Source organism: Sturnira hondurensis, unplaced genomic scaffold (assembly GCF_014824575.4).
Source record: "Sturnira hondurensis isolate 20B ecotype Veracruz unplaced genomic scaffold, ASM1482457v3 Scaffold0005252, whole genome shotgun sequence".
Taxonomy (NCBI): domain Eukaryota; kingdom Metazoa; phylum Chordata; class Mammalia; order Chiroptera; family Phyllostomidae; genus Sturnira; species Sturnira hondurensis.
Window position 1 is genome coordinate 5,780,301 of NW_028077883.1, and position 72,089 is coordinate 5,852,389.

At 40.8% G+C, this 72,089-nt stretch overlaps 1 long non-coding RNA gene across 2 annotated transcripts; it reads right to left on the reverse strand.

Moving 5' to 3' along the window:
• Nucleotides 1–35,031: 35,031 nt before the first annotated feature.
• LOC118987336 (uncharacterized) lies at nt 35,032–60,552 on the reverse strand. Of its 2 annotated transcripts, none has more exons than XR_005066546.1 (4): nt 59,992–60,552; nt 39,412–39,562; nt 39,167–39,277; nt 35,032–35,240 (listed from the first exon to the last, which is right to left on the reverse strand). It is a non-coding gene; the product is annotated as an uncharacterized LOC118987336 (long non-coding RNA). The 2 variants fall into 2 exon arrangements; XR_005066545.1 differs by having other exon boundaries at nt 39,149–39,277.
• Nucleotides 60,553–72,089: the final 11,537 nt, after the last annotated feature.

A 72,089-nucleotide genomic window follows, 5' to 3' on the forward strand; every position in this document is an offset into this window, starting at 1 on the left:
TTTAGGTTTCACTGTGAATATATATTAACACCATGCAGTCCTCGGAATATTGAGAATTAGGCTGCTGTTACATAAATACATTCCAATAACAGTTAACATACATATGAAGCTAAAATATGGTAATCCTCCCTGTGCAAGGTTTAATTTTTATTATACAACCATATGCCAATATTAAGCAGTATCATATTGTTCAACATTAGATGGATGTGTGTGTGCAAGACACACAAAGAACACACACACATGACACATTTCTTGTTTAAATAAATATTTTATACTTGTTAAGACATATTTAATCTGCCCACTGAGGATTATAAATCCATAATGAAAAATGAGGAATTCAAACCTAACAAAAACTACCCTAGGAACTTAATCACTGTGTTTTGAGGAGTATAAAATACACTACAAGAAACAAGATGACTACATGTTGTTCACTACATAGAAGTTGCTCGTGTGAGAAACCCCTCCCAGACCCACAAACTGTAGTGTGTACGTCTTATAAAAATCACTCTTAAATCTCACATTTCCCCTTTGAGACATTTATTGTTCCTGGAGAAAGCAGTATGTTTTTTCTTCTTATTCCTAAATCTGTCTTTGATTAAACTAGAGAACTCTATAAATCAATAATAACCTTTTAGATATCAACCCCTTCATAATTATGGCCTCCAAATCCCAGTAATTGTTTGCATACTTTACACAGAAATAAATGGGGGAAAACATGTGTTCCATTTGATTTGGGGGGCAATAAAGATGTAGGTTGTTTTTTAGCATTCATGAAGCTTGTCTTTATCCTCATTTATGTGACATTTGAAAAATTCATTTATTTCTCACAGAGAAACGAATAGACCAGGTAATGCTATGCAGCTCTGAAAGGAAAAAAAAATATTGCCTGTTAGGAACCAATATGGATTTTATCATAATATGGCTTTCATTAAATATAATACTATACAACCAGTAAGTTTAAAGGAATGTTTTATTTTAGTCAGATCAGTCTCTGGGTATCTTTCCAATACTTCTGGAACATTTCCCAACCGGAAGTGGCTGAACACCCAAACAGGAGTGATCGCAGATTAAGAAACAACACAGGCATCTTGAAGGCTCTGTGTTTGTGGAATGAAATGACAGCAACCAGAGAGGCCTGGGGCTGTTTTCCTAGATGCCTGCCCGGGGTGCCAGCCATCTGTGTTCATTTAGATGGTGTGTGTGTGTGTGTGTGTGTGTGTGTGTGTGTAGGTAGGAAGGGGGGGAGGGACAGATCTCAGGTTGCAGGTCTGAGTGTGGGCTGTGATAGAGAGCGGACCTTCTGCCTAATGCTGCTCAAACAAGACCCCTCATCTGCTGGTCCCTCCAGAGAAGTAATTTCACCAGTACCAGCTGCAAGGGGAATGTTTTGTGTTTTCTTTATTCAAAGTGAAAGATGTTAAACAGAAATTTTCAGAAGCACTTTTGTTTGGAAAAGGGGAAAGGAAGATCATGGAAACTGGAAAACATCCATGAAATTAGCCTCAAATCATGGCCAGTGCTGATCATTTCCTGAGAAGCTGTCTATCAGCAAAGCCACAACAATAGTTTATTCAGGGCCTTCTGGTGCCAACAGTGATATCGCATTGTTAATTAAATGTTGGCACAATTGTGAATATTTTCGAATTTTAGCTTTCATAACTGTAACAGTGCATAGAATGGCACTTTGCTATTAGGAATCTTCCAAAGCTTTGTTAATATGCCTCTGTTACAGATTGCTTTAGCAAGAATTAGAAGAATGTTTTTTAAAGTAAAGATCCTGTGTTAAAAGTAGAGATGCACTTGGCTATGTTGTGTCCAAATTTGGTATTTATTTGTGAAAGGAAAACCTATTTAAACACAATGTCTATAAATAGGAAATGGAAATGAGCTAATTTGACTGTGTGCTTTTATTTATTCATTATTCATAACCAACAAGTCCTGACTGCCTTTAATCGATGTACTTATCTATAAAACTTCTCAATATTTCTATGGCCAGAGATATCACTGCAATTTTCTCCCAGTATTATATTTTCTCTCTCTCTCTCTCTCTCAGTGTCTCCAGCTCTTATTCACCTGACCTTCTTTGACACATTCTGTTTTTAAACATGTATTGGTCAGTGCTGCATTGCCACACCCCTGTCCCAATGCGAGATGAGGTTAACACCAATGGGTTAACCTTCTGAGGTCACCTCTGCTTTCAGCAATATGATTTGCACGCCCAACTTAGTGTCAGATTATCCATTTATGAAACTATTATAAGGTATGAAACTGTCCCTTCTAAGCTCTTCTTGGGGTGGGGGGAGGAGTTCTGTTTTAAGTTTCTGGACTTAAAATCCCATCAAAAAAATAGTTTCCAAGCTGTACAGCAGCAAGAACATTTCTTATATTCTAGACCGATGTGTATCTAGGGTTGGACATTGTCTGGACCTTTGGGAAAAGTGATGGAATATTCATTCCATCACTTATATGAACATTTCATATATTTTGAGAAGTATTTAAAATGAAAACAGACTCACCTAGGTAGCATTTTTGCCTTGAGAATTTGCTGGCCCAAGTTTGCATGCCACAATGTGAAAGGTGCGTAAGGAGCTGATTAAATAGCTTCCCTTTTATTATTCTGGTATTTGACAACTTCTATGAGAGATTTTTTTCCTGTTACTTTGTCTTATTTCATAAACCAGCAAGCGCTTATATGCCCCAAATGATAGGATTCTCACAAAATTACAGGACAAAGATCCTGTATTCAAGAAACTTATCATGTGGTTGGGGGAAGCAAAGACGAATAAACATAGACAGTAAGTGCAGGGCATATGTGTTTTGAAGAACAATAGGAAATGGACTGGCCAGGGGGTTAGGTGAATGGAAAACAGTGGCATAGACCAGAGAAAGAGCTTGCTTTTTAAGTCTGACACTGAGAAGAGCCCTTGGAGCAGAGAAGAATGCAGGGAAGAAGCATGAAATGATGTTGCATAGATGAGAGGAAATCAGGCAATCTACTGCCTGCAAAGAAAGTCAAAGCATCCTGAACTTAATGCCACTGTAGAATCTTGGGCAGGAAGTGACGCAATTGGTCTTCAGGAATATCCCTCTGACGATGATCTTGGGGGCTGGTGGAGAAGTGAACCTGGAAGCATGGAGCTGTTGGAGTGATCCACAGCAATCAGACTCCAGTGAAGGTCATGGCAGAGTTAATGAATCAACACACTCTGTGGACCCTTTGAAGAAACAAATAGTAGTATGACAGGCTAAATATAGGAGAATTTCAGCATCAAAGAGTCCAAGATGACACCAAGGTCTCAAGCCTGGGAAACTAGGAGAATGGTGATGTCACTCAGAGAAAAAAGAGAACTAGAAACTTGGTTGGGAAATACAGTTTTTAATTTTAAATACTTGAGGGTGTAGTAGCTTCACTTAACACTTATGTATTTAAAAGAAAAAACTCTATACTGATCCAGCAATTCCAGTTCTGGGTCTACACCCAGAAGAACTGAAAGCAGGGACTTGAAGAAATGCTTGTGCACCCGAGTTCATAGCAGCATCATTTGCAATAGCCAAAAGGTGGGAACAACCCAAGTGTCCTTTGACGAATAATGAATAAACAAAATGTGATTCACACATATGATGAAATATCACTCAGTCTTAGAAGGAATTCTGATGTGTGCTACAACATGGATGAAACTTGAAGACAATATACTAAGTCAAATAGCCAGACATGAAAGGACAAATATCGTATGATTCCACTTATATGAGGTACTTAGAATAGCCAAATTCATGGGTACAAAAATTAAAATTGTGCATACGGGGGGCTATGGGAACAGGAGAATGGAAGGTTATTGTTTAATGAGTATAGAATTCCAGTTTGGGGAATTGAAATGAAAACATTTGACCAAGGATAATGTGAGGATTGCACAACCATGTGAATGTAATTAATGCCACTGAACTATATACTAGCAATGGTTAAAATGGTAAATTTTATGTTATGTATAGGTTTCTGCAATAAAAAAAAGAATCAGTATGTTAAAGAAAGAATGTGCAAACACTGAGAGTGAGTGAAAGATATTTTTCCAGGAACCGAATTTAGATCCTGTTGTTCAAATTTAGATTCTGCCGCTTACTACCTGTGGGCCTCAATGCAAAAGTTGCATTAAGGAGCTAGTGAAATAGCTCTCCTCTTGTTTTTCTGGTATTTGACAACTTCTGTGAGAGATTTCTCCTTGTTATTCTGTCTTATTTCATAACCCAGTAAGCACTTATCTACCCCAAATGATAGGATTCTCACAGAGATCTTCCAAGTTCTCAGAAAACAAAGAGTCTGCTCAGAAATGGGGGTAATTCAGTCCCTCTCAGTGGAGTTCATTAGCAGAGAAAATGGTCCAAGGGAGAAGGAAGAAAATGTCCCACTAGTGGAATCTAAAGAACAAAATATACCGGCAAACACCATAGAAACGGACTCATAGATACAGAGAACAGACTGACAGCTGTCAGAGGAGGAGGGAGGTTGGGGGCCCAGGTTAAAAAAAAAGTGAAAAAATTAAAAAGTTCTAATTGGTAGTTACAAAATAGTCATGGGGATGTAAAATACCGCTCAGGAAATATAGCCCACAATACCATCCAGGTGCCAGCTGGCCACTTGAAATAGCGGGGGAAGCTCTGTATAAAGTGCATAAATGTCTAACCACTGTGCTGTGTACCGGATACTAGTACAAAATGCAAAACTAATAGCTCAATGTAAACTGTGATTGAAAAATAATTTTTACAGTGTGAAAAAAATGATAATGCAAAAATAGTGCTTAGCACTGGGTCTGATCAGTTCTTGATAAAAATTGCAAGTTATAATTATTGAGTGTGTGGCTATAAAGATTTTTAAAAGCATCATAAATGTTACAAAAAAACTGACATATTCTCATAACTTCTCAACTTTGTCTTGTTTCTGGTTTATATAAGAAGGAATTTTCTATCATAAAGAGTGTCCAAACCAGAAATACTCTAATGGAAAATATTAATACTCCAAAAATTCTAAATAAGTGACCAAATCTCTCAACTCGAGTTTTTGAAGGATGCCTCCACAATGTATACACAGCGATGCAAATCAGGAAACCCTAGCTCAGCTGTGTTATTGATTACACTGCACCCCTGACATCAACATACGTAAAAACTGTGAAGAGCCTCAGAGGTCATTTGCGGCAGAGCCAAGACCAGAACCCAGGACTCCGATTCTGAGTGCATGTCCCACTCGGTATGTTGCTGCTCCTGGGGTCACAGAGCGGGTTCATAGGACCCCGTGTCTGATGTCGACCACAGCAGAGCCAATGTCTGCTCGCAGGCATTTGAGCAACTCGGACTGTGGTCCTCCGATGCCACCTCATTCCAAACAAACCTTAGGCATTCTCTAATTCCTAACTGCACGTGGAATATCCATCACACCTCCCAACACGTGACCGCGGCCGGCTTGCCTCTCCAGTGCTGAAGTTCGGGCAACAGGTATCTTGGCTCCTGCTTTGTATCGCGGGCTTTTTAAAGAGACACACCCCTGTGGTCTTAATTCCTGGAATACGATCATGTCCACTGTACCAAATTTAAAACCCTAGGGAGGCACTTTAGTAAGTTCCCATTTTTGTTTCATGTGAAAACATTATTTCTAGTTTATAATGGGAAGTTCAAAAACATTGTTTCTTATCATTAAAAGCTTTCAGAAGTGTGTAATCTGGACTCTTTATAGGTATGTTCCCTATAAAATGTCCTGAGGAATAGTGCACTTGGTCTATCTACAAAGAAATACCTTCACTGTCTTCAGTTGCTTAAGGAAAAAGGTCTTTAATTTAGAGCTAAATTAGTCATACAGATAAACACTTTAAAGTCCTTGGAATCCAGAGTCAGTTTTAACAAGCTTTTAAGGTCAGTCGGGAGCGTGTTGCATCTGTTGTGTTGCGACGACTGTGAATTAGGAGAGGGTACCTGGGCCCACCCATTCACGATATTTTCTTTTGGCATTACCTTCAGTACTAGATTCTTTAGGAATCTCACCCAGAGAGATCTTCCAATTAAGTGAAGACCCTGTATGGAATCGTGTTTGTTCCCCTAGCCCCCAAACGCATGTCCATCCAGAACCTCATTTTGTGGCCTTATTTGAAGTAGTATCTTTGCAGATAAAATTAAGACATAAATTAAGATGAGGTCATGCTGGATTGGAGTGGGCCCTCAATCCAACCACTGGGGTTCTTCTAAGAAGAGGAAAGACACACAGACATAGGTAGATGCACAGGGACACACGAGAGAGAAGACTGTGTGAAGGTAAGAGCTGAGATTGGAGTAGTACTTCTGTAAGTCAAAAAATGCCAAGGGTTGCTGGCAACAACCGGGAGCGAGGGGAAGGTCCCTCCCCAGGTCCTTTGAGGGTTCATGGCTTTGCCAAAGTCATATCAGGAACTTCTAGCTTCCAGAACTATGAGAGAGTAAATGATGTGTTTTACTTTAAGATTGACTCTGAAGGGCTCATTCTGTTACAGCTTCTCTCTTCTCAGCAGGACAGATTCAGGAAGTTGAATTTCGTTTTCCTCTTCCTCATTCTTCCCATACTCTTCTGCCTTCCAGAGCTATTTTTGCATTTTGAGGATGAAAGAACAAACAGGTCATGTCAGTTTTTCCTTACCTTTGTAAGAAAGAAACTGACCTGGAAAAGCTGACTTTTAGATAGTCAGCTCACCTCTGAAGAGGGCATTCACACCACCCAATTTTACCTTTAATCCATCTTGGTTGTATTAACACATTAGTGGATATAAATGAAATAATTTAAGATTCGCCGTGACTGGCGTGGCTCAGTGGGTTGGACATTGTCCTGCAAACCGAAAGGTCACCAGGTCGATTCCTGGTCAGGGCACATGCCTGGGTTGTGGGCCAGATCCCTAGTTGGAACCATGAGAGAGGGAACCAGTCAATGTTTCTCTCCCTCTCTCCCTCCCTTTCTCTCTCTAAAAATATATAAATACTTAAAAAAAGTAATAAACTGTTATTGTCAGAAGCCGCATGGTTTGTAGCAATGTATAACCACCACCCTAGGAAACGAATACAGGCTCCTTGGTCTGGGGTAGACTTGGGCAACAGTATTTTGATAAAATCTCCCCAGGTGATTTTGTGTTGAGAACCTTCACTCCAGTGAGGTGGTTTTCAAAGTCTCCAAAGCAGCAGCAATAGTAGCAACAGCATCAACTGGGAACTTAACAGAAATACAAATTTTCAGGCTTTACAAAGCCCTTCCGAGTTAGAAATTCTGGGGGTGTGGCCCAGCACTCTGTGGTTTATCTAGCTCTCCAAGCAACGCCACTAATGTCTGAGAACCACTCCTCTGGTTGGTAAGGGAGGCTAGGAGCAATGGATGGTAACCAACAAACAAGCCTGGAGAGAGGCAACAGGCAGGAATATTCTAGAAAGTAAGGGAAGAATGTTTGTCTGTTGTCATGGGCACCACTGAGACAGTGCATCTGACCCTCACCCTTAACCGTGCATTGCTTAGAGGCAAAGGTGTGTCCAAACAACCATCTTCCAAACTCAGTTTTTGAAGACAACCTATTTTCAAATCAGGGAACAGGGGTTGTCCTTACAATGTTGTTGCTCTTAGGGTAAATGGCCACCCAGACTCTACATTAAGATTTTATCTGGACCAAAAATGGCAGAGTAGGAGACCCCAGCCTCTATCACCCTCAAAGTTCAAAAATTAGACAGTTGTCCACAAACAGAAACAGCTCCCGGGGACATAAGGAGACCACTTAAGAAACTTCAGCAACATAGTGAAATAAAAAACCTGAGAATAATCTCGCAGAAGGGGAGCAAGAACAGCTCCATTTTGCCTGCAATAGCGCATTCCCCCCCTTGGCCAGCACTGCTCAGCATCAAGAAGGAATCCCCAGCTAGAAAGAGTTCTGCACACAGGGGAAGTGAAACGGGGTGGACAACCAGCTCCCCCCATCTTCAGTGCACCGCATGAAGGACCTGGTTTGGTTTCAGCACACCCAGATGTCAGCAAGCCTGGGGTACACAGAGATGATTAGAAACACACAGAAGGATGGAGGCTACCAATATCAGACACATAGCAGGAGTAGCCATGGTTCCCAGTGACCCATTCTGCAGAGGATCCAGCAGCTTTTGCCACTGAGAAACCAATGGCCAGCACAGCTGCATGGGTCCCTGCATATTTCAGGTTTTTGCCCACATTCACAGACACCAGCCACCTGAGTCTGTCCCCATTCCCTCCCTCCCCCCCCCCACCCCCAGCCCTGCTGCTATTGTTGCCCAAGTCCTGTCCTGGCAGCCAGCTGAGGCTGCTTGAGTGCAAAATGCTCCTAGACACCCATGGCTGACAGCTGCTGCTATGGCGCATACTCAGGGCTCACCCCTCAAGCTGCGTACCTGCATGCTGCTGGCCCAACATCCTTCCTGGGCCTCCATTGCCATGTGTGTACCTGTGGTGATAGACCCTGCCACAGCAATGCACGCTGACAGCTGAGGCCCCCACAGCTGTGTGGTCCAGATTTGGCCTATCTTCTGACACCGGCTTATGCTGCTGGACTAGTTTGCAGCTTTACCCTCCAGATGTACATCCTGCACCCTTCGGACCTGGCTCCAGTCACTTGGCCTCCACTGTTGTGCATGCATGCATCCATGGGGTGACCCTCCCGCCACAAGAGTGCAGGCCAATATCCCCAGTTGGCTCTGTCCCATGCTGCAGGCCCTGGCCCCTCAATGTATGTGGGTGTCTGCCATCAGCTCCTGCTACCACTACTCCTGACCTGGTCCCTGGAGGTGATACTAAGGATCCTAACAGCCTCTGCAGCTGCCGTGGAACCCCCACAACATTCACCAATGACCATGCCGTGGACTCCAGAGGCCTGAGACAAGTAATCCTCACTGCTCTGGAGACCCGGAGCCACCACGCATCCTGCACTTGGCGCCCCAGACACTAGACCCGCAGTCCCAGCATGCTTCAGGGCACCCCCAGATGCAGGGGGAGGTCTTTCCTTACCTAAGTTGGTTCATAGAGTCTAGAAGAGACCACTGTTTCTTCCAATGTACACATCCTTCTGCGAGGTTATTTCCCTGACTATGAGAATCAGAGAAATATGAGAAACCACCAAGGGAGCACAGAAAACTTCTGGTAACTGACTCCAAAGAAGTGGAGATGCATGAATCGCCTGATAAAAAATTCAAAATAATTCTTCTAAAGCTGCACGGAGAGCCACAAGAAGACATAGATAAAAAACTTAAACAAAATCAGAAAAACAATATAAAAACAACATGAGAAGTTTAACAAACAAACAAAAAAAGAAATATTGAAAAGGACCTAACAGGAATTTTGGAGCTGAAGAATACAGGGACTGAACTGAAGAATTAAACTGAGAGTTTCAACAGGAGACTAGACTAAGCAGAATAAAAAAATTACCGTTCGAAGTGGATCAGTTTAAAGTACCCATTCAAAGGAGCAAAACCAAAAAAAGAATGAAAAAGAATCAAGAAAGCTTATGGGAGCTACAGAACACCAATAAAAGAAACAATGTATAAATCACTGAAGCCCCAGAGGGAGAGAAAGGGAGAGAGCGGCAGGAAGCTTACTTAAAGAATTAATGGCTGAGAACTTCCAAAACCTGGGGAGAGAGTTGGACATCCAAGTCCATGGAGCAATTTCAATAAAAGCAATCTTCCCAAAGGCACATTTTAATAAAACTGTCTAAAATCAAAGACAAAAAGAGGCCTTTAAAAGTGGCAATAAAAAAATGAAATATCTTATATGAGGGAACCCCTGTAAGACAATCAGCAGTTTTCTCAGCAAAACTTTACAGGCCAGGAGAGAATGGTATAATATATTCAAAATACTGAAAGAAAAAAACTGCCAGCCAAGAATTTACCATGCAAAATTGCCTTCAGAAATGAAGGTGATAAAAAGACTTTCTCAAATAAACAAATGCTAACAAAGTTTATCACCATTAGATCTTCCTTACAAGAAATGCTGAAAGGGGCTCTTCAAGCAGAAATAGAAGGATTATATTTAGTAACGTGAAAGTATATGAGCCACTGCCCTGGCCGGGTGACTCAGTTGTCCCACACACCAGAACACGGGGTTCAATTCTGGTCAGGGCACGTATGTAGGTGGTGGGTTCGATCCCTGGTTGGGGCATGTACAGGAAGCAACTGATCATCGTTTCTGTCTCATATTGATGTATCTCTCTCTAGCTCACTCTCTCTCTTCCCCCCTTTCTCTGTCTCTTAAAAAAACCAATAAATATGTTGTTGGGTGAGGATTTAAAAAGAAAAATATATAACATACTGGTAAAGGTAAGTATACCAGTCAGTTTCAGAAAACTCTAATACTGTATTAAGGTGATGTGTTAACTCTAATATAAAAGTTAAGGGCAAAATTGTTACAAATAGCTATAGCTACAATAATTTGTTAATGGGTACACAGAGTAAAAAGACATAAATTGTGGTATTAAAAACATGAAATGCTATGTGGGAAGATAAAAGGATAGAGTTTTTATATGTGATTGAAGTTGTTAACCAACTTAAAATACACCACTTTATCTATTAAGATTATATGACATTTCAAATAAGCCTCAGAGCAGCCACAAAACAAAAACCTATAGAAGATACATGTGAGATAAAGAGAAGGCGGCCAAAGTAAACACTGGAAAATCATCAGTTCACAAGGAAGACAGCAAGAGAGGGAGATAGGAAGCTTTCTGACTGTTTCTGCAAAACAGTCAGAAAGCAATTAACAAGATGGAAATAGTACTTATCAAGCAATAATTACTTTAAGTGTAAATAGATTTAATTTTCCCATAACAAAGCATAAACTGGCTGAATTTGTTTTTTTAAAAAGTAAACTGACTATATGCTGTCTACAAAACACTCAATCCAGCTTCAAGGGCAAACATAGGCCCCAAACTAAGGGATGAAAAAGACATTCCAGGAAAATATAAACCAGAAGAGAGCCAGGATAGCTATGTTTATACCAGAGAAAAATAGACCTACAACAAAAAGAGTAAAAAGAGACAGAGAAGGTCATTCTACAGCAATAGAGGGGCCAAGTCATCCAAAGAATGTAACAATTAAAAATGTATGTGCACCCACCATTAGCACACCTAAATACGCGAGGCAAACCCCAACAGACATAAAGGACACAATAGACAACACAATGGAAGAGGAGCTCAGTATCCCATTTTCAACAATGGACAGATACCCCTGCTGAAAAATCAACAAGGAAACATTGGAATCGAACAATTCGTTAGCCTAAATTGACCTAACAGATACATCAATATCAGCAGAATGCACATTCTTCTCCATTTTCTCCAGTAAAGATCATATGACAGACCACAGAGCAAGTCTTAGAAAATTTAGGATTGAAACAATACCAACTCTTTTCCAACCACAGTAGTATGAAACTAGAAATCAATAACTGGAGGGGAGCTTGAAAATTTGCAGATATGTGGATTAAATAGCACACTCCTGAACCACCAAAAGGATGTAGATGAAAGTCAAAGATGAAATCAAAATGAAATTTTTAAAAATCTTGAAACAAATGAAAATGGGATACCAAAACATACCAAAAATTATGGCATGCAGCAAAAGAGGTGCTAACAGGAAAGTTTATAATAATGAATGTCTACATTATAAAATGTTTTTTAAAAAACAACCCAACTTTACACCTCAAGAAACTAAAAAAAGAAGAACAAACTAAACCCAGTTAGCAGAAGGAAGAAATAACACAAAGATCAGAGCAGAAGCAAATGAATTAGTGGCCAGAAAAACAATAGAAAAGATCAGTAAAATTAATAGTTGGTTTTTTCAAAGGTATGCATATGACTAACCTTTAGCTAGACTTATTTAAAAAATAGAGAAAGCATTTAAATAAAATTAGAAATGAGGGAAGAGATGTTACAACTGATATCACAGAAATACAAAAGATTACGGGATTACTACAAACAATGATATGCCAACAAATTGTGTAACCTAGAAGAAACAGATCAATTCCTAGAAACGTACAAACTACCAAGACTAAATCATGAAGAAAGAGAAAATCTGAATAGACTGATAACAAGTAAGGATATTGAGTCAGTAATCAAAAATCTCCCAACACAGTAAAGCCGAGGACAAATGGCTTTAGAATTTGTTAAATTCCAGCAAACATTTAAAGAAGAATTAATGCCAATTCATCCCAAAGTCTTCCAAAAAAAAATAGAATAGGAGGGAACACTTCAAACTTATTTTACAAGGTCAGCATTACCTTGATACCAAAGCCACAGACAATACTACAAGAAAACTATATGCCAAACTCTGATAAATATAGAGGCAAAATTTTTCAACAAAATACTACCAAGCCAAATTCAACAATATACTTGAAGAACCATGCACCGTGATCAAGTGAGATTTATCCTTGGATGTAAGCATGGTTCAACATATACAAATCAATAAATATGATATACCACATTAATAGAATGAAAGACAGAAATCACATGAATGTCTCAATAGATGCCTTTGATAAAATTCAACATTTTTTCATGATAAAAACTTAATAAATTGGGTATAGAAGGAACATCCTCAACATAGTAAAGCAGTATGTGACAAACCCACAGTCAACATAACAATAGGGGAAGGCTGAAAACGTTCCTTCTAAAATCAGGAGCAAGATGAGGGTGCCCACTCTCATTTGTATTCAGCATGGTACTGGATGTCCTACCAAAGCAATCAGGGGTAGGGTGGGGGGATGGGGAATAAAAGGCATCCAGGTCAGAAAGGAAGAAGTAAAATTCTCCCTGTATGCTTATGGCATTGTCCTCTAGGTAGAGAATTCTAAATACTCCACCAAAAGAAAATGTTGGAACTAATAAATGAATTCAGTAAAGTTTCCAGATACAATATCAACGTGTGAAAATCAGTTACATTTCTATATACTAACAATGAACTTTCTGAAAAAGAAATAAAGAAAGCAATCCCACTTACAATACCATCCAAAACAACAAAATACTTGGGAATAAATTTAACTGAGGAAGTGAATAATCTATACACCCCAAAGCATAAGACAGTGATGAAAGAAATTGAAAAAGTCACTAATAAGGGAACAGAGATCTCATGCTCAAGCACTGGAAGAGTTATATCAAAGACTTCCATCAAGTCAACTTCTTTCGACTTCAAGTATTAGATAATCGTCTCCCTTTGCCATTTCTTTTACCTGCAGCCCCCCAAAAGAAGACAAGACAATAAATTTTATTTTGGTATGAAATTCTGCTCCTTGCCATCATCAAGCTATGTGAGGTAGTAAGTCGCTAAGGTCAGGGTAAGTGGAAAACCTAGATGGAGAGGTTTGGTACAATCCGAACAGCTAGCCCTTGTTAGAAAAGAAGAGGTCAACTGTTGTCTGCCTGCCCACCCCCAGATGAGTAGTTTAAGAATCCAATTTAAGTACTTTTGTTCCCTTGATTTTCACAATCCTGACCTCAGGCAAAAAGCCTTCTCTGGTAACTCTGGCGAGATGCTTCCCCAAGTTGCTTTCATTGTAGCCCCATATTCAGCTCAACTTTTTCTACGGTTTTCTGAGCCGATAACACATTTACAGCTTAAGTTACCATTTCCCCAAGTACTAGGGTAAAAAACACAAATTTTTCTTACAACTCTTTTTTTTCCCACTTGATCCCAATTTAGAAACTGTTCTGACAAGAAGAGTTAACTTTTCCTCAGCCCTAACTAGCACAGGCCACTTCACCAAGCATCAACGTTAGTCTCGGAGGTCGGCTCCCTCTCCTTTTCGGGTCCTCCTCCCGGGTGTCCAGTGCCCTCGAGGAGACCTGTGCCGGCCCGGACCACACCCGACAGCAGTGGTCGCCATCGGTCGGAGTCTCCTTTGGCCCAATGCCTCCAAGTGCTTCAGTTCTGTGGATTAAAACTGCTTTCCCCTAGTTAACTAGAGTGAGTACTGGTTGTTATTTGTTGACTAGCCGAGGTTACCCTCACTAGAGAAAGTAATATTTCAACTGAAATTAAGTACAGTATCTTTTTTACAAGCAGACGTGTTAACGACCAGAAAACTTCAAGCTCTTGCTGTAGCGCCCGTGTGGTGCTGAGTCCGGGCATCTGCCTGGGCTCCTAATGGAGCCCCCCAGACGGCCGTGCGCGGCTCCCCAAAATCGAAGTCACCTTGTGTGAGCATGAAAAACAGCCGGTTCGTGTGCCCTCCGTACCTAGGAGCTCAGGAATCTGGATGTCATCAGTTTTCCTGGAGGAGTTTTTTTGGTGCCTTGGGGATGGAGAATCTCCGGTGTCCTAGAAAGAGCCTAGGCTTACAGTCGGCAGCAGGCCTGGACGTTAACTTCCTGTCCAACATGCAGTCCCAAGTCGTCGGTGTTGCTTGTTTGGTGACTTGGTGGCCCCACTGTCAAGTGCAGAGAGTAATCCTTGCCTGCCCTCCTGACAGGACGCTCTCAGGGGCTCAGATGAGAGCAGGGCCCCGAACTGCTGTGTGTGCTGCGGGGCTGGGGCCAGGGCGAGGGGAGGGGAAGCTCTTGCCTCAGGACACAGAAGAAGTTGGAAATGACAAAAATACGTTAATGAAACATTTTTTAAAATAAGAATTAACGCCAAAAGTTCACATGGACAAAACATCAAAATTTTCAATGAAGACGGTATTACTGAATTTCCTCCGCCTCTAGTGCTAATGTGGTGTGGAGACAGCGAGGTTGCCGGTCCCATTTTTGTCTAAAATTTTGACGTTTCATTCATCAGGCCAGAGGTTTGTTTCTGTTTTATTAATTTTGATTTTTAAAAAGTACTCCATCAAGCTATTAGTTTTTCTTGACTACTCGATCCCTGTATGGAGCCAGTTTACATTTTGTGTCAGAGTCAAATACCTCGCAGGCCTCGCCCGCCTCACCCGGCCCGGCCCTCTTAGCTGGAATGGGCCCAGCAAACGCAGGTCGTCGTTTCTACCTGGCTTTGGCCCCCAGATACTTGCACACACGTGTCAAAAACGCCAGCCTGCCGGCACTTTGGCTAAATTCTGACCGTTGAATGGTGAGAACAGGGCCCCCCAAAGCAAAAGGCAGCTGTGCCTTCAGTGCTTTGCCGGGGCCTCCGCCCCCAGGGGTGCGGAGAACTCTGTCTGGGGCGCTAGGTGTGTGAGCCAGTCTAACTGGAGTGACTGGAAAACCTGCTCTTGTTTCAGGAAGAGCTCCCCCAGCGCCTGCACGCCCCTCCCGAGGAAGTGTGGATTGGCAAGTTGCCGCATCTGTAGTTTTCTGTTTCAGAGGCTGCTAGTGTATACAGTGTTTTGCTGTATATAAGGTGCACATTTTTGCCCAAATTTTCAAGGGAAAAATAAGGATAAGGATTATACATGGGTAGTACTAATTCTGTATCTATATGAATGTTTTCCTTTCATTTAGGCTTATGCTTTAAAAGTGTAACTTTCAAAATCAGTAACACTGTTATATGCAAAATGATACCCTGAAATAGGATAAGCAATTTTATGTCTAAGTATAAATAAATATATAATTGAATTTAAAAATTAAAACAAAAAACAAAAATTAAAACAAAAGTATTTTTCCTGAAAGTTTGGGACAGAAATGTGAGTGCGCATTATACATGGCAAAATGTGGCACTAAGGGCTGTGTTAGATGCAAGAATAAGTGACCACTGGCCTGGGTAGCTGGTGACCAGGGGCTGGAATAATAAATAAGGGGCCTGAAGGTGATGGAGAGGGTCCTGTGACCTACTGAGCAAAAGGAAGCCCCTCCCCCTTCATGTGGCTGCTGGTTTCCCCTCTCACTCAAAATGACAGCTAAAAATCTGGTGATAGGACACAGGTCAAGGTGGAAGTGAGGGGCCTGCTGCCTCTCCTCCTGCCAGCCTGAGGGGTCTGGTTTAATGCCTTTAGGTTCCCTTATGGGACTGGCTACTTGTATAGTGTCTGCTATACGGGGAGAAAGATGGGCAGGGCAGGGGCGAGGAAGACATGAAAAGGGAGAAGGCCCTTCAGGAGAAGCCTGGCTGGGCAGCCGGAGTGCGAGGAGAGCGTCTGCCCTTTGCAAAGCGGCCGATACACTTGGAGATGCTTAGCTCCACAGCCACAGCTGAGGGGCCTCAGAGCAAGCTGGTGACAGCCCAGAGGGAAAGGAAGGTAGAAAAAAAATTAACTTCCCTTGACACCAGATACTACAACTAGGGACAAACAATATTATGACATTGGCAACTGGGACCTTTCAGTTTGATACTTTCCTTTCTCTCAGTGTTTCCCTGGTCCATCTGTAATGATTTTTCTAAGGTAAAATATTATGTGTCTTAGCCCTTATCCGAAAGACCTAAGTGGGTGTGGTAGGCCGAACAATGCTACCCCCCAGATACTCAGGTGCTAATTCCAGGAAATGGTGACTATGTGACCCTCCAAGGCAAAAATATTTTGCACATGTGATTAAGAATATGAAGACAGGTAAATCTTTAGTTTCTTGGTTAGTGACTTCCTCTGTTATTCCTTTGTTCTTTTCTTTTTTGATTGTGCTTTTTGTCTGAGAATTCATCCTTTCCTACTGCCTTTTTTTGTTTGTTTGGGGTTTTGGTGGGGCATGTCCCCACTTTTGCAGGAACGCTTTAGCTGATCAATTTAAAAATCAAAGACTTTGCTTATTTATTTTTAGAGAGAGGGGAAGGGAGGGAGAAAGAGATATAGAGAAATATTTATACGAGAAAGAAACATTGATTGGCTGCCTCTAGTACATGACCCAACTGGGGACTGACTGGCAACCCAGGCATGTGCACTGACCAGGAATTGAACTGGTGACCTTTCACTTTGCAGAACAACGTCCAACAAACTGAGCCACACTGGTTGGGGCTAGGTGACCAATCTGCCGACCTCATCTTAGCTCATCCTTTGCCGCCCCTTTGGGCATCTTGGCAGCAGGAAGGGCACAGACCTGGTGTCTGCAAGCTGCAGGCACACAGGAGCCTCGGCGATGCTGGGCTTCCTGGCCTCTGAAGGTCCTGTCACCGTCACAAGAGTCCTTATGAGAGAGGGGCAGAAGGATCAGGGCGAGTGGGAGGACTGGCGAAGACAGAAGCATGAGGTCAAAATGATGTGCAGGCAGGTCCTCTGGAAGCTAAAAATAGCAAGAAAATGGTTTCTCCCATGGAATCTCAAGAAGGAACGCAGCCCGAGGACACCTTCTGATGTCCAGATCTGCGAGAGAATAAATTTGCATTGTGTTAAGCCACTGGTTTGTGGTAATTTGTTGCAGTAGCACTTGGAAACTAACACAGTGGGAGACAGGTTAACAAAGGTCATTTTGATTTTTTAGAATTGCATGTAGAGTTGATCAAGCATTGATCTTGCCTTGGGAATTACTTTGGTGATAAATGTCCAAAGCTGCCAATTCCTTTGTACTTCGAAGGACCTCAAAGCTTATTTAAGCTGAACATGGCATAGTGCTCAGGCCTGACACTTTGGCAGCACCCAGGGCAATGTTATATGCAATTAAACACTTAATACATAGTTTTTGTTAGTCTTAATAGGAAAGACAACTGATTGTGGGTCAACTGATTTTTGACAGGAGCAAAGGCAACACAGTCTCAAAAAAGTACTGGGACAACTGGACAGCCACGTGCAAAAATGAAAATGTGTTTATGCACATAGTTTACCCCCTTCACAAAAATTAATTTAAAATGGATCACAGTCCAAAATGTAAAACACAAAAATATAAAACTTCCAGAAGATAATGGGGAAATCTAGATGACCTAAGGTGTGATGGTGACTTTTTAGATACAGCACGGAAGATATAATCCATGAAAGAGAGAATTAATAAACTGGACTTTTATTCAAATGAAGAATTTTTATTCTGAGAATGATAATGTCAAGAGAATGAGCAGACAAGTCACAGACTGGGGGAAAATATTCACAGAAGACGCATCCAATGTTATCTAAAGTATACAAAGAACTCTTGAAACTCAACAGTTTTAAAAAAATAGCTTAAAAAATGGGCCAGACATGTGACTGGGCAACATGGGCCCTCGTCAATCGTATTGAAAGAATGCAGAAGTTATGGTAGCTCCTGTTTTTGCACCAAAGCATAATACAAGACTGTATCTAAGGCACATTCTCACATGTGAGAACAAGGTATAGAAAATAATTGGAAGGAAATGTTCCTGAATGTCAGGAGTAGTCTCTCCCAGAGTATCTGATTGTAGTTGATAGATAGAGAATCTTCTTTAGATGTAAGCAAGAGTTTTTGTAGAGTGGTCCACGTACCACAATCGAACACAAATAAAGTTATTAAAATCATAGGTGCGTCTATCCCTCAGGACCTGGCCCTTGGAGCTGGCACAGCACAGCCTGTCACTCTTAACCTTTGTGACCACACTGGCCAGGCCCCAGGGAAGTGAATTTCCACATCTCCTGCCCTGTGTCCCGGGATGAAGGCTATGATGGTGCTATTGCCCTGGAATGTTGGAGAATGTGGGGAGAAAAGGGACCTGGCCTAAGAGAAAAGTCAAACTTGTCAAATTCCTCCTCTAAGGGTATGTGAATGCAATAGCTTATTTAATAACAATACTTTTAATAACAAAGTATTGTTTCTCAGTAACACCAATAATCCCTTTCCTTGCCCCTCTTTTTGTTCTGATTCCTGGTTCCCACGGTATTCAATTAGCACAATATTTCACAAAAGTTGTAAATGGTGGCTTAAGTACATTTTGAATTTTAACTTTCCATATTATTCTTTGTACTGATTATTTTTATTAATTGAGGTAACATTGGTTTATAATATTATATAAGTTTCAGGTGTACAACATTATCAGCTATCTAACTATAGTATTATCTATATAGCAAACACTATAGTGTGCTCACCATCAAAAGTCTAGTTTCCATCCCCCACCAAACTATTGACCCCCCTTTACCCGTTTCACCCTCTCCTTGCCCCCTACTCCTGTGGTAAGCACCAATTGATTGTCTGTATCTACGAGTCTGTTTTTGTTTTTTTCATTTGTTTTGTTTTTTAGAGTCCACATGTAAGTGAAATCATATGGCATTTATCTTCCTCTGTCTGACTTATCTCACTTAGCACAATACCCTCGAGGTCCATCTGTGTTGTCACAAATGACAATGCCTCACCTTCTCTGTGGCCGAGCCGTGTTTCATTGTATGTGTGAACCATCCATCTGACAACAGGCACCTAGGTGGCTTCTCTGACTTGGCTACTGTAAATAATGCTCAAGTGAACATAGGGATTCACAGATCTTCTTGAATTAATGTTTTTATGTTTTTCAGATAAAGAGGATAATAACCGTGTATATTGGCAACTAAATGGGTATAGAATGTTTGCAATGTGAATAATTTTATCTTTACCAAAATAATAAATAAGGTTAAATTAAAATGCTAACATTCAATAAATTTTGGCATCTATTAATTATAATTTGTAATTATAATTTGCAACTTTTGAATATTTTGAAAAACACTTTTAAAAACAAAACTTTTATAGTTTATTTTTGTTTAATTTATATGTTCTCATAATAACGTGTTTAATTTTTGTATACTTTTCATATAATACAGGTTTTGAAACCCTTCAGATCATTACTGAGTTGAAAACAAATTATGTAAACATCTTGAATATAACAAGTTTACTGATTTTGATAAAATAAAGGTGAGAAAAATTCATTTTATGAAACATATATATTATCTATAAGTTATATAAGTCTCTATCATACTTTCAACTGATTGAACTGACGGATGAGCCGGATGTGTACAATACTCATTAAAATTAGCAGACCGGTGTTTTTGTCAGACCTCAGACACATACAAACTATAGCTTTACACATACCCTTAGTTGTTGTTTTTTTCATTATGAGGGTAGATTGTCAAGAAAAGAGGATAGTATATATTTTATTTACCAGTTTACAATAAAGAACTAAGATCCCCTTTGGAGTGCCAGCTGCAACCAGCCCTTTTGGCCTATTTATTCGTGAGTGCCCATCCACTCTCCTGTGCCAGACAGAATACAGATGAAGCCACAGGGGATGGTCCCCAAATGGGAGCATTCCCGACCTCCAGGCAGAACAGAAAGAAGGCAGCCTGGAGAAAGAGTCTGATTCACCTTGAAACAGCGGTTTCACCAAAACAGGCCCCACCCAGCTGTGCGGGATCCACCGGGGCAGGGCCCATTGTGTCCTCAGACTGACAGGGAAAGAAAGAGTAGCAGAAAGACAAGGGTCTGGGGGGAGTTGAGCCCCACAAATAATGTCTCTTGTGGTGAGCTTCTTTTGTTTCCTCAGCCCCAAGCACTCAGATATGTTTAAGATAAAAAGTGCTTGAACTTGACAGACAGCAGGGAGCACCGACTATCTCAAGAGCAGAGATGCCTTGGAAACGTTAAGGTGCAAACACGGCTGAATGTCTGCCTTTCCTGTGCCCTGCAATCTCCAGCCGTAAAGGCTGCCAGGACCAGCAGGCGCAAAGCTCCCAGCCGTCCCTCCAAATGCCAGGCCCCAGGGGTCCGAGAGCCCCCTGGACTATGTAATGACAGAGGCCTGAGTGCTGGGGGAAGTCTCCAGCTCTGGTGCTCACATGGAGAAACTGCCCACGCGGGATGCTCTGTGGCCCTGGTGGGAAACACATGCCAGCTGGGCTTCTCTGGCATTTTTACCTCCCCTACTGGAACTTAGCCGCGCTGCAAGCTCACTGCGAAAGCCAGGGTGGGCACACAGGTTAGTATCTTATTCGGGGACCATGCTGCTGGGAAATGTCTCCCTGGAGAGACATGATGGATTTTTCTGGACTCCCTAGGATTCCAGACTATGTAAATTGAGCGCAACCTGAGAGGATTCTGGGGTCAAGCGTCCACACACAATTTGCTCTGGGAGGCTGAGGACGGGTATGGGGCTAAGGACCAAACACGGCTCCTGCCTCATGAGGAATCACTCTTGAGAAAGCCTGCCCTGCTCTACCCTGATTTTGGTATGTAAATATAAATATATTTTATAAATATAAAATATATTTTATAAATATATGTGCCATATACATATATTTATAAAATACCTGGGTTTTCGTGACATAATTGTTACAATTATTCTTCCCTATACTTACTTAACCAATACCCATTGCCACAGGGTCAAGACACAGGATTGTGAATAATCACAATATTGTTGAGCCCTTAGAGTTTTTATTTTGGAAATGTAGTTCTCATCTGCATGGGCCAGTTAAGGTGCAGTACAGTTTGGAGGGGGAAGGAGGGCTTAACCAACCTTTCTATGCCCCAGCACATTAACTCTATTAATTTCTCATTCTAAGTTCTAATATGGAAATTTGATCTGGCATAATGTAAATTTTCTGTGAGCTTAGACTATGCATTTGCTGATTGTTGAGCACAATGCTCTTTGTATAAGTTCATTCAAGCAAATGTATTGATTGTGTCGTTTGGTTCATCTATCTACTTTTTGATGTTTTGTTTTTCTTCTCAATCTATCAGTTGCTGAAATAGGTGTATGTATGATGAATTTAGCATTTTCTCCTTTTTGTTTTATAGCACTAGTCTAAATATACATATGTAGAATGGGCAGAGCTTCCTAGTGAATTACTTCATTGATCATTAGGTAGCCACTACCTCTAGTAATACCTTTTACCTTCAAGTCTATTGTGTCTGACAGTAACATAACTACACCAGCGTTCTCTTTAGCAGGATTGGCCTGGTATAGGTTTTTCTACCTTTTAACTTTCAGCATCTTTGGTGAAATGTCTCTGTGTTTGAGGTATGCCTTTCAGAGAAGCATCGATGAACTGGATTTTTTAGGTTATTATAATTATTTTCTTTTAACTGGAGAGTCTAACCTATTTACAGTTACTGCAAATTGTGATATAGTCGGACCATCTTCTCATATGTTCCATCTTACCATTGGGTTCATTTGCCCTTTTCCTCATGAATTTTCTTTAATTTAAAATGTTTCTGCCTGAATTTGAATGTTTCTCCATTTTAATTTTTCTTTTACTATGAAAATTATATATTCTATACCTATCCTTTTACTGATTTTCCCTTAAATAGTAACATAAATATTTAACTTAAATTAATATTAAAATATCTTTATTGTTCTTTCAGAATATAAGACCTTTATAATGCTTCTATTCCTGATTATCACCACCCCAGAAAAATAACACGTAATTGCTCCTATTACCTTATTTTTTAACTCTACATGTTAAACATTTTTTATTATTTTATATAGTTGATATCTAATTAAGCTTATTGATATGCTTGCATTTTCTTTACTTTCCATTTCTTCTTACATTTCACATTTCAGGCTTTCCTTATGGCATCATTTTTTTCCTGATTTATTTTTTCTAGACATTTCTTAGGTAAGATATTGCTAGTAAACTTTTTTGGGGGGGGGTAATTTCAAAAACTCTTTACTTCAACCTTGTTTATGAAAGATAATTTTACTGATTATACAGTTTTCTTCTTCAAAAATAATTTTACTTTCTTCTTGAAAGTAAATTTTATTGAGCATACAATTATTTTCTTCAAGAAATTTGCAAATAATATTTCTTTCTTCTCTTGCCTTATTGTTGTTCTTGAGAAGTCCCTTTGGTGTAAGTAATAGTAAAAAGAAGGATAAAAAAATAGCTAATGCTGATAGTGATACAATATGCCAAGGACCATTCTCAGCTATATTTATATATGCTGGCATTTAATCCTCACGTCCATACTATAAGGCAGCTCCTGCCATTTGATAGATGAAGAAACCGAAGCAAACGGCTTATTAGCGATAGAGCCCAGATTAGAACCCCGGGCAGTGTGGCTCCAGATTTGCACTCTTAACCGTGACACGGAGCAGCCATTCGGATTTCTTTTTCCTGTCTACTTTTTAAAATAATTTTATTTACAAATTAATTTTTTAGAGATAGGGGAAGGGAGGGAGAAAGAGAGGGAGAGAAACATCGATGTGTGGTTGCCTCTCATGTACCGCCCACCAGATCTGGCCCCCAACCCAGGCATGTGCCCTGACTGGGAATCGAACCGGTGTCGCTTTCTTTTGTAGGCCAGCACTCAATCCACTGAGCCACACCAGCCAGGGCTCTTTCTGCTTTTAAGATCTTCTTTTTGCCTTTGGTTTTCTGCAGGTTCACTAGAATATGTCTAAAAGAATAACTTGTTATCAATACTGGTTAGCATTTACATAACCTCTATATTTTATATGAACTGTTATTCCACTATTCTGGAAGGTTCTCAGATGTCACGAGTTCAGATACTGACTCTCCTCCACCTTCTGAAACATCCAATAGACATATGGCAGAACTTCTTGCTCAATGTCTCATAGTTTTCGTATTTTTAATCTCTAAGATACATAACGGTAGTCTTTTCAGTTGGAGTTTCTGTTTATAATTATCCCTTCTTTTATCTCTAGTGTTCATTCCATTGTGTATCTACTTATCATATGTTTAGTTTCTAGATATTTTATTTGGTTCTTTGTAAAAATCAGTTTGGTACTTTTTATAGTATCTCTGTGTTTTGGATCCTGTTTATTTTTAGGAGTCTCTTATGTATTTAAATGTATTTCACACAATTGTTTTACATGTTTATTCAGTAATTTTAGTATTTGTGGCATTTACTGTTTCTGCTAACTTTTTAATGGTGGCTTACTTTGTAATAAGCGAACAGAAGCTGTTCGCTTATTACAAACCCATCCAGTAGGGTTAAACAGTGTCTGTGCGCATGAATGTGTGCATACGCATGTGTGTCAGCACTGTTGTGAGTGCGCATACGTGTGTGTGTGTGTGTGTGTGTCAGCATTGTTGGCAACATTTTAGGGATCCTAGATTTGGATCCATTTCTTCTTAGCACTCAGTTTACTAACCAATGTTTCACTGCACAGTCATGCATAATTTTTAATTTGCAAGTAAAGCTTTCATTCAGCAAACATTTAAGAACTCAGGTTACAAAAATGGCTAACCCACTTCTTTTCCTTTAAGATGCTCATAGTATGCTGTAAGAGAACATTTTAACAATTACACTGCGCTGTGCATAGAGCTATAACAGGGAAGTATATCTAGTACTGCAAGAATGGAGTTAAGTGAACAAAAAACTAGCGTGGAGTAAGAAGGGGGTGCGCAAGTCTTTGCAGAGTTCTGAAGGCCAAGTGAGTCGAAACGGGGATAAGGAGAGAAATGTGGACACGCGGTATGAAAGAATGCAGCACACAGCACATTCTGGAAATGCGGGTAGTTACGTGTTGTCTGGGCAGAAAGGAAAATGGAAGGCATTCCAGTAAAGAGCAGCTTTTGTGGAAAGAAGTAGAAACAGAAAAGCTTAAATTAGGTTGAAGAGATGGTGAGAAAAATCAGTTCATCTTGAGAAGATGGTTTGGGGAGGGAAGTACAGATAAAGGAATTTAGAAAGATAGATGGAAGATACTTGTACCTCTTGATTATTGCAAAAAGAAATGTGCGAAATCTCCTGTGCCACAGATTTGTCTTTTAGACCAATATTCTTGTGCATGCAAATTCAGCTTGGGTGGCCGCAGATCCTCATTCAGCAGGGCTGGGTGGGCCTCAGAGTCCATGTCTCTCATACTGATACTGTGATGCTAATGCTGCTAATCCACAGACCACACTTTGAATAGCAAGTGTTTAGAATACACCATGGTTTGTTCCTAGTCATTCATATGCTTTTAAAGGTGAGCGATAGTGCTGTCCTTCAAAACTCACACCACATTACTAAAATTTTCAAAGACCCTTTTTTCAAGCTTCATATAAGGTGTTCTATATGTATTTTATTGCATTTAAACCATAGAATTAGAAGAGAAAAAGAAGCCTATGCCTTTCCCTTCTTTGAGGATGTTTTGCATCTGGATCTCATTTCCTCTTTGACCAACTGCACTATCTCTTCCAAAACATCGTTTGATAACTTAAGACTCTAATTTTACAAACATTTTATGCCTACAAAATGTAGTCCCTTTAAAACAGAAGTCTTCAAACTAAGTAAACTGTAAGTCACTTGAACTCTGTAACTAGATTTCAGGGAACTTTGTATCTCCCCAATACCTAGCATAGGCATGCGTACACAGCAACTGCTCGCTCCTATCTATCTGTTGAATAACCTGCGTCTATCCTAAGTTGTTTCAAAGGAATTTCATGACTATGTGGAAATAAATTGTACCCATAATCTGTTTTCCTCATGTGCATGTAAATTTTGCATTTCAAAATACTGGGCTTCCTTCACTTCCAATGGCAGTTTGGCACACAGTCTATAAATCTTGCTGTTAAGACATTTTCCTTCATTATCCTAAATTTATCTTAATTTCAATCCAATTAAAAACTGTTTACTAGAGTTTTCCCCCATATAATTGAGCACAGTATAGTTGATTTTTTAACTGTAAACATACATCTGTGAATGATTCCTAAATGTCGCCGTATAGAGGGGATCTTGCAGCATAATGGAAGTAATTTCTTTCCAAATTGCTCCCATTTCTCTTATGACTTGCTTGCAAAGCTTTATTAAAATCAAGTCCAGCAGGGATGACAAGAGGCTGACCTTGTTTCCTAAGCATAATGCATGCTGCCCACTCAAAAGCTCCTAAGGCTTTGAATAGCCCATAAATTCACACCCCCCCCCCCAAATCCATGTCTCTAGTTACACTGAAGTAGTGGCAATAACGCAGCAAAATATTTAAAAGTATGGAATCCAAGGTAAGACCCCGGGGCTTGCATTTCATCTCGACCACTCTCCTGGGGTGTGACTTGAAGCAAATTATGGAACCTTTCTCAGTCTTAGTTACCTCGTCCATGAAGTAGAATAATAACGCTATCTGCAGCTCAGGGTTGTTGTGAGCGTTAAATGAGTTGATGTGTGTAAATAACATGATAAGTGCCTATGACTGGTTATTGTTATTACAATCAGCATTATGGTCATTTTTAATTCCAACCAACCCTTATAGCAGCCAATGTCCAGGCAAGAGATGGAGTTGCCACACAGACAGCAAAGATCAAACACCAACACCTGCCAGGTGATTATAAGAATCCACGCCATGATCTGGTCATCCTGGTCTTCTTCTCAACAGCGGTCAAATGTTATTGATCAGCAGAGCCAAGCCCATGTTTCAACAGATAACCCTTTCATGGTTTGTAAATCAGCTACATGTGTTACTGTTTCTCAACAGACATGCGTGTCCTATCGTGCAATTTGAGCAGGGTGTCAATTTGACTGGGTCCATCAAATTGGTACTGAGCATCCACTTTGTGCAAGGCATTGAGTCAAGATATATGGGAGGATACAAAGATGAACCTTTAATGGACATTAAATGCCTTTCTATGTGCCAGGCACTGAGCCAGATGATGAAGATATAAAAGAAAGTAATGCATGTATAGTTTCTGTCCTTGGGAAGCTTGTAGTTTAGACAGGAGAAAAAGAAAATAAACTATAAATACAATAAAGCTTGCATGCTATGCTAGGGGAGGACAAAAATGTTACACAAGAGAAAACAAAATGAGGGAGAGGTCAAGGATGGTGTCTAGATGGAAGTGGCATCTAAGTTGAGAACAAAAGCATGAGTAGGAATTAGCCACCTGAAGAGATAGGGAAAGTACTAGGGGATAGTACATGCAAAGGCTCAGAAGCAACGGAGGGCCCAACAGCCTTCACTGGAGAAACTAACAGCAGTGAACTATCTCTGGAGTGTATAGTTCAAGAGTTAGATGGAAGAGATTAACAGAACCTTGTAAGCCATGTTGAGGGGCTTGTAGTTTATTTCATGGATAATAGGAAGACGCTAAGGGTTATAAGCAGGGGAATGAGATGATTAGATAAACAGGCATTTTAGAGAAAGCAGTCTGGCTGCAGAGTAAGGAATATAAGGTTTGTCCAGAATGTATCCAGCCATGTAATATGCAAAATAGAGACATTTATTGAAGAAGATAAAATATACAAGAAACATTGTACATAGGACAGTAATGCCTCAGTCCTCTTCAAAGTAGGCACCTTGGGACTTTACACAGTTTTCCCATTCTCCATCAGCTGCCCCATCATATTTTCCTTGATCTCATCAACAGTCTGAAATTTATTCTCTCTCAAAGATGATTTTGGTTTGGGGAGAAGCCAGAAGTCACAGACACCAAATTGGGGCTATAGTGGGGCTGAGTCACCTGAGTGATTTGAAGTTTCACCACAAAAACTCAACATATGATGCATGAGTGGACGTGTTGTTGTGATGAAGCTGCCAATCACCAGTTTCCCAGAGCTGCAACCGTCTGAATCATCCAAAGAGTTCCCACGAAGGGATGTTCAAGCTTAACACAAAATTTGGTGCAGATTCATTGCTGTACTCACTCAGTTATTTTTAATGTGATGGCCACACAGTACACATGCTCACTCAACAGCATCTCCCACCCCCACTGACTAGTACAGTGAAGTGATCATTGTTCACACATGCGCATTCCAGCCCACTTTTCTTGGTGGCCAGGTTACACTGATATCACACCAAACTGATCTCATTATATTAACAATGGTCATACTTTTTCCAGATAGACCTTGTATATGGATGAGGGGAGGGAGACAGGGTGCAGAACTTGAGCCAGGAAAACCTATTTGATTGTTGTGATGATAAAAGCAAGACCTGGAGGCGGCCTGGACTCAGTTAAGGCAGTGGAAATATGAAGAAGTAAACGGTCTCAGGAGCTATGGAGAAGAGAGGAACAGGAAGAGTTAACGATTAATGAGATACAGTGAGTGTGGAGGAAAGAGTGAAAGATGACTTTGAGGACACAAAGTAGAGAGCACAGCCTCCTGTTCCCCACAGTGGGGGTTAGGAGGCAGGACAGAAGGGGATCACTGACGTAATAGAAACGCAAAGATCCAGGAGAAGCATGAGTGAATGATTCCTTAGGGATGAGGGGCTTGGAAACACCTTCCAGGTCAGGAGGCGCTGGAGTCGGATTAAGATAAGCAGGGACTGAGAGTTTGGAAAAACTGAAAGGCTGTTTCCGTTCTTCGGTGACGTCAGTCCTGCCTGTAGTTTGGATCCTTCTCAGGGGTCAAGTCCTGTGGCAGGCCCGGCCTTCAGGAAAAAAAGCACTGACGGTGGAAAGTCCAGCGGTACCTCGGTCTGTCCATCAGGACCTGGAATGCCTGCCTGAAATCAGCTCCAGCTCCACGCAACATTTCTCAGGCTGTAGATACTCGAGGTCACGCGCAGGTCTTTGTCAGCTAGGGAATTGCTGCCCTGAAAGTACACTTAGCGAGAGCCTTGCCAAAGTTGTCAGAAACAAATCACTCTCCCTACCCTTTTAAATTTCTGTAAAAAAAAAACAAAACCCAAAACGATAAAAGCCAAATTTTGATATAATGTTTCAAGGCTGTGCATACCAGATTTTGTCCTGGGTTTTCACGTAACATCAGACCTCAAAGAAATAAGCGTTGCTCTCCGTCAGGAACCCGAAGGCCGACCCCGCCTGCTTCAGCCCTGCTCACCGGAGTGTCGCCGTCTGGACTCACTGCAGCTCCGTGAGGGCGCAGAGAGGAGTTTCCAGGCCTCTGAACGGCCAGCCTAGCACATGTGGGATACATCTTTAACCACAAAGTGTTTGCTTGAAGGCCTTTCCCCCCATCGTGAAAACTTACATTTAATAAGGGCTGGAGAAGCCTATAAATCAAACACAATGAAATATCAAATTATGCACCTTACTCCAAGTGGGGTACATATATTTTATCATCAAAAAGTGTGGGTCTGGGCATTCTAGAAATTCTGATTTCTTGGGCAGTCCGGGGGTTGGGGAGCAAAGCCACATTAGTTTTCAATTTACAGAACATGATGTTAGTGATTACATTAACTTAATCTAATATTATTTCCCATATTTAAGGACAGAATGAGAACCTTGTGTTTAGATTGTTGTTGGCTTTAAAAATATAAATGTGAATGTGTATGTGTGAGTGTGTGTGCGTGCATAAAGACATAAGGGCCCGGCTGGCTTTCTGTATAATAGGCTGAGTTATTAGTACAGCTGCACATTTTGTGTCTCAGGGGATTAGAAGCTCAGCCTGAAATCTCATTTAATTACAGAGCACGGACTACCATGGACCTCTTGCATCTGGACCCAGGAATAATAGAGAGCATTTTCTTTCAATGGCTTGTCGTGTTCAGGACAGAAACACATGTAGTTCAATTTCTACCATTTGGTTCAGAACAGAAAGCAAAAGTTCGCAGATGTTAGATCAGCCTATTAAATAATTTTTAAACTTCCTGGACTCTCTTTTCCTTTAAAAGCTTAAAATAATATAATTCTCTTCTTTTGTAGATGCAGAGGTAAAAAGGGCGAAAAATCACTCAGTTCATTTGTAAATGGACGTAACAATATTACCTACCCCACAGGTTACCCCAGGAATGACACCAGGTGATGAAAGGAACAGGACACCACAAAAGATCACATGCTGTTCAGTGTTGGTTAAACAGGACTATTACTCCTCTGTCCTTCAAGCATGCAATGAAAACTTCTGGGAACCCGTTAGGTGCGAAGCACTATTTTAGAGGAGGGAAATAGAGTGGTAAATAAGAAAGACACGATTTCAGTTCTGAGGCAGCTTACGTTCTGATGGGAGAAACAGACGATGAAGTGATTCTAGAAAGTAATACACACTGTGAAAAATTCAAAGCAGGATAAAGTGATAGACAGTGGCTGTGGGGGTTGGGGGGAAGTTCCTTTTAAAAAGTCCCACTGAAAAAGTAACATTTGAACTGAAGGCTGAATGGATTCAATGACAAGAAGCCAGCCATTGGAAAAACATGTCAGAAAAAGAAAAGCAAGCATAGTGGCCCTAAGCTGGGCCTGTCTGGGGACAAGAGAGGACCAGTGAGGCAGGGGATTGGTACAAGGTGAATTTTGAGAGAAAGGTGGTGGCCCAGCAAGTAGGACCAGCCCTGGGAGCCGTGCTAGAGTCTCAGTTACCCCAGGAGCTATGGGAAGGCATTGGAAGATTTTGAGCAGGTTAGAGGTATGTTCCTGAATTGTATTTTAAAGAAGAAATCATTTTGGCTATTGTGTGGAAAACGGATGAGAGGTGGGATGGAGAAGTGGCTAGAGCTATAATAAAGATACCACTAAGAGGCTATTACAGTAGTTGAGGTAACTGGGAGAAAAAAGGCAGTCATCTCAATAGGGAGGTCAAACAGGAATCTGTGTACATGACCTAGAGTTCAGGGGAGAGATTGGGTTAGAGCTGTGAATGTCAGGGTCATCAGCAAGTGGATGGGAGATGAAGACTTGGGAGCCCAGTTGTCACACAGGGAGAGGACAGAGGGAGAAAAAGATGCCAGCACTGAGCTATGGAATGTCCCAAGATTTTGAGGAGAAACAGCAAAGGGAAATCCAGCAAAGAAATAACCGGCAAATGAGACACAAAGACAAATTCAAAAAAGTAAGGTGTTCTGGTAGCCAAGAGAATAAAACAGGAGAAGGAAGGAGTGGTCAATGAGTCAAATGCTGTTGAAATGAAGAGGGAGGTGATTACCTGAGCACTGAGAGAGCTCATTGGATCTAATGACCTTGATAAGGGGGCTGAAACATGATTATAAGAGACTGTAAATAGACTTGAACCTGAGGAATGTAGAGAACAACTGTAGGCAACCATTCCGAAAAGTTTCATAGGAAAGATCAAAGAAATGAGACTTGGGTCCAAAGATATTTCTTTTAGTAATGAATCCTAGCTACTGGCTGTCATTTTTTGCCTACTCACTCTGTGCCAGGCACAGTGTACTTTATCTTGTTGACATTTTAATCCTTAAAATCCTATCAGGTAGATATTGTAATCTACTGTGTACACATGAGTCAGCCAAGGCAAAGAGATACAAGGTCCCAGACCTTGCAAGTAGTATTAAGTAGGGGAGCCAGAGTTGGAACTCAGATCTCTCTCATTTCAGAGCCCCGGTTTTCCATGACACTGTTGTGACTGCCTTGTGATGATCTCATATCAGTGTCGCTTCAGAGGTGGGACAGGCCCCGGGACAGGGTGAACAGTGGCTCATCAAGGACCCTTTTCCTCCTCTGCACTCTGCAGTCCTCACCCCTGGCTTCATCTTTAGGTTGGTTTCCCTCTTGCACACTGGAGTCCTTGTGTAAAATGCCGTACACCTCGTTGTTTAAATCCAGAACAGACAGACAGCCTCTCTCTCAAACATGGAATAGATAGCCACAGTCTGCTCGAGCCAACCAAGGCCATGTCCACCCCGTCATCAGAGAATTGTCAAACACTGATTGGCTTAGATGAGCCAAAGCCTTTCTCTGGAGTTGAGGGTCAAGGAATAAACTGTCAAAATCTAGTTCTACTTTGGACAGATAGGAGATAATAGACATTGGGTAGAGAACATCTAGGCTCTGCCTGCAGCCGAGATCCTGTGTAAGGCATCTATGAAAGACCAGTGTACATGAGCCCAGACCACCAGATCTTAGGGAACCCACCAACACAGGCTGGAGAGTTATTAGAGACTTTGTTTTGTTCATTTATAGTATTTCTGAAATAAGAAATTCTCCTGTTTATTCCTGAGTTTGTTTCTATTTGCTATTTCAAATGGGGGTTGCTTCCAGGACAACTAATATTACTTTGGTACCCAAGAAGGAAGGATTGATCCACTATTTAAATGGGGTTTGTGTTTAGCCTAAAGCTTAAGATTGTGAATTTCTGAAAGGAATGGCTGTTTTCTATTACTTTGGTGTTCTGTGCTTACACTGGGGACTGAATAAGTATGGTTGGCTGACTTTCCCTTGCAAAACGTTGAAAAGATTTCAACTGCAACTATAAGGTAAAGTCACTAAATGTTGGGTCATCTTGACACTTACATGTGTAGCTAATGGGATACATATGGACCTGGGCAAAATCAACGGAGTTTAAGTGAAAAGGAGAAAGTACTTCCATGGCATTCCTGAACCCAAAAAATTCTTTTTTATATTTTCATTTTATAAAAGGAAAACAGGGTAGCAGTTGTACAATTTTTAAAAATATTTTATTTATTTATTTTTAGAGAGAGGGAAAGGGAAGGAGAAAGAGTGGGAGAGAAACATCAGTGTGTGGTTGCCTCTCATGTGTCCCCTTTTTGGGACCTGGCCTGCAACCCAGGCATGTGCCCTGACTGGGAATCGAACCGCGATCCTCTAGTTCACAGGCCCACACTCAATCCACTGAGCTGCACCAGCCAGGGCTGTACAATTTTTAAAAGTATCCCCCTGGCTGGTGTGTCTTAGTGGATTGAGCACCTAACTGTGAAGCAAAGGGTCACCGGTTCAATTCCCACTCAGAGCACATGCATGAGTTGCAGGCCAACTCCCCAGTAGGAAGTACATAAGAGACAGCCACACATTGATGTTTCTCTGCCTCTTTTTCTCCCTCTGTTCCCCTCTCTCTAAAAATAAATAAATGAATAAAATCTTTAAAAAAGAAATTCTTTATAATTAAAAAAATCAGTTACAATGTATAAAAAAATCAAGTCTTAAAAACTCTAGGCTATGACTGATACAACTCTAAGGCCGGCTGCATTAGGTACATGGAGGTCAACCAAGCCCGTGTCTCTCACTCCTGCCACCCTTGGGCAGCACCATGTCTTACCTCCTCTCTGATCTGTGCTTTCTCTCTTCCTACTCTATCTTTATTCCTCTTCTTCTTTCAAACCGCTCCGCTGCAAAACCCCATGAACCTTATTCCAGAGTAAACGAACTCCCTTGTACCCTCAGCTGCTACACAGAATACAACCTATCCTTCCTCATCTTACTAAAATTTGGTGCTTCTCCCAAGGCCACTGCTTTTTTGACCTCCAACTAAGTCTTCCAACTAATACACTGCACCTACTCTTACCACTTAACAATGACTTTGCTACTATTCAGTAGATAGGGCTCTGTCCTTTGCTTACTTGATCTCTGTGAATGTCTACCTCCTTCTTGAAACATTTTCTCCATTGATTTCCATAACATTACATTCTCCTGGTTTTCCCACTATTCTTCAGTGTCTTCCTCTGCCTACCCTGTAAGTATTGGTCTACTGTAAGGCTTCATCCTTGGTTGTCTTTTCATTCTACATAGTTTTGCTGAGTAATTTCACCCATTCCTATAGCCTCAACCACTATCATCATCATTAAACATTAAACATCAATGTCCTTAAACATTTCGTGTCATGGAACCCTTTGAGAATTCAGTGAAAATTCTGGACCTTGTCCCTAAAAAAATGTGCACAAGCTTAAATATTTTTCAAACCACTTAGGAAGTTCATGGAAACCCTAAAGCTATTAATGGACCCTTCAAAAAGCATTCCTGATCTATAATGCCAAACTTTTTTCTCTGCACAGCTCTCTTAGACGAGACTCAAATATCAAACTGCCTTCTTGAAATCCCTAGTTGGGCATTCCATTAGTGCCACATGCTCAATGTGCTTAAATGCTACTATTTTCTCCCTCTCCTAAAACTGACCCCAGCAGATTTAACATTTTTGTCCTCCACTAAGATTTCATATGTTTCTTCACAAGTCTTTTGTAATTCTTAAGTCCATCCCAATTTTAGAATCGTTTCTATTGGGAATAACGTGTTCCCCATTCCTATTTCTAGGTGCTTACTACTCACACAGAATAAAGGCTATTTTTATATTTATCAAATATTTAGGTACCTTATTAAATTTTATTAGCCTTTTTACTATAGTCTCTTGGATTTTATAAATATAAACATGAAGAAATGTCAAAAAGCTAGTTTATTTTCTTTTTCTAATATTTATGCTTATTATTTAACATTCTTGTCTTATGGCATTTTTAAATCTTACTACTGAAAGTGTAGAATCAACAACATTGCCACCATGTAGGAGCTTATTGAAGATAAAGAATCTCAGCCCCATGCCCCAATCTGCTTAAAAAGATCCCAGGTGACTCATGTAAAGTTTGAACAACAGTATTATAGAATATGCAAGACACTATTTAATAATAATCACGATGGTAGGTAGCATTATCTGGTTCCTGATTCTAATCGAAATGAGCTGTGTATTTCACAAAAATAATATTCTTCTCTTGCTGTCTTAGGATATTTTATTTAGAATTTACTGCTTAATGTCAATTCTAAATTTACAGATGCTAAATTCCTTTATATATATGATAATATAGTCTTTCTACTTTAATTTGATTAATTTAATGAATTCATTACATTAATTATTTAATTTATTATACCAACAAAATAAATGTACATATTTATATGCTACTGGATTTTATTTCCTAATATTTTTTTCTATTTTTCTTCTATATCCATAAGCAATTGAACTCTAATTTTCTTTATTGGTTTGGGGTATTAAGTTACAGGTGGTTTAATAAAGTAATTTAGGGATTATCTTTATCACCTTTGTAGAATGGAGTGGGCAAACCTAGTTTGCACATGAGAATTACCTGGTGGAGGAGGGCGATTAGGGAAATGTTAATGTTTAGGCCTGGCTCCTGGAGATTCTGATTTGAGTACTCTAGGATTCACCAATAAACAGGCATTTCTGTTTTTTAATTAAATGAATTTCTAATAAAAGCTCCACAAGTAATTCTAATGAATTTCTAGGGCTGAAAGATACTGGTCTAGAATCCTTTAAATAACTTCACAAGATTAAGTACAATTTAATCATTATCTTGTCAATGGGCACTAGTCACCTTCTCAATTTCTTCACTGGTAATTGTTCCATTAAAGTTTCCCATTTCTTGGTGAATGAATTTTAATAAACTTACATCTTGCTCTTTATGAGGTTAAGAACATTTTCTTCTATTCCCATTTTGCTGAGAGTTTTCATCATGAATGTATGTTCGATTTTGTCAAACGCCTTTTCTGCGTCTACGGAGATGATGATGCAGTTTTTCTCCTTTCATCTGTTACTATGGTGAATTACATGGATTGGTTGTGAAGTGTCGAACCAGCCTCTCGTTCCTAAGATAAATCTCACTTGATTGTGATATAGAGTTCTTTTTATATATTGCTGGGTTCTATTGGTTAACACTTTTTGAGAGGGGGAAAAAAACAGGAAATACCCTTACTGGTCATTTTTCATGTTCTTCCCTATAGGTCTGCTGTTGTTGTTTCTCAGATTCTCCAGAGAGTTGCTTTATTGCTTTCTGTAGTCCATCCAGGTTTCCATTTGAAATGAGTGGAAGAGAGAGGCTGTGGTAGATGACAACATCTTGACTAGCATGAGAAGTCCATCACTTTTTTTAATGCATTTTTTTGGTAACAGCACATCCAATCTATTAGTCTGCATTTAAATGAAGAATTCAGTCCAGTTACATAAAGCTCATACCCTAGATTTTATTTGTTTTGTTCTACTTTATGTATATTTGTTGTACTCTTTGGTCTTTGTTTCATTTCTATTGTGTCATGATTCCCCTGTAATTTTCCAACTCAGAAATTCTCACTGTTTTTCTTAGAGTCACAATCAAGCAGCTTTTACTCAACTATTATACAAAAAATAACAACCACTTTCTCTCTAACAAAGCATTGTACTTTCATTTCCTTACTCTTTCCTCTAAAGAAAAATGCTTTTTAGAACACATTTTCTTTTGACACTTTTCCCCACCCCGAATAAGTGTTTTCCCACGTTATTTATCTTTCTTTCCTATTGTTATGTGCCTAGGTTATACAGAGATTTAGCACTTGGTTTAGTTCCAGACTAGCATTATTCCAGAATTATTGTCTTTGCCCTTGAACTACCTAGGATGACCATGCATTTAGATCAATGCGAAGATACTTCGTACTCTTTTGCTCCACTCCATGTCTCTTTCTTCATCTTTCCTTATCTTGAAGTCTCTGTTCTGATTAATTTCATTTTGGCTATACTATAGTCTCTGCTCAAGTATTTTCCCAAGAATTGAAAGATGATATTTTCGGTAATTCTTTGTATATTTGCAAACACCTTTTTACACCCCAGTAGATGAATCTCAGAAACCTAATGAGCAAAAGAAGCCAGACACAGATGGGTACACGCTAGATAATGTCATCTATAGGAGTTCGAGAACAAACAAAGCTGATGTATGTGATAGCCATGAGAATAGTGGTTACTTTTGGGAAAGGGAGCAGATGGCTGCTGGGGCCACTGGAAATGTCTGTTCCTTATTCTATATTCTATTTTATACATATATGAAAGTCATTTAGTAGTATGCTTAAGATTTTTGCACTTTACTACATATATACCTCAGTAAAATGAAAAGGTTTAAAGAGGATGAAAATATGAATAAATTAATAACTGTGGAAGAAAGTTGAAAAAGAAGACCAGGCATAAGGTTTTTCCCCATGAAAAGCACCAGGCTAAAAAGCGTTAAATGCATTTTCTAGCAAAACTCTCAAGAAATGTGTGTCGTGCCATTTAAAAAGTAATGATTATTTTTTAAATAGAGAAATGCAAAGTTCCCTAATCATTCTGCCATATGAGATGACCTCATATTTTTGCCCTCGAATTGGGAAAATAAAACAGCATCAAGTGCCTACATCTAAAGAAAGCTGGAGGTCTCTGGGCTTGTTCGGAAGGGCTGGACTAGATCTCCTAAACCACCCTCTCTCCTCCTACTTCGTGGTGCTGGGACAAGGGCAAAACTGAAAAGGCAGCTAAGCCTCCTCACTTCCTGCCCTGCACCCCAGGGCCCTTCTGCTATAGGTTAAGCTTGATCCAGACAGAAGGAAACAGATTCACACAATTAAGAATGTTCATTGTTGGCATCTATCTTGTGAGCTCCAGTTATTAGGATCTACCACACCCAATTATAATTTCCATCAAAGACTGGTCACTGTTCAAATAAGTGAAGAATCCATGAAAAACACCTTTTTAATGTTTTTTTTTTAAAGAAAACTATTCAAAATCTAGAAATCTATGGGAAAGCACGCCATAGCCAAGTGCATGCTACTCCTTACAGGTGATAAACATGAATTTTCAAAAAAAAAGATCAGTGAGGACAAAATCCATTGATGTCAACGCAGGTTCCTCCTATTACAGAAAGAGTACCTTCTGTAATACACTTACATTTCTTCACTAAAGGCTCCCTTTCACTCTTTCTCTTTGACCTCTGTGAAAATAAAATGTGTGAACAATCATTGCATTTGCTGGAGCTGAGGGTCTCTTTGCGTTGCCATTCATCCCTTCACGTCAGAGGTTCTGCATTCAGGCATAGGGAGAGAAGAAGCTAACACAGCGGCAAGCCTGGGGGTGAAATCGGCAGTTAGAGTACCAGCCCGCGTACAAACAGATCTTCCTGTGAGTTGAATGGGACTGATAACGTAATAGACTGTCCTGCTGTGTGTGAGTTCTGGGAATGCAGCTACTGAGACTCAGAACCTGGGGACCCAAGCAAGAGTTAAGTAAGGTGCTACAGGTAAACTAACCCAACATGTAAACGTGTGGGTGTTTGGAGGCCAAATTGACCATTAACACACACACCAGTTCCATATATCCAGCCTCTGTGGCAAGTTACTAGCATTGTCTAGCAGTCCTTTTGGCAATTCCACCATATTCCTGTGGACAGAACAGGTCCCCAGGGATATGGGGGTATGTATGCCACTAAAAACAATCAATTGCATTGTTAAATTATACAAATGTCTCTATGTACTTATCAATACAAAATATAATCTTCTATATGATATCTCAGAAATCAAACATTATGTTGAAGCACACGGCAGAAGTCAAGATGTTTATTTGGAACACGCAGTCCTTAGACTTCTCTGTGATGTCCAGCTCATCCAACAGACTAGAAGCAAAGCCAACATATTCTGCAGCTGGAAGTACCAGGGAAACTCAGCTTCTCCCCACGCCCAGGCCATCCTGGGCCTCCCAGATGCTGAGCCTCCTGTTCGGACAGACAGAAAGACTGCACAGGGAATGTCTCATTGGGTTTCAGGAGGTAAAAGTGGTGGTGCAAGAGTCAGTAACCATGTGATGAGCAACCCATCAGCCAAATTAAAGTGTGTGTGTGTGTATGTGTGTGTGTGCACGTGTGTGAGGCAGAGAGATGCACTCTAAGAGAAAAGAGTAATAGTACTTAAGCAACTGAGAAACTGTCTCGTGGTAAAGACAAGTCTACACACGTTATTTCTTTTTGTAGGATTTGTTACTACTTCCTAGAGTTTCTTCCTTTCTTCCCTCCTTTTACCAAGAACAGAGTCTTAAATTAAACAGAAAAGGCTGTTGTACAAGAACATGGAACCTTGCGCTTCCTGAGCTGATAAAGGAGATTGTCCTTCAGGGAGCCAGGGGAAGTTAGACGGTGTAGCTTTCCCAACACTCCTGAAAATGCAGTTGCGACTCCATCTTATTTGCAGGTCTTTCCAGGACAGAGGACTATGAGTGCCTTTCTGGTCCCTGTGTAAAGAATTAGAACTTTTGTACATAATTTAACTCTTCAGGGTCCCCAGGTTAGACTTTGAAAGGGTCAAACATTAGGTTAGTTGAGGTGGCAACCAGGGACAATCCAGCAGGGCCTAATTCATGCCCATGGGGTGGCCATATGCAATCAGTTCACAAGCCAAAGTATTCTGAGTTTGTTCAGAGCCAGAGACAATAGGGCAGACTAGACAGGCTCCGCCGTGAACAGAATCTTTGTGTCACACTCTACCTTCCCTTCCTATGAAAGGCTTGGAGACCTTGGGGACCAAAAGAACACTGGTAGTCATGGTGGACACTTAGAACTTGGTTCCTCTCTCACATTCACTTTATCACCTGGTTGCATCAAAAGAACGTAGGATCAAGGACCGACCTGAATGTTAGAAGGCACTTTCGGGATGGGAGCTGGGAGCAGAGCCCCACGTCCATGGAACTGTGTGTTCTATCCCCAACACTCTCTCTCTGAGGTGTCTGCCTCACCCTTGCAGCCCTCCCGAACTCAAATTTAACCGTGGGTGCCCCTGAGTCACGTTGGTGCACTACCTCTGAGCATGTCATGCTGCCCATTGCAGGTAGTCAAAACGTACTGAATGATGGTGTTCCACCTCACGGGGTTTCTTACCTCTCTTGGGTGACTGTATCTTGTTTCCCCATCAGGACCATAAACAGGGACAACCTATGACATTTCCCCCTGCTTTCTGGTTCCTTACAGAGCATCTTACACAGAGTGTCCTATGGAAATGCTGAATCCTTGACCCTTGCCTATGCTCACAAACAGATGGGCATGTTCGACTTACGTTTATTTCTTCATTCACATTATTCAGTACAGTGTGGCCTTGTAAACTTTCACCAGCAAATATGACTGCTAGTGTCCCACGAGAGCCCTTTCCTTGGCAGAGCTGGTCTTCCTTAGTCCTGTGGGAGAGCTGCAGTGGACAGAACAGATGATCAATTTATATGATATTTTGATAAATCATAACCTGTTACTGAGAATTATAACAAAGAACTAGAAACACTGTCCAGTAGAGAAATATACATTTCCTCTCTTCCATATACTTACCCGTTTTCAAGACCACTTTCCATTTATTTCATTCTTGTTTCTGAGGAACCATGAAAGACATACTTCCCTTGAGGTACTCTGTTTGGAATTAATTATTCAGAGGAAACCCAGCAATGTGTGGGCGTCCATAGGTACCATGGCCATCCATCACCTTGAGGAAACACAATATAAATAGATAAAGCAGTTAGCAGTTAATTACACTCATTAAAGAAAGATTTTCCACTTTCCAGGGGAGAATTACTGCAAGCTCCCATGTGGCATTGAACACGAATTTCAGCTTTTACATTTTTCATCTGCATAAAACCTTTGGTAACACAGGCACACCTCTAACAAGGGTCCCTCCTATACCAGCGTTTGGAGGGGGGCCACACTGGCTCCTTGGCTGGGAGCAGAGGTGTGCACTTTAAGGCCTTCAGAAGGCCCACCCTGCACTGTGAAACCTATGTGAACAGCAGTTTGAAATAGCAAACCTACAGTTGAATGTGGTCTGTTAATTATGATGAGGAGGAGCCTGAGGGAGAATCTTCCAGCCCTGGCCACAATCCAGTAGGTTATGTCTGCACTGGAAAGAGTGACATCTGACCCCTCTACAGCTGGGACCCACAGGTCAGTGTGCAGCTGGGCCTGCTCCTTTGTCCTCACAGATTTAATCAGGCTTCACTCGTTTTCCCATTAGAACTCCCCTTTCTCACTTTGGCCTCAAATTCCCTGACTCATAAATACCCAGGATAGAAAGAAACATAAAGGTCTTCTACTCCACTGATTTTTCAATTTTTTTGAATCAAAGAATCCTTTCCTCAAATGAAGGCTCCCCCAGAAACCCAAGACATAAAACAGAGCCCCATGGATGTGCTCCGGTCATGGTGGGGAGCCAGGCCAGCCACCCATCTGCTGCAATGACCCGTCCCTCCAAGGAAGAACTTCGAGACAGAAATGCAAGAGCCTCCATTAAAAAATAAAGAAAACTGGGGTCGGACTGTGCTTCTCAGTGGAGGCATTATTGGCATTTGGGGCAGGGACAGTGTTTATCTTGTTTCATTCTGCTACATGGTAGTCACTTAGCTTCCCCAGATAAGGGCCAGTAGTGTCTTCCCAGACTTGTGTTGACTAAAGTCAGCTGCTGAGAGAGTGGGCTGGTTCCACCATGGCTGAGAATCAGGTGGCCCTGCAGTGATTGGCCCAGGGCCTCGTCAGAGGGCAGGGCCAGGGTGAACTCAGGTTTCCTTACTCCAGCGTGTGGGCTTGCCTGCCAGCTACAGTTTGTTTCCCTCCCTCACCCTGCCAGTTGGTCCCCTGTTACCAAAATTCAGCTTCTTTACTAGTCTGCGAGGCCGCCATACTGTAGCACTGCCATTACTGCTCCGAATAGGGAAGCAAACAGGCTCTTCCGTCCCAAACTGGAGATTAGGGTAGACAGAAAAGATACACCAGTACTCTCTCGGTTTTTAGTGACCACAGTTTAACTCCTGGACACATGCCCCACACAGCTTCTCAGTGAGATGTGATTTTCAGGTCACTCGCTCAGAGGAGCTGATTTTTTTTTCCTCTCCAGAGAATACTATTTGATTCTGGATCATCTACCTTGTATATAAACTTGATTGTATGACATCGTTTCATGGCTGCTGTCTTCAGCAAACCCCAAGAGCTTGAGAGCCACAGAGACCAGGGTTTGGTTCCTGCCTCCTCCGTTCATCAGCCGTATGACTGTCTAAAGGACACGGGGTGGTTCTGAGCCTCAGTTTCCTCATTTATAAACTGAGAGAAAACTTCCCTGGCAAGAACCTCGGGTGGATTTAAGGCAAGAACGCACCTGGAGTACCTAGCACTACCAGTTGCTTATTAAATAGCGGCTGCCGATTTTAAGTCATCGACACCATTTCTGCACCTCGGTATAATTTGTTGGAATACAACAAATTGCCCTAAGGTAAAGTTGATAACACTGTCCCTGGGAGGGGGCTGAGGACCCTGATCCTAGTCTCCCCTCTCAGAGTTTCCCTTTGGCTCTCATGCTGGCCCAGTAACGTCTGCACACTTGGAAGACAGCGCTGGACTCCCCTCTTCTTCCTGCGGGCATCCCTGTTGTCATCTGGGAGGCGGTATTTTGCTCTGATCGAGGGGTTGGCAAATCTCCAGACCTCCTAAAATGGGTTTTTACTAACAGTCTCTCAAGTCTCCCGAGGAAACTATCATGTCCTGAGATAGCCAGGATCCTTTGCTACTGACAGTTCGAGCTATGTGCTTGAAATCGTTTTTGACAAGGAAAAAACCAGCTCAAGCACAATGAAACCACGGACCGTCCACAGTGACCAATTTTCAAACTTCAAAATCCCTACTAGAGCTTAATTATGCCACACACACACACAAATTTCCATGGAAGTTTGATGTAGATTTTTGTCTTTTGCACTCAGGACTCAAACGCAGTCAAATGATTTCAAAAATCACAGCTATTAAGTTGAACTACATCAAACGTATTGTTCTGAGATATTTGCCCAGAGTTCCAGCGCACAATTTGCTTTGCTGAATCACTTCGTGTTTTTCAAAGTTATATTTGTGCTGAGCATTTTTTCAATGCCCGTACAAAACCTATCCATATGGTTAGTGTTTTAGATAAAATATACAGATGTGAAGCATATATATGAAAAAGCACAGTTTGTTGAAAATCATTAAGACCCAATAAATCACAGCAAATTCACTGTTACCTTCCATGTTGGAATTCTTTCCATAGGTTAGATTCAGCAGCTCTTCTTAAGAGAAGGCTTCCGTGTGTGTCTGAGGAAATATCACCCAAGGAAAGTCGGGCAGAGTCTCTTTCCATTCAATACATTCTCCTGCCTCTTTCATTCTCAATAAAACAATAATTATTCAATTAATCTTGTCAACAAGTGGAAGCTGGTTTCATTTCAGTTGTTTACTAATTACGTTGGGTAGATCTTTAGATCCTTGAAAATGTTGTCCAATTGCAACAAACTACTAATGAAGCAAGACTTGGTTAATTAAGGAATAAGAGCAATTAGCCTGTCAGCAGTTAATTCCCACAGTCCCTGGAGAAACACTACATTTAGGGATACATATCACAGGCGCTATTGACCTCTAAACCTTCCTCCTTTTCTGTCACTGCTGTTTAATGGCAAGTCACTTATTTTGTCAGGCTAATAAGGGAGGTAACGGAGCAGCCTATGGCTCCAGCCTGCCACTCTGTTTTTCTCTTGCTAATTTTAGAAAGTTTAAATATAGATGAATGGGTCTATTTTGGGGCATCATTAAAAGAGGAAACCCAAGGTGGGACTTTACAGAGCCCATTGAGCCCCACTGACCACCCCCAAAGCGATCTGGAGCTCATTAGTCTCCGAAGAGCTTTCTCTGCCAAAGAAAAGTTGGTTGTGAACTTTTTAAGTTGAAAAGCTTTTATAAACCAAACCAGTTTTGTTGGGGAATTTGATTTAATGGGATAAGGGAGGGTGATTCTGAAAGATACTTTCTTGTGTTCACGTGTGCTCGAAGAAACTGGAATTAGAGAATTCGTTGGTAGCCTTTTTTATGGGGGGGAGGGTGAGTGAGGCTGGGATGGGGGTTACTTATAACAGATCTTAGAAAATATTTTAGGACAACTTGACAAGCTTTACTTTACCACAAAGTGATAATTTAGGCCAGGATAATAGAATGGTTCTAACATTGGACCTCCTATTGTCAGTGAAATACTGTGTAGATCCTTCCCCCCACATCTGGCCTGTGGCAGAATCTGCCTGAGACCGACTGAGAATAAAATATTTCACTGAGCCAATTCACTGTTTTCTGCATAGGAGAGTGTAGGCCCTGCCTCTCGGAAGGCCAGTCATAGGCCATGGTCTGTCTTCCCCATGGCAGGTTTCAGAGCTTAACTTACCTTTACTTGTCACCTTGGGAGCATGGTGAAGAATTCTCCTAAGCTTCTGCTATATTATACCACCTCCAAGAATATAAAAGGAACATGAAAGTAGAAATGAAAATGGAGGCAATTCATCCCATTGCATCAGGTACTTTTACTGAAGTTGTCACCAATATTAGAGGTAATTGTGTTGACCTTGTTGGAATTCAAGGGGTCCAATAAATAACATCCCCTCTCCCTTCCTGAGTTCTGGACTAAATAAGAAATAAGACAAAGGATAAGACAAATAAGAGTCTATATCACCTTTATTTTAAATTGATAGAGCTCAATTCAGATTTTACTATATTTTCAAAGAAAATTGTATCAATAGTTTAAAGAAATCAACAAAATGTAAACACTTTTTTAAGCATGATATTAGGGGATGTTGCTGTTTTCAAATTACACCTTCACAGACAAGCAGGATTCCTACCAGGACTAGACCTCAAATTTAGAAAGATTTGCCCCAGCAGTGTCTGGACCTCCAGAACACTATTATCTGGGAAAACTGCCTGTGTGAACCAAGGAGCTGAGCTTCTGCAGTGGCTGCTGGCTGCGTGATGGAGAGGAAGGAGTTGGCTGTACTTGTCCAGCTTCCCTTCCCGTACTCAGCAATCAGATTAAGGTACTCCCTTCATGAAAGCAGTAAGGATGGGGCAAGAATGCAAGTGTCTTTCCCACATAGAAAACCCCTCCACCGGGGCAGGGATGATTTACTCCTTCTAATAAATGTTACAGACAGGTTTTCCATAGGCAGTGCATTGTGCTGATTCATTTAGGAATTTAGAGTACAGTAAAATTTGAATTAAACCTCGTTAACTTAAAAAGCAAGGAGACCAACTTTTGCATTGTCAATAAACAAAGAATCTACAGAACATGTTTAGAGTGTCCATTTTTGAGGGACTACTTTGATTCCTTAAGAGAATATAATATTTTAAGGCATTTCAAAGTACTCACTCAATTTTTTTAAAAAAGGACCATGCTAATTATAAAACATTATCTGTTGAGGTAGCTCATACGAGCATGTAGATTTGGTTTTTAGCAGAACAGTGGAAATGCCGAAAAAACTAACTCCGTTTTTTTATTTTACTTCTTGATATGCATGTGTGCTACCAACATTCTCTCCCTTCAACCTAGTGAAGAGTAAAGATAGACTGAAAGGGAAATGAACTGTGAATTTCCCTACCTTTCTCTTTCACTTTATGCCATCATTTTCAGCATAACTGGCTGATTATACAGAGAAGTAAAGGGGATATGATAGAGTCTGCTGGTTATTTGGGGTTCTCCTGTTCAAACACTTGTTTGAACAGAAAGTGTGGCCTTTGGGGACTGTTACAGTACCTCCCCATTCAACTCCTCCACTCAGTCCTAGATGCAACATACTTGCTTTATATCAGCTTTCAGTTTTGCTGAACTCCCATCCATCGTGGGTTCACCAGAATTTCACACTCATGGGGCACTGCATACACTGTCTGCAGATGAGTCTAGAAGAGTGAAAGTTAGCCAAACCTCCTCAGCTCAAACGCATGCTTTGTTGTCCCATCACACTTCATGTACGAAACACAAGTTCAAAGATAAAATTACTAAGAATTTCAAAACAGAGATGGGAGGGAAATAAACCAAGTGTCGGGTGTTTTTGAGCACAGAGTCCTGTGCAATGACATAGGTCACGTGCCCAGAAAGCCAGCCCTGAATGGAGGGTTGGAGCTACGGAACTTAGCCCACAGGTCAGCAGCAGGAAAAATTGAATTCCAGGATAATGGACCGAAAAAGAAGAGCAGGTAGTGAGACAACCCCTTATCTTTGTTCTACACAATTGCTCTCACTTTTGTCAGGAGGTGAGAGAACCAAGAAAAAAATGGGCCTTGTCCCAACAGAACAGGTGAAAGCTGTTGCTGGCAAGAGTAATGACTTGCCAGAATGACTTGTCCTCAATTAACACAAAGTAATTCTTTTTTTTATTTAATTCTTATTCAAGTACAGTTTTCTGTTTTATATTCCCTGCCCTGCCCCCACAGTGCTCCCCACCTCCCTCCCATTTCTGCCCCCCACCTTAATTATTGTCCATGTGTCCTTTATACTTATCCATGTGAGTCCCTCCCCTTTTCCCCTATGATTCTCTCCCCTCTCCTCTCTGGACCCTGTCAGCCTGTTCTGTATTTGAGTGTCATTGGTCATATTTTGCTTGCTTGTTTGTTTTGTTGTTTTGATTCCGGTTAAAGGTGAGATCATATGGTATTTTTCTTTCACCGTCTGGCTTATTTCGCTCAACATAATGCTCTCCAGTTCCATCCATGATGTTGCAAAAGGTAGGAGCTCCTTCTTCCTTTCTGCAGCATAGAATTCCATTGTGTAAATGTACCATAGCTTTTTGATCCAGTCATTTACCGATGGGCATCTAGGTTGCTTCCAACTCTTGGCTATCGTAATCGCTAGCTATCAGAGAGATGCAAATTAAAACCACAATGAGATACCACTTTACACCAGTCAGAATGGCTATCATAAACAAAGAAACAAACAACAAGTGCTGGAGAGGTTGTGGGGAAAGGGGGACCCTAGTTCACTGTTGGTGGGATTGCAGACTGGTACAACCACTATGGAAAACAGTATGGAATTTTCTAAGAAAACTAAAAATGAACGTGCCTTTTAACCCAGCAATTCCACTGCTAGGAGTATATCCTAAGAACGGTGAAACACCAATCCAAAAGGACCTATGCACCCCGATGTTCATAGCAGCACAATTTACAAAGTAATTCTTTTTCAGTTGTTTTTCAGAGTTTTATGGACCCGATTTGGCTTATGTGCTAAATTATGCTCCACTAAGCGCAAAAGTATGTGAGTTTTTGCTGCATTTTTGTGGCTATCTGGCAACAACTGTCTGGTTAAATTAAAGTTTATTATAAATTTTCAACTGATTTAGTAAAATTGGTATAAATATATAGGTTTGGTAAATGAAACTGCTTTGAATGTCCTTAGATCCCATCACATTTGTGACCACTTCAGAGTCTACAAAGGGCTTTCTCCTACAGAATCCCCACTTCACCCCCAAAACGACCCTGTGAAGTCAGGCGGGCAGATCTTGTCACCCCTGCGTACGGACATGTTTACCAGGTCTCAGAACTGGATTTCATGAATGTACATCCTTTCACATCTCCGCTGATTTGAAAAGTGAAAGTATTTAAGGCGAGGGACATCAGACCATGAGTTGGGTAATGAGTGACCTAGAGTGATGGGACTCTAAAAGATGGACTGGGCCAATCAGATGTATCTCTCAGCAGAGGTGAGGCAATATGTTCAATACAGACTTCTTCGCACAGCTCAGACTGAGTCTCAACACTTCTGACATAGATCCATTGAGACACTTACTCAGATTGTCCTTTCTTGGTCTTAGCAAATGCACTTCCATCCATCACTTGCTCAGAGTCCCCCTTTTCCCTCCCTCCAATCTATCAGTCAGCTCTGCTGGTTCTGTTAGTGGCTTCAGTCTCTCTGCTTCTTTTCATTGCTACTGCCCACCCTATGGTCCAAGCTACAGTCATTTCTTGACTAACTTTGGAAGAACCTCAAAACTGGTCTTAATACTTCCATTCTTGCCTCATTGTAATTCATTTTCCACACAATAGCCATTAGGAGCTTTATGAAATATGAATCAGACCATGTCATTTGTATACTTAAAATTTTTCAAAAGTCCTTTATACTTTAAGACCTTATAGCCCTCACTTCCAAGGCTCTGCAAGATCTAGAATGTCCATCCCTTTCCAACCTGACTCATACTAATCCCACGCTGGCCTTCTGTCAGTACCTGCAGCCCACACAGCAATCTCTACCACAGGGCCTTTGCTCTTGCTAGTCTCTCTGCCTGAAATGCTCTTCTGCCAACTCTTTGCAATAAGATACCACTCTCAACCACTAAGATGGATATAATTTTTAAAAGAAAACAGAAAATAAACACATTGATGAGGATGTAGAGAAATTGAACCCTTGTACCTTGCTGGTGGGACTGTAAAATGATTCAGCTGCTGCAGAAAACAATTTGGTGATTCCTTATAAAGTTAAACATAAAATTACCATATGGTCCATTAATTCCAATCCTAGGTAAATACCCAAAAGAATTGAAATATTCTCAAGCAAATACACGTGCATGCATATTCATACCAGCACTATTTACAAAAAATGAAAGGTGAAAACCACCCAAATATGCATCAGCTGAAAAATAGATAAACAAATTGCAGTATATGCAGATAATGCCATATTATTCAGCAATAAAAAATTAGTACTGATACATTCTGCAGCATGACTGAACCTAGAAAACATACTAAGTAAATGATGCCAGACACAAAAGATCATATATTGCATGATTCCATGTATATAAAATATCCAGAACAGGTAAATCCATAGAGACCAAAAAGAGATTGGCAGTTGCCAGGGGCTGGCAGGAGAGGGAGTGGTGCAGCTGCTTAATGGGTACGTGGGCTCCTTGTGGGTTGACTAAACTTTTTTGGAACTAGACAAAGGTGGCCATTGCACAACATTGTGACTATTCTAAATGTCCCTTAGTCGTTAATTTTAAAGTAGTTGCTTGGATGCTATGTAAATCTCATTTCAAAAACTATGCCTACAAAATGATTATTCCCATAAGGATATCAGCATTACAGCTTTTCCTATTTAATCTCCCCTACTTTGTACTCCTATAGTATATCTCTCCTCCAAAGGAGCATGCTATTCCATGTGTTCCATTTTGTTTTATATACTCATGTACTATAGGCATCAGTAAATGACAGCCCACAGGCCAAATTTGGCCCATTGCTTGTTTTTGTGTGGTCCATAGCTAAAAATGGTTTTTACATTTTTAAACAGTTAAAAAAATCAAACCAAGAGGAGTATTTTGTAACAGATGAAAATAATGTGAATTTCAAATACCAGTGTCTATTCATAACGTTTTATTAGAACATGGTGACTCTCACATGTTTGTACAGTATGTGTGCATGGCTGCTTCCTTCCTACAACAGCAGAGCTGAATGGCTCCACCAGGAATGATGGTCCGCAAAGCCAAAAATACTTATCATCTGCCTCTTCATAGAAAATGTTATTGACCTCCAATCTGCCAGATTATCAGCTTCTAAGGGAAAGGAGTCTCTCTAGTTTTTGAAAAATCTCTTGCTTTAAAACCTCTGTAAACTCATTAGGATTCACATGTGTGCACAGGGCTCCTGTTTGCACATGCTAATAAAATTGAAAGTGCTAATTTCTTTATATTTCTACAAAGTTTGACACTTAGTTTGATATTTAGCATATGAATTCTAATAAAAGAGTTTTAACAGAAACTCCATGCTACAATAAGAATCATCATGCCCAAAAAGAGAAGTAATTTTGTAGTCTTTTTACAAAATATATAAAATAGGTGTTCATGTTGAAATCTTAAAAATTACCCTAATGTACCATTCAAACTTTAACTGACAGTACATGGAATTATGTTAGTTTTCTAGCACAAAAATAATTTAAGGATTAAAATATTCTGATCCTTGACATTACCTCTCTTGAGGATAAATTTACAACTGCTATAACATTAACTTTTTAAAAACATCTGTAGTTAATATTTAATTTATGGAAATAAATAGAATGCCATATTTGGTTTTACAAAATTAGATACCACCTATGTTCAGGAGAATACAGGTAAAGATGCAAACACTAAACATTTCCAGAGCAGATTGGGGAAGGTGGGGGCATAGAGACTATATTTTTCTCTGTGAGTGCAGATGACAAATGAGCCAGAATCTTCATAAGATAAAGATGGAGCTAAGCAGAAATCACTTAAGTTTCCCAGACATTTTACCAGCAAAATTTCTTCTTTCTCTGATTTTCAATATCTTTTATTTCTTACATCCATTTATTTTGCTCAGATTGGGTTGCACGGGACTGTTATCATAAGCAAGCAAGCATTTAATTCAGTGATGCTGATGTCATGTGACAAGTAGCCTATCAGGGAGTCCAGAGACCTCAACATGAAGCCAAGGTACCTTGGACCTGTCCTTTCGCCTTCCATTATCCATAATGAAGGTGACGCCGGGCTTTCTGAGGGTCTTCCATTCTAACATTCTGGAGTGCTAAATTTAACTTATGTTAAATTTATTTCTGGCACTTGTGATTGACAACTTATTTGACAGATTTTGGTGCATCCCATTTTTTATAATATATTGATTTGAGCTGTTATATGTCTTCTTTCTCAAATATTCTATGTGCATTTACTAATATAGTAGATTTATATTTAAAAGGAGAATATGAAAGAGTTTTCCAAGGGTGAAAAATCTATACAAATGTAAGTTATTATTATTATTATTAAGTAAAATCACACAATGTTGGGCTAGAAGGTTCTATACTGTATCTACGTGACATTTTCATTTCATAGATGAGAAAACTGGATGAGTTCCAAAGATAAAATGCTAGAGATTCGAGCCTTTCCATTATTTCATGTTACCCTCTTTACTGCTAGAAATATTATTCCAAATCTTTTCCGTTCCTGCAGTATTTGCCTATATTGGTTTCCTCAATTACAATTTTTTTCAGGGAACATTCTATTTTCTCACACTCGTACTTTTTTATTCCCATGGCTTGAGTTCAACCTAGTTTCTGTATCTGCAAAGCATTGCATTATCTGGTTAGGTTTATCAATCAGTGATATCTAAGTAGTGTATTTATATTTCATCCAAGCATAAGAAGGATATAGCTCATTAGAATTCAGCTAATAACATAATATCAAGAAAAAGAAACAAAGATGAAATAGGGGAAAATTTTTCCTCCTTATCTGGACAATTTGGATGTCAGATTCTTCTTCAAAACTACGGTTTCATAAAGGGACATTAATTAATCTGTCAAATTATATCTTGTTAACCAAAAAAGTCAGCAATAGCAATAGGATACTTCTGGCAAGAGCCCATTCTCCCAATCATTCAACAAACATTTACGGAGGCCTATGGATAACAAGGTGCCGTGGGAGACCCTCACTAAAAGGAAGAGACTGAGTTTCTTCCTTCCTGGGAAGGAATGTAGAAAATAATAATAACTCACACTTGCTAAGTTCCTACTATGTGCCATGTCCCAGGCTAAGTATCCTACATGAGTTGTCTCCTTTGATCTTTATGACAATATGTTATATCCTATTATACTGATGTCGAGTTTAAGTGAGGTCCTCAACAAAGCTTCCAGGACAGTGCCTGGAGCATATTAGATTCTGCAAAAGATTAACTCCCCTTCTGTCCTCCTTTTATTTCGCAGGATTCTATATTTCCTTGTAGGAAACATATCCCTGATAGTAGTAGATTTCCAGAGCTGAATGAATGATGCAACCAAAAGAACCTACTGACTGAACATAAGAAATATGCCCAGGGTGAGCTGAGATGGGAGTAAAAGACAGAAAACTATACTTGAACAACAATTAAAATTTTTTTAAAAAGGGGAAAAAAAACAGAAGAAACATGCCCAGATCCAAGGTGCAGCTTAGAGGAGTGAAACGATGGACCACTGAAGACAGGAATGAAACAAACGCTCACCCAGAGGAGCCAGGGACTGGTGCACACAAGAGATGGCGGAGATGGGAGGTGAACACAGAGAGCCTCGATCGTAAAGGGTTGAGACAAGAGGTGGTCTGGGCTCTGCTTAGTCATGTAAAGGCTCACGAAGTTGGGGAGGCCCGGGTCCAAGGAACACACTGAAGGAAGTGTGGGCAGAGGCACAAATAACAGATTGGAGCCTGTCTCATGATGCCCCAGCTTAGAGCCCTCTGAACGTGGCTTCCAGAACCACAACAGACCAATGCTTTCCACAGAGATGGGGAGGAAGTTGCTAGAACAAACACTATCCTGCAACTTGCCCCCAATCTGAACCTAATCAAACCCCAATGTTTTCTTGAGGTTAGAAAAGGCCTGGCTTAGCATTTTTAAAACAATGTCTATTTGCCTTTTGTCTCCTGTTTGTAGCCAGAAGTGAAAGTTCTAAAAACCAATTAAAACTTTGGTTTTATTTTATATTTATTTCTTTACTATGTGCTTTGCCTGGCCAAAACCAGAAAATGCTGGAACGGCACAAGTTCATTCTCCTGAGATAGCCAGATCAAAGTCCTTTGGAACTGCCTTGGCTAAGCCACTGAATATTTCCATGCTTATCCAAACCAAGGCTTCAATCCCTTGCAATTTACTCATATGCATCCACCTTCTCGAGTGTTCTGAGGCATTTCTTCCAGCACACACGTTGGCCTTGAAAGGGTAACAAGCAATTTTGTGCTGGCAAAAGCTGTGTTTTCGAGTTTATACCTCCAGACTGTCATCCAACAAAGAGAATAAAAACTTCTGGCAACTTTGTCCACCCCTATGTATTCCCATACAGAGGGAAAATATGGGAAAGGCAACATCAAAGATCCTCCAGCATAGAGATTTACTATTTTGCTAACTATTTTTTGATTTTTTGAAATACGCTGCTAATAATTCTCCCTCTTAAGTATAGAAATCACTTTGGCCAAGGACAATTTTAAGACAGCTCATGTCATCCAATCAGCAAATTTTCTGGAAAACTGGTCTTGCTCTTTTCTTAAGGCCTTAGAGAGAGAGGTTTTCCTTGAAGGGGAAGGGCAGTTTTCATCCAAATTTGCCTTATCAGAAAATTTAAATTGTTACTGGGTAACCCTACAATTGACGTTTATCGCCCTATAGGTCAGCCTTGTTTTAAATGACTTTGAACCATAGGTACAATACCTTTCAGGGAATTATTAAGAGTATAATGTGTTATGTGCCACACTCTTAGTCTTGTCTCCATAAAAGAAATTCAGTTTATCTACAGCAGATTTTTTGCCACATAATTCTTATGTAGGTTTTTTCCCCCATGGGACATAATAGCAAAATAATGTCTGTCTTACTGAAAAAGCAACTCTCAGAGAACTTTTCAATAGGGTGAAAAATGTGTGAAGCTGCCCTACTCAAAGCTGCTGAGAAAACATCAGAGCAATGTCCCTTGTTGCCTGTGACCTGTTTTATTGGGTACTAGGGTATTTCTTCAAAGACTTAATGCAGCCTTGGCTATGCCAGGCTGTGTATTAGAAGCCATGTTTATTAATTAACCCGATCCTTTTCTAATGCTGAATGACGAGCATGTTTACGATCACACCGATGAACTTCTGAGGTCAGCATCCCTGTCTCAATTTCTTACATTTCCCAAATATATAAGTGATTCTTTAGCTTTATAAGCCCCCACATGCTTCTTCCTTTCCTGTAATTTGCCTTTGTTATTTTGCACCACCCCTGGAGTGTTTTCAAATATATTTCAAACCCCCAAGCAACACCATTTCAGAGATTGACTTTGGAGAACTCGAACGCATTTTGCTGCAGCCCCATTTAGACTCAGCAGGAAGAATAGATTTAAAAGTCAGATTACATTTTTAGCTTTTAAAAAACTGCTTTATTAGAGAGGCTAAAAGCCACAGTCGTGATAAGCTGGATTCTTTTCAAATACAAGCAGCTCAGAGACATCTCGGGAGCAGTTTCTCACCTGGGGAGCTCCGCCCTTTGGGTTTCAGCGATGGCAGCAACCAGCTGACTCTGGGCATTTTTCTGAGGGGTCCTTGTGGCTCCAACAACAGAATACATAAAAGCACCAAAGAGGTTTCATTTAAGGGTCAGAGACCTTTGAAAAATAGCTCTCTGAGGTCCCCACCCCTGAACTTCTGCAGGCCATTTTGTGTAAAAGGGTTTGTTCCATATAGGTCTCCACTAATTGTAGGGCTTGGCCAAGGGACAGGAGGTAGAAGACCATGGTGAGGATGTAAAAGCCGCAGAAAGGAAAGCCACAGAGAGGAAGAGAGAGTACCTGCCCTAATTCTGTGGCAGGCAGCTAGGAGTCTGGATAGATGGATAGATAAATAGTTAAAGAGAGAGAGAAGAGAGGTAAATGGAGGCCACAGCAGTAGCTTCTCCTTCACATGTCATCTTAAAACATGTGTTACAGATCATCAGTGCCTTCCCTCATCCTTAAGTGGGGCTCTGTTTGAACTGTATGAGGTGCTGCTTGTATAGTGGTTGAGGGCCAATGAGAAGAGGGTAGACATAATGAGGTTTCTCTACATGAGATTCCATATAGAAGGTTTTGTTTAGAGGTTTTGAGATGAAATGAACACTATTGGGTTTCAAAAGTGTTTAAAAAGGAAAGTACACTAAGAAGCAGATGGGGTCCTGTTTAAAAGCAAGACACAGGTTTACACTAGAGATCTAACTAGTCAGAGAAGGCAAATATATGGCACCTGCCACTCACTCCTTCTGTTCTTGAAGAGAACTTTAGCAACTAATCATAACCACTATACCAAACCCAGAATCAGCCTTCTCATCCTTCTCAGCAGGCTGCTGCAATCCTGAATTAGACAGGGGATATCCCTAAAGAAGTATATGGGTCAGTTTAGAACCTAACACTAATTCCCATGGGCAGAGCACCAGCTGACAGAATTGAGTGGAGCTGCAGTATGGGGACTAGCAAAATATCAAGTGCATAACCCACCTGAACAGGGCAATGGGAACTCAGCTTCAGATGTTACCCGACGGGAATCTGGGACCAATGTTACCATATTTTTTAAGAGTGAATAGAAATCTAGTTATAACTTGGAATCTCTGGATTTTTAAAAAACTGGCTCCAAAAAGAAGGGGGGGGGATTAATGCCAAGTGGGCCAAACCAAATACTTATGCAGAAAAATAAATATGTAAAAATACACCTGCCGACTAATGCAGCCTCCAGGTTTAGAAAAATTAAAGAAAGAGTCCAGTTTGCTCTTATCTTGCCTGAACTACCTTGCTACCATGCACCACTTAGAAATGAGAGAAAACCATCTCACCAGGGCTTAAAGAGGGCATGTGACAAATTGCAGAAAATTATAACCAGCGTTTTGTGGTTGCTGATCTCCCCTGGGTCACACACACTAGCAGAGTCCTGAAAAAAATAGGCAAACTTCAAANGAGGGGGGGGGGGAATTAATGCCAAGTGGGCCAAACCAAATACTTATGCAGAAAAATAAATATGTAAAAATACACCTGCCAACTAATGCAGCCTCCAGGTTTAGAAAAATTAAAGAAAGAGTCCAGTTTGCTCTTATCTTGCCTGAACTACCTTGCTACCATGCACCACTTAGAAACGAGAGAAAACCATCTCACCAGGGCTTAAAGAGGGCATGTGACAAATTGCAGAAAATTATAACCAGCGTTTTGTGGTTGCTGATCTCCCCTGGGTCACACACACTAGCAGAGTCCTGAAAAAAATAGGCAAACTTCAAAAATCAAAGTTTCCAGAGCTGCAGAGGGGACCTTTCAACCAGCTTTCTTTTGTGTGGATCCTCCCTCACCTCAGCCCATTTTGTCAATCACAAAGCAGTTGTCTCAAAGCTCAGAGTCTGACACTGTCAGAGGCCAATGACATTGTCAGAGACCCTTTGCTCGCAGCTTATTTCAGTGTTCCAACCCTCTCGGTCTTGGTCTTCCTTCGGGCTGTTTACATACAATTTCCTTCTGGGTGGAACTTTGTTTTTCCTTTCCTTCTTTTGAGGCTGTTGTTTTTTCTTAAAATAGGAGGTCATTTCAGGCAGAAATGTGTTTTCTTTCGTCTCCCTGCTTCCTCTATGGCTGGGACTGGGGCCCTTTTGGAAAGAAGGAAATTTCCACTTTGTTTACAAGAAGGGATTGGTTTTCTTTGGATGTTTCATTCATTTGCTGGGTAGGGAGTTTGGAGTTCCCGGGATTATCTAAGGAGATCAGAGAAGTCACTTCTTTGAGTTTTTAAAAGTGTTATACACTCTCCTTTTCCTATTCTCTTTTTTCCAACCAGTTCATGTTTTCCCAATGAATCTTAGCTTCCCATGTATCTGTCCCTGCATTTCAGCTCTCTACGTTGTCTTCCCAAGATCTTTCAGCTTTCACGTCAATCTGGATAATTTGACCAACAGCCTGGACCATTTCCAGCATGAGTCATAATTTTATACTTTGGGTTGGAAAAGTAATTTTCCCCTTCCCTTTAAATGCAGCCATGACCCGTTACTGTTACTGGAAAAGACAGACTCAATCGTGCATGCCTTCCTCCACCTCATCCTCCTGTCTTCATAGGCTACACCTGTCAACCACATCCAATCATGTCAACATGCACCCAGGTGGGTGTGGGCTAGGCACCACTGAAAGTTTACTCTGGCCACTGGAAGAATAGATTTGAAGACAGAACATTAACTGAAAGAAATCTTTTTCCAGTCCTTCCAAAGCCAAACAGGATCAGATTCCTTTAGATAAATCTTGTGATGACTTTGGTAGGTTTGGTGCAAAGGAAACATAAATTCTAAAGTAATGTATTCAAAGTCACTCTCAATATGGGATTTATTGAAAGCACTATTTTCACTAACAAGTAATACTCAAAAGCCTGAATTAAATGGATTCAAGCATGCAGATGTCAATTCTGATTGTTCAGTGCTATTTTGTTCTGTCTATGCTTATTGTTTATTTTAGCCCTGAGGGGAAAAAGGTAAACAACAAAAAGCAAGGTAGAGCATAGGAAGGATTGAGATCAGGAAATAGTGACCAAAGCAGATAAAAAAGGGGATCAGAACTACGGGCTTATAGCTAGGCAGATACGGGATGGATCCTCACCCGCACTGGCACTAGCTGAGTGGACTCAGGTGAGTTACTTACTCTGTCTATCCTCACGTGTGAAATGAGGATAATAATAGGACCTCTTCGCAGAATTGTGTGGATTAATATATTAAACACATAGTAAGTGCTCATCGCCACCAACAGAGCAACAATTCTAACCTTGATAAGGCACTTGCTCTGCATCGGGCACTGCCTTTACTTGAAAGACTTGAGGAAGTAGCTATTATTATTATCCTCCCTTTACAGATGAGGAAACTGGGAACTCAGAGAAAGTAAGTAACTTAACCAGGGCCACAGAGCTACTAAATAATCAATCCGGGATTCTAATCCAAGTGAACTGGCATTGAACCCAAACCCTTCACTTCTATGTAACCGTGATTACCAACATCCTTTTTCATGTGCAGTGAGTCTTTGTTATTCCAGGTGGGGTCCTCAGCTTATTTCATCTTTAGATCGACCTCTGTGTCGTTCATGGCTGCATATGCAGTGGTATACACTGAGCAGAGGTGTCAGATGGTAATCTCTGTGTCTCTTCTCTCCTCTCTTTCTCACACAGACATGTGGTTACCTCCACTGGGCTCTGCTTCCTAAGTCAGCAGAGTAACTGATGTATTTCAAAAATATCTTCTCCAGTATTAAAAAAGGAAGGGGTTTCTAGTGAATTTTTACTTTTTAGTTAACGAAGAATTTCTTACTTAAAAATCTCTTGCTCCTCTTAACATTCTGGTTAACTGAGATTTTCAGTATCATAAAATAAGTATCCATGGTTGAAATTACAGAGTCAAATAGCTTTAATTCCAAAAGATAAAAATGCCCTAATTTATCTGGTTTCTAAAGAAGTGTTTTAAGTCAATTGTTGGTGAAAGTCCAAGTAACATTTTCGTTGTCATGAGAAATGAAATTTGAAGAACAGAAAGAGAAATATAAAACAGGCCAGAAGTTTGCCACAGTAATGTATTCTAATAATTAAGAAATTAAACATCATAGGATATGTTTGCAAATTTATAGTAATATGCTGTCATCAAATACATCCTACATTTTATATTTTACTTCATCATGTATGGCCTCATTTGATTTGCACAAGAGAAATAGTATTTAATATCAAGTGAGGCCAGCAGGTAAGAGAGTATCAGTTCATTTTGCTTAGGAAGAAACTGAGGCTCCGAGAGCCAGTGACTTGCCCTAGGTCACAAGAGCGGGTTACCTGCAGGGCCAGAACTTATCATCTCCTATTATTTTTCCTAAATCACAGTTCCCAGTAGCCCTTTCGCTGAGCTTAGTTTGACAGTTTACTTAGACCAAAAAGGCTTTCCCCCAAGGGCTGGGAACAGGAATGACTTGGCAAGGGGAAAATCCAGAAAAGGAGGTGGTAATGCCTATGGGTACCCCTCCCAAACCACCTCAGAAGGCCCTGGGCAGTGTTGGAGGAAGAGAGGTCATTGGCAGGAGAGGGAGAAGTTCCAAAGGGCAAATTTCACAATTTTCCCACATCTGGCTGTGCTGATCCCGCATTTTATTTTGTGTTAAAACTACTGGCTCTCCAGTCAAACTCCAGGGATTGAATCCTGGCTCCAACATTTACTAACCTCTTTTTGCCTCATTTCCTTGTTGGTAGAATGGGATTCGTAACAGTACTGATTTTATAGGATTGGCGTGAGGCTTCAATGAGAAACCAAGTGAAAGGTTTAGCAGTATAACTGACTCATGGCGAGTACTTAATAAGCACCAACTACTACCATCATCATCATTTCATGCAGAGATGTAAGTGGCAGAGCCGGGATTTTCACCTAGCCAACCAAACTCCAAAGTCCAATTTCTTAACCACAGTCCCGCGCTGCCTTTGTCGTTGCTCTGTCCATCTGGAAAGCACTTTCTCTAGATGCCCACGGTCGCGGCTCCCTTCCTCTCTCCATTCAGGCCCCTGCTGAGATGCCACTTCTGAATGACCTTCCCTGGCCGCTGATCTGAGACAGTACTCCTGGTAACCCTCTATGTCTTCAATCTGCTTCACTTTTTTTCACAGCACTCATAGCAATCTGATATAATATTGAACATTTATTTGATTATTTACGGATTGCCTTCTCTACCATTAGAAAGCAAGCTCCATGAAGATTAAGAGCTTGGTTGGGCTAACATTTGTATCCTTATTGGCTAGAACACATTCAGTCATTTGCAGTACAAATGTATAAATTAATGAGCAAAAAACTTATTAGCAGAAACTAACATATTGAACCACTATCAACAGAGGAGCCACAATGTGGATAAGATCTAGTTCCTACTTTTAAGGGACTTGCACTTTAGCTGAAAAGGTCAATAGACACATGCCTAAGCGCCATGATACAGTGTCCCACAGTTGGAGCAGTGCCAAACCTCTGGGCCTTCACTCCACCAGTCTTATCTTTTTGCTAAGGTGCCGACTTCTCCAGCACGTCAGCCTGGCAGTCTAACCTTCCCTAATGAAATGTTCTAGACACAAATCTCATGAAATCAAATGATAGACTTTGAGAAAGCCATTTTAAGAGGGTTTATGTGCTCAATTGTACTCTATGAAATGAGACACATCATTTTCTTGGAGGTGACATTCCCCAGAGAGTCGCAGAGAAAGTACATTGAGTTCTACTCAAAGAACGTTTCTTCTCGGTATAATCTACTCCCAAGAGTAAACTGGGAACTAGCTGCTTTACAACTGCTAAAAATCTTGGAGAGTGAAAAGTAAAATAGGCACTCAGCCTCATTCAACCCAAACTACTGAACTATGTGTCCCATGAGTGAGTCATTAATCAATCCTATTAAGTTGTAATTCTTTGCCAAGCTAAGAAAACACAACCCAAACAGTAGCAAACATTTTCTTCCCTTGCCATTTACCCCTAAATATGAAGAGCAGCCTCTAAAAACTTCAGTCTTCCTGAGATTAGCAGGCCTGCAAAATGTCCATTGGATTTGCCCAGAGAGAAAATGTGCCAGACTCGATGAAGTGTGAGAACACTGCTTGATTTTGACCATTCCCACTCAAAACGATTTCCATAGCCCAGATAAAGAAGTGCAGAGCCACACAGGATGGCATGACTCAAATCAAACAAATCACGCACATGACTCCCCACTGAGCCATGTTCTAAGCTGCCCCATGGCGGATGGTTGTTAGCTAACACAGAGCAGACCCTAGGCTCCTGAAGAGCAAATCCTTTCATGACAAATGTGTGTGCGTGTTGATAAATGGTGACCACAGGAAAATGGCATGATGTAATGAAAACATCAATGGTTACAGATGAGGAAGACTACACTGTACTTCATCAGAGAAGCTCACCTTGATTGGGCATGATGGACCAAAGGGATAAATAGCCACCAGGGGAGTCAAATCCACATTCATAAAAACAAGGGCATAGCAAAGTGCTCAGTGTGCCTTATTTAAAGGGCAGCACAATGAAACACAATTTATCAAGTGTCTGGGATATGCATTATTATGGGTTAGGGGTTAAAGACATAAAGAGGCACGGGACACATTCCTGCTGTTGAGGAAGAGGAAAGTACTAACTTGAATGTTACCTCGTTTAATTTGGCTCTTGTTAGAATCTTGTAGGGTAGACAGAGCAGGCTCTATAAATCCCATTTTACAGATAAGGAAGCTAAGGCTCAAAGTATAATGTGCTCAAGCCTTAACATGTGTGAGGTCTCCAGCTGCAACTGAACCCTGAGTCCTGGACTCTTAATATATTAGCCTGTAGTTGGCTGCATTTTTAGACAACTGGACAAAAAAGAGAAAAAGAAAAGAAAAGAAAAGAAAAGAAAAGAAAAGAAAAGAAAAGAAAAGAAAAGAAAAGAAAGGAAAGGAAAAGAAAAGAAAAGAGAGCCTTCCTTTAAATTTAATCCTCAGGTGTGTTAGAATCTGCCTGACAACTCTAAACTTCTAATCATTTCGATAGATCATTATAAACATTATTTAACTTTCTTTCATAAAACCATTATATAACCACATGACCAAAACAGCCAGATGATCTCAAAACAAAAGCTCTGCTTCTACTCACAGTACAATTCAGAATCCCAGGATGGCAGCCTGGGTCTGAGGTGCACAGGGAGATCAGATAGGGCCCTGAGATGCCGGCTTGGCTCTGGGTTGGTCCCAAATAGTGGTAAGTGGCCCCGATTAAGTACATTTACCTTCTGATTTGGGTCTGTCTTTCAGCACCTTCACCTGGCTTCTTGCAGTGAGCTTTCGTTGCACCTTTGTCTCCGAACACATTTCCTGACATTTCTGATCCCTGGGCGCTGTGCCTTCATCCGTTGTAATCCCAACAGCATTTCCATCTCTCCTGTTTCTAAACAGGCAGGTTTCATACCTTACATGATTTTTATCTACGTGTGATTCAATGTCACTTCTGAATTTAAAAGCCCTGGACAGAGTCTCCGTAATTGAATATTATGTCTTCACTAACCAGCACGAAGTTTCGAATGTGGTAGGTAACTGGTTTGTGGAGTCAATAAATGACTCTTACCCTGGTTTCACCTCTACGGCTTTTTCCAAGGATTTCTGCTTGACTTCAGTCCAGTCTTACTTATAGAAGTTCCCTTTTCACCAGTTGTCTTTTATTTCTCTAGCTCGGTGGTATTTATTTTTTAATTTTAAACATGTCTAGAGCTTGAAAGAAAGTTCATACAATTTCCAATGCTCTCAGAATCATCACTGAAGATTCAGTCGAACCAGGACTGTCACCAATGAAGAAAAATGATCGATACCCATCAGGATCCGAGAGAGAGGCGCCTTTCCTCTCCTTGGAGCCTCGCAATGCCCCAGTGTTCAAGATTTTCGATTTACCTCAGTTCTTTGGATCTACTGGCAAATTAGAAACTCCCGCAAAACACGCCTTAAGGAGAGAGATGGGAGTTGGGCCAGAGATCACACCATGCAATTTAATCTCCTCACTTTGCCTTTAAAAAACGGAAGCCCCAAATGGTGATGTAATTTGCAGAAACTCACCCAACTCCTTAGCAAAAGGTCTGGGACTAAAATCTAGGGGCGCTGCCTACCCCGCCTCCGAGGTACTTTTTAATCCCACCATTTCGCACTGTCTCCCCTAAAGAAAAGAAGTCGTACTGATATATTAGTGATAGTTCCTGTTTTTATTGAATTGGTCTGGTTCCTTGAATCCCCTTCCTGTTCTGGTCCCCATCCCGAGCGCTAGGCCACTGGGCTAAGAGCCTCAGTCCCCATGGCTCCAAGAGGCCACCGCCAAGCAAGAAGGCACTTCGCTTGTCTCCCCTTCCTACACAGGGGATCCTTGTTTAAATCTGTCCGCTGAGAATCCTTCAGTGACTGGCAGAGCAAAGACATCATGTGTAGGCTTATGTTAGCCAGGTAGAAACTAATCTACAACCTGTAGGTCAGGTGATATTATACCAGCACACCTTGATTTAAGAATCAGATAGTTTTATTAAAGTCCTTTGTGACTGGATCACCATCTTAGCTACCTCATTTACTAGTCCTTCCTTCTCTTTGTATTCTTTTTTCCTTCTCGTAGTTACAATCATATTTGTTCTCAGAAACGATAATTTTGTGGGATACTACTCTAATTTAAAAGAAACAAAAATATTATATAAAAATGATGAACTTAGAGCTAATAGAAAGAGCCCAACTCTAAACTCTTAAGACTGGAGTTCAAATCAGCCTGCGACCAGCAGTGTGACTTCTGCCAACGATTGAACTTCCCTGAGCCCCAGCATGTCCTTGTGTACAATACAGACAATAATTCTATGACGTGGAGTCTGAGGGAATGTGGATGAAAAGCCACTGAATGGGTCCAGTGTGGCGCCGGTTGCGGACACAGGCTCTTATTACATGTTGACTGAATGTGAAAGCAAAGGATTTTCAGGAACATAAGAGCAACTTTGTTTATCAGTTTCTTTCACCATGGCTCTGGTTTTTCTTCTAACTTCGGCACTTGCCGTAGTGTGTTTTAGAAATGCCTAATTAATTTTTAAAAACCAAATTTAAATGGAATGGGAAGAAATCATGGTGCATATTACTAAACTACTTATTACATATGTACCTCTTAAGAGCTTAGTGAAGGGAAGTATTTATTCAAGTGAAGTAGATTAAATAGTTGTTAAATTCAGGCAACATTGCTCTTAGGAGGGCCGCAGTAAGACTTTGGATGCCATCCAGAGAAAAACATTAACAGCATGAAAACAAAATGTTTCAGAGTGTACTAGAAAATAAAATATCTGCACTAAATTGAACAGTAAAAAGGTCCTGGGTTTTCCTACTTTTTTATGGAAATCAAAATGGCAGTCTGAACAACAATTTTTTAAACCAGGGAAAGCAGTATTAATGTTTCTTATGAGTTCTTTCTTTCTTTCTTTTTCTTGATCCCTCAACATTGATGTTCTTAAAAGCAATTCCTAAATAATATTAACATTAATAAGTTATCAGCAAGGACATCACCGCAATCGACTTATTTTCTTACCACAGTTCACCTTCCACCTGTATGTAGATTTCATGTAATATGCCATCGTATTTTGAATTCTACAAACTCCCCTTTATAGTATATTATGAACATTTTTCATTTCATTCAATGGCTGCACAATAGAGTTCATCATGTTGCTGAGCCTAAGTTCAATGAACTCTTTCTTTTCTCCTAGACATTTATTTGAAAGTTCAATTAAATTCAGTGGTTAGGAGTTTTTCAATTTTTTCCTATAGTTGTCATGTCAGAATTCCCTTCATTTCTGGTCCCAGCAGCTATTTCGGTTATGCCAAATATGACAAGGACGTGTCAGACAAAGAGGTGGAGAAGACAGTCAAGCCCTTAAAACTACTCTTACCCGGCTGGGGAGACGGTGCGGAGCCGGAGAGGCACAAACATAAACAAACAAAAAGGTTGTTTTAATGTTTGTTTTCAGTTATTGAGCTGGATGGTTATTTGGATCCCTTCTGTGGATTTATTTCAACAGCCACTTTTTAATAATTCTGTATTCCTTTGGCCAGGTAGAGAGTGTAAAAATAGGTACAGGAAAGAATTCTGGACATATTTTAATGTGTGGACAAGTATATCTGCATTGATTTATATCCTGTCCTATTATAAAAAGGACTTAAGGCAGCTCGCTTTGGGGATTTTCTGAAGGATTTAAAGTCTTTAACAACCCAATTTTTTCTGTTTTTTTTTTTCTGTTCCTAGAGCATTTCCATAACTTATAACAGTTCAATTATATTTCTTAGAGTCTTATCTCATATTACAGCTATATAATATTTCAATTCCTTTTCATTTTATTCTCTAAAGAAGTCAGTTTGATGTGAACAGTTTCACATTAACATTCAAGGGTTACTACAAAGGTTTTACATTTGTCTTTGTTATATCTCTTGGGTAATTACAATCTGGATGAAGTATTATTTGTTCAACCTTCTGAGGTCACAGAGCAGTCTTTTCTACTTTATGTCTGTGTTAATGCTAAGAAGCAATGGGTTAAGTTATGAAAAAGTTCAATGCTGGAGATTTCTGAATGCAGGGGTTCCCAATGACACACAATGAGCTGTGTTTTAGAGTCCCAACTGTATGGGACTGCGGATGCCCCCTGGTTTGTTGCCATGAGAAATCACTCTATCTCCGTGTTTGCTAAATAACTGCACGGTTTTTTATTTGAGGTTTTTTTTTGTCTGTTTGTCTTTGTATTTACTATATGTCAAACTCCTGTATTCTGTGCAGTAGCAGGGAGGCATTTTGGAAATGGGAGGGAAAAGACCTGATTTCTACAAATACAAATCTTTGCATTTGTCTGGACATTTAGGGTTGAAGAAGGTTTTCCACACGTGGCCCTCACAGCAACACAGTGAGATAGATGGGACAGGAATGACTATCCCCATATTATAGGAATGAATCAGAAACTCAGATTTTGTGACTCACTCAAATGCCTCAGCACTAGAAAATGGAATAAATGGGCCCAAACCCAGATATTCCTGTTCTTAATTCAACCTACGTTCCACCATTCATAGCTCTAATGAAGACATTTACTAAGTAATCTCCCCTTCGATGGTTTTCTGTAATGCCTAGTTGCAAATTAGTTCTACAGCATGCCAAGTGGAGGGGAAATGTGTGTACTTGCACAGCGATTTCTTCCTTTGATGTGCCTTTACTCTCCATGGAATGGGCCCAACTTCTCTCCCCCGCTAAAGAGCTCATGTTATCAGCTGAGATGGTACTTAGCAAATAGTGAGACTTCTCAAAGCAGCTAACAGATCGGGCTTCCTAAACCACATCTCGAAAGGACAAGAAACACTTGACCTCTCTGGCTTGTGCTTAATCTTCAACAAATGCACGTGGCTTTTCTCCTGAGTTCCCATATTTTCTCCTTTTACTCAGCCAAAGTCCACATTTCTCTTCGTCACCACACACAGTTTGACCTTAGGCCAGGGTGGCACCTTCCTTCATCCTTTTGAGGTCACAGCCAGTGCTGCTCCTTGGACACCCTGGCAGTGGGCATTTGGGGACAACTCCTGACCAAGGCTGCAGCAGCAGCCCCTACCCTTCACCTGACAATGGCCTTGTGTTCTCCCTGGCACCCTAGAGGGAAGAACCACCCTGCTCAGCCCAGGCCTCCCACCAAGCATGTTACTTGGGACCCACAATCGAAACAGGATGGTGGTTAAGCGTGAGAGGTTACTTGACTACCATTACCTTCTCCTCGCTCCCCAGCTGCTTAATTCAGCCAAAGGTGTCAGGACCTCACCTCAGAGAGGTTTGGGATTGTTGAGAAAAATAGGTGAATTTCTTCTAAGTCTTTCTCCACAGCCCCTCCCACTGCCCTTACTGCTTTGAAAAGATCTGAATACTGGGCTCCAGGCAAAGAGATATTTTTGCATTCAGTTTGGAAAGGGGTGGCAGGGCCCCCTTGCTCAAATATCTGAGAACATAATTATTGTGAAAACTTATGATCAACCACTATGAGGAAGACTGCTGCCCCCCTCAGCCAGATTGGGGAACAGCAGTACTGTCGACTGGACAGAGGACTGAGTTCTTTGCTGGTGTCCCATGCACAGTGGCCTGAGGAGAGTCTGGCTGATGCTGTGGGTCAGTGTACCAAATGAAAACCCACAAAGGAGGGCCTGGTCATTTTACACTCAGCAGGTGCTGTGAGAAGCGACTGCTGTGGGGGACTGTTCCCAAGACAACTTCCACGTCTTGAGATTTGCCCTTAAATAACTTAAAGCATGTTATGCCCTACACGTCCACATCATCCCCACCCATCTACTGTCATTTTTATGAGGCTGCCACTACTATCAACACTTCTTAGACGCCCTCTCACCTTGACACTCACACATTTATTCTTTTTTTTTCATTCATTCAGCACCAGACCCTGTGCTAGGCGGTAGGAATAAGGAAGACCCAGTGTCCTCAAGCCATCTGTGGGCATCTAGAACTGGGCCTGGGTGGACAGCAACTTCTGTTCCCACACTTTCCCTATCGATTTCCTTTCATTTTTTGCCTTTTCCTTCAGTTCCCTTCTGAGCCCTGTCCACTGCTACATGGGACATTTGGATAACTGTATAAATAAGCCAGGCAACCATATTAACCAGGTAACATGTATCTTCTCCCATGTAAATGCAAACTCTTGGGTCCCCAAGAAGGCTGTTCAAGAATTATCCTAAATCTAAGATCTCCGGGCAGTTTGATAGACATACAGTGGATAAAGGGGCTGGGGAGTAGGATACATGTCCCTTAACCAATCATTGCAGTCAGTGGCTGCCTTCTAATTCATGCAAATGGAAGTTCTGGCCAGCAGGTTAGAACACAAGGAAAGCTCACATTTTCTTAGGCAGAACTATTTGGTACAAATATCTCTTTCACATTTTCCATTATTAATGAAAGTGTGTGTAAAAACATATAATTAAGTCTTTAAAATCAAGTAGGCCACAATAATAGCATCAGGAAAAGAAAACAAATAATGTTAATGCTGCCCTGGCTGGTGTAGCTCAGTGGATTGAGCGTGGGCCTGTGAACCAGAGGATCGAGGTTCGATTCCCAGTCAGGGCACATGCCTGGGTTGCAGGCCAGTTCCCTGCAAGCCAACTCTCAGCAGGGGACGCACAAAAGGCAACCATACATTGATGTTTCTCTCCCTCTCCTTCCCCTCTAAAGATAAATAAATAAATAAATAATCTGAAAAAAATAATGTTAATGCTGAGGCAGAATACCTCTTGTAGATATTGAGAACATAAAGGAAAATAAATACCTGAGCCATATCTACTCATTATTAGAACAAACTTTATTCTCCACATAGATTATTTGCCCAGGGCTTCCTAACACTCAGATAAGGTAGACCCCAAAGTATGATATGGCCAAGGGACTGAAAAAGTTTTGGGGATCCCCTCATCCATCTCTTTTAAAAGCCAAACCAATCCAGACCAATTATATCTATCTTCATATTAAGATTTTCTAAGGAAATTAATTTAATGGGTTGTTTTATAGTCCCACTGCAGTAGTTAAAATACATGCATCATCAAAAAAAGTTTCCAAACCTCTGATGTAAAGCTCCAGATTAAATTTAAACCTGTATTCTGGGGAGAAAGGGAAGTTAGAAGAGGTGGCATAGAGATGGAGAGCACCAATTAATTAGCCTCCTCTTTGTAATAGCGCTTGTATTTTTGAAGTCTGCGTCCAATTTCATCTGTAAACACTTCTTTTCTGTTATAAGCAATTCCAGATTCAAATGAGTTGCTCAAATGAGCCATAGTCTCTTTAACTCTCCATTAAGTGTACTAGTAATAACTCATAGTGTTATGGTAAATTATAGTCACAGAGTGCCTTCATAGGCCTTCTCTGCTGTCTTGTTTATTCAAGAGAAAATGATGGGTGATTTGAATATTTCTGGGCAGCACTTACTATTTTCATTAACTTCTCTCATTAAAAGTCACAAGTGTTTAATTTAACCAGAAGCCCTTGGTTTATATTTTTAATATCTGAAAAGAATGTGAAATTTTAAGGTAATGACAACCGTGTTTCTAGAAATGACTATCCTCTAGTTGCCCACGTATCTTGAACATGGTTAATTACATAGCAGAGCAGTTTTGCAGAAGGTATCTCTCCCCTTTGTCATAGGATAGGTTTCCACCTGTTCTGGAGTTTCTACTTCCCCGAGTCTGGAAGAGAAAGGATCTCTCTCAAACACACTAATTCCTCCCTGGAAATTTAATGTCCTGGAGATCCAAGTGGCTCTCTTGTCTACATTGTCACCATGGGTGACAGGCCAGCATTGTCAGGTGCAATAAAGGAATTCATAGCACAAAAATAATAGTACTTCTTCCTGAACTGGTTCAGTAAAATGAAAGAGATGGTCTCAGACAATTTACTTCATCCTTCAGGAGCAAGTCATTCTCCAGCCTACTGTTACTTAAGAGAAAGGTAGGTTGTGGTACAAACAGTTAAAAACCTTACTGCTACCCATCAATATTACCCTACTTTTGTCTGTATCTAATCATCATTTTAAAAAATGGGTCATGTGAAAATTTAATAAAAGAAGGGAGGGATGGAATTATTTCTAATGAGCCAAGATAAAGAACCTGTATTTTTTGAGTTTCAAAATAGTCATGAGTCTTAGAAACTCACTCTTTCAGCTAGGAATCTAATCATGTGAATATCTAATTTTTTAAAAATATTTTTTTAAAAGAAACTTTCTGTCCAGTTATTCTTTTCAGAGAATTCAGTTTGGTCCTTTACCAACAAAGACCAAGCATTTTAAAGTCAATGAAAAAGGACTTCCAATAAGCAATGCCATTCTGTTTTCTTGTAAAATACAAGAACCTTTCAGTTTTACTGTAACAGCACATTTTACTAAAGTAAGTTGGACCAATATTTCTGATGGCCAAATTAAAACAGTAAATACATGTACAGTTTGAGTTTCTTTTAAGAAATATAGTCAGTGAAAATAGTTGGACACATACATTAAAATACATGTTAAAGATGTTCATCACCTTGTTGTTTATCAAAGTAAAAGTGAGGAAAACTAATGTTCCTCAATGAAAAAACTGATGGTACATTCATGAATTACAATATTATATAACTACTAAAAATGATGCAATCTACCTATATCCATGGACAGTGAAATATGTATGTGTGTATGTATATGTGTGTACACATATATGACTCATGCATTCAGGATATCTATAGTTACATAAACAAATTTATGAGGCCATTTTTTCAAAAAGCAGTTTGCGTGACATGTAAGAGAGTGTGTGCAGAGGAGAGGCCTCCAAAGCAATGTGCCAAAATGTTAACAGCAGTTGTATCTGGTGTTGTACACGAGCAATTGTGCCTAGGTAACCAGGTGTTGTACCTGGGATCACAGGTGAATTTATTCTACTTTCTATGATATGTATGTTTTAGTAAGTATTATACGTACTCTCTTCATAGTTCTAAATGCTATTTCTACTTTGAGAGGAAGATGTAGCTCTTAGCAATAGCAAATATTTTATCAGTGTTTTATTTTCCTTGACATCACTTGTGTGAGGAAACATTCTCTGCACAAAATGCAGTAAATTGTGTTTATCAAACGTGATCAAGGAATGGGGCATAGTTGTTAATTAAAACTAACTATTGACTGTATGAACTCTGTGTGGGTGCCAGCCAAGCGCACATCAAAAGGAGCACTACGCAGTGGCTTTCATCCAAGCCTTTATGACCTTCTGTTTTTAATGACTGGACCAAAACCAAAACCAAGCATCTCTGGAGTCAGCAGTCATCACTAACCCACATGGCTTGGTCATAAACACACCCAGTTCCTCCTCCAGTTCTCACCCATACACTCTCACAGATGGAGAAGGGCTGGAAGGACTCTAACCAGTGGTAAGTATTCTGGGTTTCACAAAGTTGCTGACCTGGTTTGTCAGCCGAGGGGAGAGGGGCTGAGGACTCCTCCTCCATCTTCTTCATCCTGGATAATGCATAAGGCTTCTTTCGAAAGACAGGCTCCATGGCAACACCACTACTGCCACCACCACCGAGCTCGGAGACACGCCCTCATCTTACAAACAGGGAGACTGATGCCTAGAGAGACTAAGTGACGTATGCACCAGCATGGCAATGCCAGAATGCAGGTCTCCTGACACTTGCTTTGTTGGTTACTGTTTCCGCAGCACCGTCTAGGGTCCTCGCATAAAGCATCTCCATGAGACAAGCAAAAAATCAGACCCAGTGAAAGAGCGACCTTGTCCCGCATCGGAGGCGTTCGTTTGCTGGCTGGAAAGTAATTAACAGTGTTTCAAATTATTAAGGCCCTTATGGAAGGCAGCAAGCTAAAATATAAAACTTTAAAAAATATCTAGTGCAAGGCCTCTGAACAACCATTGTGTTCAATGTCACAAGAGATTTTCATCTTAGTATTTAGTGGCTGGCAGGAGATGACTCAGTGCCATGGAATTTAATTTTAAATTGTTTTCAAAGAAATTCACAGGGTCCAATAGGGTGAAACTTTGGAAGGTGACAGGGTGGCTTTGGAGATTTGACAGTTTCAAAGGCCATATATCAAAGGTTACCTCTGACAGTTGTGAGCATTTATCATGTTCTCAGCCCCAGTTGTTTCTAAACCCTCCCAACCAGGCTTCCCTGGGCAAGAAAATTCAATCTGGAATTCTTGCCATCTTCGCCTGCCCCGGGACCTCAAAATATCTAACCCATTGTACCTCGAAACTGTTCAACCATTTCTTTCTGGGGACTGTCATTAAATCCCCATTTTCTGGACAGAGATGCAGAGGGTGCAACCATTGGTCAAGGTCACCCAGTGAGTCAGCGGCAAAGCTGGGAACGCAACCCAGACTTTCTGACTCCCTCGCCCGTCCTCCGACCATCAAACCACACACTCCCGACCAGGAGGAAACAAGCTTCTCTGTCTCAACATTCAGGGGGAGCTGAGTGAAAATGCAATGTATCCATTTCCCTTTCAAATACTCACATGTCATTGATTTCAGCAGCTCGTGGGCCAATTGCTCCAGATCATTTTTCACTCTAAAAACTTATTTTTTAATTAATTTTTCAAAGAAACAGTACCTTCATTTGGAAAAGCAAGAAAAACCCCCCCCCCCCCCCCACCCTCCAGCGTATCACATTGTGTAACACTGGCATGTGGTCACTTCAAAAACCCACAGAAGCTGCTCCCGCTGCCTCCCCAGGGCCGGCTCCGTTGCCAGCTTCTCCACGTGGCTTTCCTTGTACTGGGGCCGGCGGCCCGTGGTTCCAGGCAAAGGCACGTCTCAAGGACAAGCCAGGCCTTGACGTGGCCATTCCTTCTACTGCTCTTTTGAATGCTCCTTGACCACAGAGGACCCGGGGCTCCCGCCAGCTACACCCCACATGCTTCTTGAAATGTCGCCAGAGCTGACCATCCTACAGGGCGTCTGCCAGAGTCCAGAGCAACTTAACCGGGGACAAGGGAAAAGCAATACAACCAGCTTCCTTTCCAGAGAGTACTGGCTCCTGCCAAAGACCACGGCAGGGGGTGGGGCAGGATTTGAGGGGGAGAACGGCTTTTAACACCCTGAGCAGCGGACTGGCCCATGGGTAAATGCCCCCTCTTTTTATCGCAGCCCATAAAGTTGTTTCTCCCAGCATTTTATACCGGTCGTGCTTGATCGTAAATGTTTTTTCCCCTCCAAATGAACTAAACTGTTTACTCCCACAGACCTGTTGCCATATTAGCAACGACTTTCCAAACTCTGGATCGGGGTGTTAGGCTCCCAGCCGCTTCTCCTTCTGTTGGCAGATGGGCGTCCAGCTCAGTGATGGCTCTTCAGTGGGGACGCTGAGCCGCAGAGAAACAGAGCAAGGGAGGCAGAGGGGTGTCATCAAGGTGCTCCCCAGGCTCCGCTCTGCCCGGCGTGTTTGTTAAACCTACTCAGTCCAGGCCAAGCATACTGTGGGCAGGGAGATTCCCCCAGGTCTTTTCAAAATTTAGTACTGCCCCCTGCTAGGGAAGTGCCACACCTGCCGCTGTGCCTCTGTTCTCTCTGTGAGAGACTCCGGGGCTAAGGCTAGTCCCCTGCATTTCAGAACAGAGTCCCCACTGACGTGCAGAGTGGCCTCAAACCAGTTCCCCTAAAGGTGTTAAAATTTCAAACACTCGGAAAACTGATTCTACTTGCTTTTCTCACCATACAGGGCATCAAACCTCACTGTTCTGTGTTCCAACTGCTCCTACACGAGCCGTCAAGCCCTGTGTTCCCAGGAGAAGAAGTAAGTTTGCTTAATGCCACAGCACTGGCGGTACTCCAGGGAGAGTGACAGCATAACTTTGTTTACCGTTCACTCCAAGTTCTAAAGAAGTAAACTTCATTAACTCTCCTGATAAAACACAAAGACTCTATTGTTTGCCTTACCCATAAAATTAAAAAAGAAAAAAATAACTTTGATGTCCCCAAGAAGGCAGGGGCTTGGGGGGATTTGTTTTTGAAGTTTCTATTGCTTGACCCAGGTGATCCGGAGGGCTGATACCGCTTTGGCTGGCCTCTGACCTGTGATGGAAAGGCCCGGGTCAGCTCTGGGCAGCACTCAGCATCAGCCCCCCAGCCCCTCCATACACGCTGATGCTCTGCCTGGCAGCTGGAGGAGCTGAACAAGGAGCTGTTACAGACCAGGCTAATGTCGTATATAGAGATACAAATTTATATATGGGTATATACACACACACACACGCACACACACACGCACACATTTATACATAGGTACATAAATAAATATAGATTTATCCACAAATGTATTGAGATGCACATTTATACTTAGGTATATATAGATATACATTTATACATAGGTGGGCACAGATATACATATACAGGGTGGGGCAAAATTCAATTAGCATTTATTCATATGGAAAATAATAAAATAATAAATAATAATCTAAGAATAAACACTGTGTTTCACATACAACTGTAAAACATACTTTTGCCCCACCCTGTACATATACATTTATACATAGGTATACATATACGTACACACGTTTATGCATAGGTATATAGGTACGCACATTCATATATAGGAGTATATATAAATATACATTTACATACACATATACACGACACATTTTTCATTCACAGGGTAACACATCTCTCTTTCAAAGCAGTCACTCCACCAGAAAATAAAAGACAACT